Source organism: Lactuca sativa, chromosome 5 (genome assembly GCF_002870075.4).
Source record: "Lactuca sativa cultivar Salinas chromosome 5, Lsat_Salinas_v11, whole genome shotgun sequence".
Taxonomy (NCBI): Eukaryota; Viridiplantae; Streptophyta; class Magnoliopsida; order Asterales; family Asteraceae; genus Lactuca; species Lactuca sativa.
In genome coordinates this window covers 182,844,118-182,916,206 of record NC_056627.2, presented here as the reverse complement: position 1 = coordinate 182,916,206, position 72,089 = coordinate 182,844,118, and the positions used below count along the sequence as shown (strand labels likewise).

General features: G+C 36.0%; 4 protein-coding genes and 1 long non-coding RNA gene across 5 annotated transcripts; 4 read left to right on the top strand and 1 right to left on the bottom strand.

The window, feature by feature from the left end:
* The first annotated feature begins 30,358 nt into the window (after positions 1-30,358).
* Positions 30,359-32,063, top strand: LOC111897218 (protein PATRONUS 1). The gene is made up of 5 exons (XM_023893178.3): positions 30,359-30,514; positions 31,047-31,154; positions 31,222-31,491; positions 31,594-31,634; positions 31,733-32,063. Exons 2-5 carry the CDS (start codon positions 31,088-31,090, stop codon positions 31,898-31,900), a joined length of 546 nt encoding a protein of 181 aa, XP_023748946.1. The 5' UTR covers positions 30,359-30,514; positions 31,047-31,087; the 3' UTR covers positions 31,901-32,063.
* Positions 32,064-33,877: 1,814 nt separating this feature from the next.
* Positions 33,878-35,852, bottom strand: LOC111897266 (mitochondrial fission 1 protein A). Its single transcript, XM_023893225.3, has 5 exons — positions 35,630-35,852; positions 34,667-34,805; positions 34,393-34,517; positions 34,251-34,314; positions 33,878-34,103 (listed from the first exon to the last, which is right to left on the bottom strand). Exons 1-5 carry the CDS (start codon positions 35,720-35,722, stop codon positions 34,018-34,020), a joined length of 507 nt encoding a protein of 168 aa, XP_023748993.1. The 5' UTR covers positions 35,723-35,852; the 3' UTR covers positions 33,878-34,017.
* A 6,212-nt stretch (positions 35,853-42,064) lies between these two features.
* On the top strand, positions 42,065-53,442 carry LOC111897254 (uncharacterized). The gene is made up of 34 exons (XM_023893214.3): positions 42,065-42,373; positions 43,107-43,274; positions 43,388-43,477; positions 43,601-43,737; positions 43,845-43,935; positions 44,035-44,117; positions 44,207-44,313; positions 44,454-44,606; positions 44,711-44,775; positions 44,901-44,988; positions 45,088-45,166; positions 45,254-45,362; positions 45,468-45,527; positions 45,907-46,025; positions 46,109-46,472; positions 46,539-46,723; positions 47,186-47,258; positions 47,349-47,499; positions 47,575-47,744; positions 47,900-48,412; positions 48,510-48,803; positions 48,884-49,060; positions 49,562-49,825; positions 49,897-49,995; positions 50,377-50,561; positions 50,666-51,001; positions 51,102-51,255; positions 51,348-51,458; positions 51,541-51,708; positions 51,821-51,947; positions 52,044-52,202; positions 52,659-52,771; positions 52,858-52,917; positions 52,998-53,442. The coding sequence occupies exons 1-34, from the start codon at positions 42,179-42,181 to the stop codon at positions 53,190-53,192; spliced, it is 5,442 nt and encodes a 1,813-aa protein (XP_023748982.1). The 5' UTR covers positions 42,065-42,178; the 3' UTR covers positions 53,193-53,442.
* A 6,882-nt stretch (positions 53,443-60,324) lies between these two features.
* Positions 60,325-61,472, top strand: LOC111897280 (uncharacterized). The gene is made up of 3 exons (XR_002852165.3): positions 60,325-60,509; positions 60,620-60,697; positions 60,828-61,472. It is a non-coding gene; the product is annotated as an uncharacterized LOC111897280 (long non-coding RNA).
* A 3,501-nt stretch (positions 61,473-64,973) lies between these two features.
* On the top strand, positions 64,974-69,084 carry LOC111897219 (stomatal closure-related actin-binding protein 1). Its single transcript, XM_023893179.3, has 13 exons — positions 64,974-65,194; positions 65,788-66,088; positions 66,163-66,291; positions 66,383-66,475; positions 66,575-66,715; positions 67,120-67,188; positions 67,477-67,560; positions 67,644-67,824; positions 67,894-68,010; positions 68,090-68,148; positions 68,236-68,370; positions 68,477-68,626; positions 68,723-69,084. The coding sequence occupies exons 2-13, from the start codon at positions 65,807-65,809 to the stop codon at positions 68,771-68,773; spliced, it is 1,491 nt and encodes a 496-aa protein (XP_023748947.1). The 5' UTR covers positions 64,974-65,194; positions 65,788-65,806; the 3' UTR covers positions 68,774-69,084.
* Positions 69,085-72,089: the final 3,005 nt, after the last annotated feature.

The following is a 72,089-nucleotide window of genomic DNA, read 5'->3' as shown; positions in this document are numbered from 1 at the left end:
AAAGCCATTTTCTCTCTCACGGATCTTCGGGTTTTTATCCCAAATCGTGAGTACACTTCTCTAGTTGTCTTATAATGCTTATTATGCGCTTAATAACTTAGACTATATATCAAATCTGTGAGATTCGGGAGTTTACCGCCCAAGAACGTTCTTGGAGGGTAAACTCCAAAATGAGGCTTAAATGTTACCTAGTCTTTTCCCCATGATAAGTAACAAACTTAGGCTTATTTATAAATGTATTTAGGACTATAAAACAATCCAAAACCCCAAGATTTGGGATTTTACCACCCAAGAACACTTGGGGAGTAAACTCCATTTTAAGGGCCAAAAGAGTCCCAATGCTCCTCAAAGCCTCGGATCTCAAACTAGAAGCCTACATTAGATGTTTAGACCACCAAAACAATTAAGATTCAAGGGAGAAAGAGAGTTCACGGCCCAAAAGGTTCTAGGGCCGTGAACTCCAATAAATGGTGCCATAATTCCTCCTAAAGCCTTGAACAATTGCCTAGAACATATCCCATGTGAGTATGGGACTTGAAAACACCATAAACACCCTCCCAAGGGAGTTTACGGCCATAAACTCCAAGCGAATATGGTCCCAGGGCCGTAAACTCCTAAAAGGAGTTATATTATGCCCTAAACTCTTCCATAGACCAAGCCATTAAGTAGAAATGCTTATTAGGGCCTTATAGAGCATCAAACATCAAATGGACACATAAGTATGAGTTCACGGCCGTAAACTCATGAGTTCATGGCCATAAACTCATTTGGTAGTGTTGTTAGGGTCGTGAACTCCCTTATGGAGTTTTCCTGGAGCCCCACACACAATAGCTTCCCCTACAAACACTTAGATGCAATCCTAGAGGCTAATAACACTTGATAAAGGTGTTTAGCATGTCCTAGGGTGTCTTGACTTGTTTATTAGTTGTTTATAGACTAATTTGTTACATATATGTGAAATTATATGTTAACTAGGATCATAAGTGTGTTCAAGACTTCACTTGACACCTAGCAGTCCTACCTCTTCAGTTCATCCGTATCACCCACAACAGGTGAGTTCATACCCCTTAATCAATGTTTTAACTATTTTTAAATGTTTTATGGGGGGGATACAAGTAGAATCATGCTACTTATTATATCAATCACATGTGATTAATAAGCAGCATTTAAATGATTTACTACTCATTAGCCGTTTTACCAAACAGTTTCCTTTAAATAATTTTCATAAACATTTTATATGTTTTAAAACTCCTTATTACATTACTCTGTATGTTTTATTTCAAACTTATTTACAATTGTGATTCAAACAAATGTTTCCTTATACTAAATTGTTTTATCAAACCCATGCATTCAAACCGTTTTATAGATTGACATCAAGTCGATCTTTTCTTAAGATAATAATTATGTTCAAAGGTTTTACAAAACTTATTTATGCTTTTATATTATAAATTGCATGCCTCTATATGTATAGTCATATAAGAAATGTTTAAAAGACTTAGGAAGGCTATCCACCCTATTTCCTTTCGCGCTTGAGATGTGGTCTGGTGGGATATCGGGTACTCGCCTGAAGTTCGTTTAAATATTAGTTATATAACATATGTACATATATAGTCATAAAGGTCCTTCCAGTTCATCCAATGCCCTAGGGTAGCAAGGGTATACATCCATGTTCATACTTACCAGTTAGATTACTAGTAAACTACCATATGGGTAGTTTAGGAAGATACTAGAACTATTACTAGAACGCGATATCATACTATGAGTCAGTTCATTCATGAGTCAATTCTTACTACTAGAAGAACATATACAACTATACTAGAGAAGAACATATACAACTATACTAGAGAAGAACATATACAACTATACTAGAAAGAGAACATATACAACGATACTAGAATGATTACATTACTATACTTGCTAGGTATAGAGCACGTACATTACAGCTAGAACATTACAATACATTACTATACAATTACATAATTACGTTTACATAGAGATTTTGTTATAAGCATGCCTATATTTGTATAGCTATATGAGTAATGTTTAAAAGACTTAGGAAGGCTATCCACCCTATTTCCTTTTCGCGCTTGAGATGTGGTCTGGTGGGATATCGGGTACCGTCCGAAGGTCGTTTAAACATTAGTTATATATCATGTATACATATATGGACATAATAGTTCCTTTCAGTCAGTTCAGTGCCTTTGGGTAGCAAAGGCATACGTTCATATACTTTTACATGATTACGCTTACATAAGTACAATTACATGATCACACTTACATGAGTACGCTTACATATACATAGAATAGACGTCACTAGGTGCTATAGCATGGAACCAGTTCAGGATCTAACTATACCGATGAATCACAACGCAATTGTGATCGTTATATCGAGTATACATGATCATAGTAATGTGGATGCTCATGGCTTGCATACATGTAGGGGTCGTGGGTAGGTCCCAAAATCCCTTTGATAGGGGAGCATATAGTCTGGGATCTAGACATCACATTATACCTTATCCCTCAAATAAGGCAGTTGAGTACCGATGTAGTTATTTATATCAAATACTACAGTACTTAGAAGAATTACCCTAGACTTTAGGTAATTGGTACGGTTGTAGTTCAATGCTACACCATAGTACTATTTCTTTTTCCCATTACATTCACTTCGTGAATATTTACACGACGCACGGTAATGTAGAAACTATCTTTTTGATTAACGGTAGTTAGGCTTGGGAAAATACACACTCTTACAAGAGACACACACAGACACTAGATGTCTTGGTAGAAGGCTACATAGAGATCAGTTAAGTCTTGGTAGAAGACTCCATGTTATAATAGTAGGAATCATAGGGATTTCTAGGGTTTTTCAAATGTTTACAGTTGTTTTACAAACATTTCCATACTTACAGTTCATCTACATTTTTCCATACTTACAATTCATTTACAAACAATTTCTTACATACAAATTAACACACTAAAATACTTATGATCTCACTAGCTTCAAAGCTGATACTCGCTTTCAAAATTACTTGTATCCTCAGGTCATCATAGACAGGTACCGATGCAAGGATTAGGGAAGATGGAGCTCGTTGAAGAGTCATCTTTCATTTTGATTTATGCTTTAGTGTTTATCAAAATTTGACAGAACGCACTTGTATAATAATTATATTATTAATGCAATGGATGATGTTGTTGCTTGTTTACTACTTTTCCTTGTTGTGATATTGTACATGACGTCCTCCGCCCCAGAACGTTTCCGCCGTTCTTGGTTTTGGGGTGTGACAGATTGGTATCAGAGCATTGTTTATAGTGAATTAAGTATATCAACCCATAAAAGATATACTAACTATAAATACATAAGGTATTAAAAATACTCTGACCAAGAGTTTATACTTTAAGTAATAAAATATTTAATAAAGTATATGTGCTTGCATTCATACTAAAATCAGTGTCACTAGGACAGTACAAAAGAATTACAATTGTTGGGCAACGCAAGTGGGCTTAGAGACATATGGTCAAAACTGGGAATATATAGCCTGATCACCTATATTATCCGAGGGTTGACTAGCATGTGCCTAAGTTTAATTGCGTGGTTGAAACAATGCTAAAATCTTACCAACCCTACCACAATGAGAACAATAGAACATAACATTAAACTTAAAATACTATAGGAGTATTTGGTGTTACTATAAGTACGTGATACTTGAGAACTAAAACGGGATCTTCATTACTAAGTTGATAGTTGCTAAGTGGATACACTAAGGCTATATGTAATTAGGATGTTATAGACTTAGAATCTGTGAAAATTTTACTTAACCCCGATTTTGTGTGAATTTGGAGTTAAGATCACTTATTCGAAGGCCTATCCTGTTTCGATTACATATAACTGGTATGCACTTCACAAATAGTGATGTAACTTATGAAGATTTTCTAAATAATTATCTAGATAGTTCGTCTAATAATTATTTTCTTACCCCAATTCTCGCATAGATAACATGGCTGGACTCCATCCCCACGGCAACCAATACCTCCCGAATGAGGTCATTGTTGGTTGGTTTGGAGAAGAACCAGAGAATGATCATCCTATCCCTTTGAATGATCACCATGATGAAGACCTTTCGGACGGTGCTAATCCCGAACCAGAGGTTGAGAACCTACCCCAAGCAGCTCCCTTTCCAATTCCTAACCCTTGTCCGGTTTTTCATGGCCCGACGCCTGAGTGGGTGGAATGCTTGGAAACATGGAGCCAAGGACAAGATCATCCCATGCCATTTAATGGCGACCGAAGCTTTTACGACCTGAGCAATGGGGGCTCAGCAGACAGAACCTTGCCAATCTTGGTCCGCAGAGTGGCCCGAAAAGGAGATTCAAGGCATGACAGCCCTATATCAGATTACCGAAGTTGTCACCGATGCTAGAATGCATACCCTCCGTACCATTCGTCTAGAAGATGCTCGTGAGAGATCAGAGAGAAACCATGAAACCCTGCTTCAAGCACTGGCTGAATTACAAGCCGAAGTCATAGAGCTCCGAGTACGCCAGAGAGTGTACGAAAGACACCTGCTCGACATGGAACGTCAACTGGCTGAACTGAGAGTTCACCAGAGGGATGACCATCGCCGGTAGTAGACGCTTTAATTTATTTTCCTTGTTAAAAGGAATCATTTTTCTGTCTATGCCCGATGTGGCATTTTCTATGAAATTATCTTGTACTGTAAGTACTTTAGGTTAGGTCCTTATGCCGATGTAAGACCTTTACAAGGTCATTTCCCCGAATCTTTACGTCATGAATATCAAAGATATTGACAGTCGGCTAACTTCCGTGTCCTTCTTCATTCAAGTACTCTCATCATACTTTCATTTTGAGTTCATCTGAACGTACCTTAGTCAAGTCATTGGACTATAGTAATTTAGCTCCGGAGACATTTCCAAGTCTCTTTCAGTGGTTGGATCATGTTATTCACCAACCTACGATACCTCGGCTTGAACGACAAACGTCTTGAGACCATTCTACGAACTTACTTCTACTCATTACTAGGACTGCATCATAGGGATGTCGGTCAAACCTTCACGAGCTCACTTCCATTCTGTACTAGGACTGCATCATAGGGATGTAGGTCAACCTTTCGAGAACATACTCTTACTCTTTTCTTGAGCAATCGAAGTACATCTAGGGTCGACCAGAATCGCTCACAAAATCCTTATCATTCGTGCTAACATAATCATGTCGTCATCAAGAAACAATCAGCTTCATACGTAAATCTCTTTCTTCTAGATCGCTTTTCCAGCGAAGCCGTTATATCAAAACACCGAAATACTCATGCCAAGAGTACCTCTTAGTTATTTTCTTTCCGAAGAAACCCCCGAAGTACCACTCGTGCAGTACGTCAAGTTCAATCCAAGGATTCATACGATGGATCTATCACTGAGGAATGTATGCATAAGAGTGATATATAATCAAGGTTCTACAAGTTTAGAATTGATGATTCCACTTTAACTTCTTTTCCTGGATGGGATGTGAGCTTAAAGAAGAATCAGTTATTCGACTACCTTTTCAATCTTAATTATATACGACTCGTATACACGGAATTATGATTGTGAACCATGTATGAATTCTAATATGAACTTCAGGACGGAGAACTGCTTAAGCCTACGAGAAATCACATCGTCATGTGAACAAACATAGAACCCAGTACAACTCTTGTAAACAGATCACCCTATAGTCTAAACACCTACGGAGATATCATAATAGTACAAACAACTTAACGAACTGCACAACGATAGAATAAGAAGACTAGGCTTCTCACCCTGGAGAAACCCCAGTCTTATTCTCCCAGAGATCGACGGATTGCATCGTTTGTGCCTCGGATTTCGAGGACTCCGTCAAGATTTTTCATTAGAAATCGTTATCTCTGCCGCACATAGATGAAATGGTTGAGCAAACGCAAGGAAAGAATTACTTTCACAAATGGATCTGAGATCCGAATATCACCAGTTCAAGTGTTAGGAAAGGATGTCCGGAAGACTATCTTCCGAACTCGATGCGGACACTTCGAGTCCGTAGTGATACCCTTCGGATAGGACCAATACGCCCATAGCTTTCATGAGCTAAACGAATAGGGTATGTCTTTCTTACTTGGATCAGTTTGTAATTTCCCCATGTAATGACTTACTTATCTACCCTCGTAGTAAGAAGGAGCCCCTGGAAACATTACCTTCAGAGGTACTTTTCGCGAAGTTCTCTAGGCATGAGTTTTGAAATTGAAGAGTCAAATTTCTATGACACCCTGTTAGTGATGTGGGAAATTTTGAGTACTCTTACAATTTGTCAAAACAGTTGAGAAATTTGTCGACACCTGAGACGCCGACAATCATTCGTCAAATTCTAGGTCTTACCGACCTACTGTCGTAGTTCATTCAGAACCCCTCGCAGATTATAGAAACCTTTACGACCTTGACCCATCAAGGAGTGGCCCTTGACTGGGAAGTTAAACAAGAAAAGGAACCTTTGGAATTCCAAGTGAGTGACCAAGTTCTTTAGGAAGTCTCACTCCAGGAACAGCTTAATACGCTTCGTAAAGCGTGGAAAGCTAAATCCAAGATAGACAGGACCTCTGAGATTCTTACCAGAATCAGTCCTGTAACTCGCAAACTAGACCTACTCTGCGAACTCAGTAACGTACATTCTACTCTTCACGTCTCGATCGTGAAACCATACCTTTCTGTTAGGACTCTTGTAAGTCCACTCATCGAGATCCTCGCCTTCATATTAGAACCGTAGTGACCCTCTACCGAGAGGCCAAGCGGACAAAGCAACGCCGTCGCCAGTTAGCGAAGGTTCGTTGGAATGCCAACCGAGAACCCGATTTCACTAAGGTGCACTAGAACCAATCACTTAGGAAGTTTCCTCCTCACGACTCGATCATTCGTACCTACTTCCTTGCCTAAATTCTAATTTAGAGACGAAATTCCCTTCAACAGGGGGATGATGTGACAACCCGAAATTTCCATTCTGAACAAACCATATCAAGCCAATAGAAGTTAGAACAGTTTCAGTGAAATTCCAGACTCCGAGTATAAGTTTGGCAGTTTTTCAGGATTTACACTTAAAGAGATATCAGTAGAGTGGATGCACTAGGGTTTTGTGCAACACTGTTATTCCAATACTCAAAGATATTAGAGTTCATTCCGGGAATAAAAATATTTTCTGCCAAAAATATCTCAGGACTATAAATAGAATTCTGAACCAAATTGGTTCATTAGTTACATTTCCAACTAGAGAAAAGCCATTTTCTCTCTCACGGATCTTCGGGTTTTATCCCAAATCGTGAGTACACTTCTCTAGTTGTCTTATAATGCTTATTATGTGCTTAATAACTTAGATTACATATCAAATCTGTGAGATTCGAGAGTTTACCGCCCAAGAACGTTCTTGGAGAGTAAACTCCAAAATGAGGCTTAAATGCTACCTAGTCTTTTCCCAATGATAAGTAACAAACTTAGGCTTATTTATAAATGTATTTAGGACTATAAAACAATCCAAAACCCCAAGATTTGGGATTTTACCGCCCAAGAACACTTGGGGAGTAAACTCCATTTTAAGGGCCAAAAGAGTCCCAATGCTCCTCAAAGCCTCGGATCTCAAACTAGAAGCCTACATTACATGTTTAGACCACCAAAACAATTAAGATTCAAGGGAGAAAGAGAGTTCACGGCCCAAAAGGTTCTAGGGCCGTGAACTCCAATAAATGGTGCCAAATGGTGTTATAATTCCTCCTAAAGCCTTGAACAATTTCCTAGAACATATCCTATGTGAGTATGGGACTTGAAAACACCATAAACACCCTCCCAAGGGAGTTTACGGCCATAAACTCCAAGCGAATATGGTCCCAGGGCCGTAAACTCCTAAAAGGAGTTATATTATGCCCTAAACTCTTCCATAGACCAAGCCATTAAGTAGAAATGCTTATTAGGGCCTTATAGAGCATCAAACATCAAATGGACACATAAGTATGAGTTCACAGACGTAAACTCATGAGTTCACATCCGTAAACTCATGAGTTGACGTCCGTAAACTCATTTGGTAGTGTTGTTAGGGTCGTGAACTCCCTTATGGAGTTTTCCTGGAGCCCCACACACAATAGCTTCCCCTACAAACACTTAGATGCAATCCTAGAGGCTAATAACACTTGATAAAGGTGTTTAGCATGTCCTAGGGTGTCTTGACTTGTTTATTAGTTGTTTATAGACTAATTTGTTACATATATGTGAAATTATATGTTAACTAGGATCATAAGTGTGTTCAAGACTTCACTTGACACCTAGCAGTCCTACCTCTTCAGTTCATCCGTATCACCCACAACAGGTGAGTTCATACCCCTTAATCAATGTTTTAACTATTTTTAAATGTTTTATGGGGGGGATACAAGTAGAATCATGCTACTTATTATATCAATCACATGTGATTAATAAGCAGCATTTAAATGATTTACTACTCATTAGCCGTTTTACCAAACAGTTTCCTTCAAATAATTTTCATAAACATTTTATATGTTTTAAAACTCCTTATTACACTGTACATTTTACTCTGTATGTTTTATTTCAAACTTATTTACAATTGTGATTCAAACAAATGTTTCCTTATACTAAATTGTTTTATCAAACCCATGCGTTCAAACCGTTTTATAGATTGACATCAAGTCAATCTTTTCTTAAGATAATAATTATGTTCAAAGGTTTTACAAAACTTATTTATGCTTTTATATTATAAATTGCATGGCTCTATATGTATAGTCATATAAGAAATGTTTAAAAGACTTAGGAAGGCTATCCACCCTATTTCCTTTCGCGCTTGAGATGTGGTCTGGTGGGATATCGGGTACTCGCCCGAAGTTTGTTTAAATATTAGTTATATAACATATGTACATATATAGTCATAAAGGTCCTTCCAGTTCATCCAATGCCCTAGGGTAGCAAGGGTATACATCCATGTTCATACTTACCAGTTAGATTACTAGTAAACTACCATATGGGTAGTTTAGGAAGATACTAGAACTATTACTAGAACGCGATATCATACTATGAGTCAGTTCATTCATGAGTCAATTCTTACTACTAGAAGAACATATACAACTATACTAGAGAAGAAAATATACAACTATACTAGAGAAGAACATATACAACTATACTAGAAAGAGAACATATACAACGATACTAGAATGATTACATTACTATACTTGCTAGGTATAGAGCACGTACATTACAGCTAGAACATTACAATACATTACTATACAATTACATAATTACGTTTACATAGAGATTTTGTTATAAGCATGCCTATATTTGTATAGCTATATGAGTAATGTTTAAAAGACTTAGGAAGGCTATCCACCCTATTTCCTTTTCGTGCTTGAGATGTGGTCTGGTGGGATATCGGGTACCGTCCGAAGGTCGTTTAAACATTAGTTATATATCATGTATACATATATGGACATAATAGTTCCTTTCAGTCAGTTCAGTGCCTTTGGGTAGCAAAGGCATACGTTCATATACTTTTACATGATTACGCTTACATAAGTACAATTACATGATCACACTTACATGAGTACGCTTACATATACATAGAATAGACGTCACTAGGTGCTATAGCATGGAACTAGTTCAGGATCTAACTATACATGATCATAGTAATGTGGATGCTCATGGCTTGCATACATGCAGGGGTCGTGGGTAGGTCCCAAAATCCCTTTGATAGGGGAGCATATAGTCTGGGATCTAGACATCACATTATACCTTATCCCTCAAATAAGGCAGTTGAGTACCGATGTAGTTATTTATATCAAATACTACAGTACTTAGAAGAATTACCCTAGACTTTAGGTAATTGGTACGGTTGTAGTTCAACGCTACACCATAGTACTATTTCTTTTTCCCATTACATTCACTTCGTGAATATTTACACGATGCACGGTAATGTAGAAACTATCTTTTTGATTAACGGTAGTCAGGCTTGGGAAAATACACACTCTTACAAGAGACACACACAGACACTAGATGCCTTGGTAGAAGGCTACATAGAGATCAGTTAAGTCTTGGTAGAAGACTCCATGTTATAATAGTAGGAATCATAGGGATTTCTAGGGTTTTTCAAATGTTTACAGTTGTTTTACAAACATTTCCATACTTACAGTTCATCTACATTTTTCCATACTTACAATTCATTTACAAACAATTTCTTACATACAAATTAAGACACTAAAATACTTATGATCTCACCAGCTTCAAAGCTGATACTCGCTTTCAAAATTACTTGTATCCTCAGGTCATCATAGACAGGTACCGATGCAAGGATTAGGGAAGATGGAGCTCGTTGAAGAGTCATCTTTCATTTTGATTTATACTTTAGTGTTTATCAAAATTTGACAGAACGCACTTGTATAATAATTATATTATTAATGCAATGGATGATGTTGTTGCTTGTTTACTACTTTTCGTTGTTATGATATTGTACATGACGTCCTCCGCCCCAGAACGTTTCCGCCGTTCTTGGTTTTGGGGTGTGACAGATTGGTATCAGAGCATTGTTTATAGTGAATTAAGTATATCAACCCATAAAAGATATACTAACTATAAATACATAAGGTATTAAAAATACTCTGACCAAGAGTTTATACTTTAAGTAATAAAATATTTAATAAAGTATATGTGCTTGCATTCATACTAAAATCAGTGTCACTAGGACAGTACAAAAGAATTACAATTGTTGGGCAACGCAAGTGGGCTTAGAGACATATGGTCAAAACTGGGAATATATAGCCTGATCACCTATATTATCCGAGGGTTGACTAGCATGTGCCTAAGTTTAATTGCGTGGTTGAAACAATGCTAAAATCTTACCAACCCTACCACAATGAGAACAATAGAACATAACATTAAACTTAAAATACTATAGGAGTATTTGGTGTTACTATAAGTACGTGATACTTGAGAACTAAAACGGGATCTTCATTACTAAGTTGATAGTTGCTAAGTGGATACACTAAGGCTATATGTAATTAGGATGTTATAGACTTAGAATCTGTGAAAATTTTACTTAACCCCGATTTTGTGTGAATTTGGAGTTAAGATCACTTATTCGAAGGCCTATCCTGTTTCGATTACATATAACTGGTATGCACTTCACAAATAGTGATGTAACTTATGAAGATTTTCTAAATAATTATCTAGATAGTTCGTCTAATAATTATTTTCTTACCCCAATTCTCGCATAGATAACATGGCTGGACTCCATCCCCACGGCAACCAATACCTCCCGAATGAGGTCATTGTTGGTTGGTTTGGAGAAGAACCAGAGAATGATCATCCTATCCCTTTGAATGATCACCATGATGAAGACCTTTCGGACGGTGCTAATCCCGAACCAGAGGTTGAGAACCTACCCCAAGCAGCTCCCTTTCCAATTCCTAACCCTTGTCCGGTTTTTCATGGCCCGACGCCTGAGTGGGTGGAATGCTTGGAAACATGGAGCCAAGGACAAGATCATCCCATGCCATTTAATGGCGACCGAAGCTTTTACGACCTGAGCAATGGGGGCTCAGCAGACAGAACCTTGCCAATCTTGGTCCGCAGAGTGGCCCGAAAAGGAGATTCAAGGCATGACAGCCCTATATCAGATTACCGAAGTTGTCACCGATGCTAGAATGCATACCCTCCGTACCATTCGTCTAGAAGATGCTCGTGAGAGATCAGAGAGAAACCATGAAACCCTGCTTCAAGCACTGGCTGAATTACAAGCCGAAGTCATAGAGCTCCGAGTACGCCAGAGAGTGTACGAAAGACACCTGCTCGACATGGAACGTCAACTGGCTGAACTGAGAGTTCACCAGAGGGATGACCATCGCCGGTAGTAGACGCTTTAATTTATTTTCCTTGTTAAAAGGAATCATTTTTCTGTCTATGCCCGATGTGGCATTTTCTATGAAATTATCTTGTACTGTAAGTACTTTAGGTTAGGTCCTTATGCCGATGTAAGACCTTTACAAGGTCATTTCCCCGAATCTTTACGTCATGAATATCAAAGATATTGACAGTCGGCTAACTTCCGTGTCCTTCTTCATTCAAGTACTCTCATCATACTTTCATTTTGAGTTCATCTGAACGTACCTTAGTCAAGTCATTGGACTATAGTAATTTAGCTCCGGAGACATTTCCAAGTCTCTTTCAGTGGTTGGATCATGTTATTCACCAACCTACGATACCTCGGCTTGAACGACAAACGTCTTGAGACCATTCTACGAACTTACTTCTACTCATTACTAGGACTGCATCATAGGGATGTCGGTCAAACCTTCACGAGCTCACTTCCATTCTGTACTAGGACTGCATCATAGGGATGTAGGTCAACCTTTCGAGAACATACTCTTACTCTTTTCTTGAGCAATCGAAGTACATCTAGGGTCGACCAGAATCGCTCACAAAATCCTTATCATTCGTGCTAACATAATCATGTCGTCATCAAGAAACAATCAGCTTCATACGTAAATCTCTTTCTTCTAGATCGCTTTTCCAGCGAAGCCGTTATATCAGAACACCGAAATACTCATGCCAAGAGTACCTCTTAGTTATTTTCTTTCCGAAGAAACCCCCGAAGTACCACTCGTGCAGTACGTCAAGTTCAATCCAAGGATTCATACGATGGATCTATCACTGAGGAATGTATGCATAAGAGTGATATATAATCAAGGTTCTACAGGTTTAGAATTGATGATTCCACTTTAACTTCTTTTCCTGGATGGGATGTGAGCTTAAAGAAGAATCAGTTATTCGACTACCTTTTCAATCTTAATTATATACGACTCGTATACACGGAATTATGATTGTGAACCATGTATGAATTCTAATATGAACTTCAGGACGGAGAACTGCTTAAGCCTACGAGAAATCACATCATCATGTGAACAAACATAGAACCCAGTACAACTCTTGTAAACAGATCACCCTATAGTCTAAACACCTACGGAGATATCATAATAGTACAAACAACTTAACGAACTGCACAACGATAGAATAAGAAGACTAGGCTTCTCACCCTGGAGAAACCCCAGTCTTATTCTCCCAGAGATCGACGGATTGCATCGTTTGTGCCTCGGATTTCGAGGACTCCGTCAAGATTTTTCATTAGAAATCGTTATCTCTGCCGCACATAGATGAAATGGTTGAGCAAACGCAAGGAAAGAATTACTTTCACAAATGGATCTGAGATCCGAATATCACCAGTTCAAGTGTTAGGAAAGGATGTCCGGAAGACTATCTTCCGAACTCGATGCGGACACTTCGAGTCCGTAGTGATACCCTTCGGATAGGACCAATACGCCCATAGCTTTCATGAGCTAAACGAATAGGGTATGTCTTTCTTACTTGGATCAGTTTGTAATTTCCCCATGTAATGACTTACTTATCTACCCTCGTAGTAAGAAGGAGCCCCTGGAAACATTACCTTCAGAGGTACTTTTCGCGAAGTTCTCTAGGCATGAGTTTTGAAATTGAAGAGTCAAATTTCTATGACACCCTGTTAGTGATGTGGGAAATTTTGAGTACTCTTACAATTTGTCAAAACAGTTGAGAAATTTGTCGACACCTGAGACGCCGACAATCATTCGTCAAATTCTAGGTCTTACCGACCTACTGTCGTAGTTCATTCAGAACCCCTCGCAGATTATAGAAACCTTTACGACCTTGACCCATCAAGGAGTGGCCCTTGACTGGGAAGTTAAACAAGAAAAGGAACCTTTGGAATTCCAAGTGAGTGACCAAGTTCTTTAGGAAGTCTCACTCCAGGAACAGCTTAATACGCTTCGTAAAGCGTGGAAAGCTAAATCCAAGATAGACAGGACCTCTGAGATTCTTACCAGAATCAGTCCTGTAACTCGCAAACTAGACCTACTCTGCGAACTCAGTAACGTACATTCTACTCTTCACGTCTCGATCGTGAAACCATACCTTTCTGTTAGGACTCTTGTAAGTCCACTCATCGAGATCCTCGCCTTCATATTAGAACCGTAGTGACCCTCTACCGAGAGGCCAAGCGGACAAAGCAACGCCGTCGCTAGTTAGCGAAGGTTCGTTGGAATGCCAACCGAGAACCCGATTTCACTAAGGTGCACTAGAACCAATCACTTAGGAAGTTTCCTCCTCACGACTCGATCATTCGTACCTACTTCCTTGCCTAAATTCTAATTTAGAGACGAAATTCCCTTCAACAGGGGGATGATGTGACAACCCGAAATTTCCATTCTGAACAAACCATATCAAGCCAATAGAAGTTAGAACAGTTTCAGTGAAATTCCAGACTCCGAGTATAAGTTTGGCAGTTTTTCAGGATTTACACTTAAAGAGATATCAGTAGAGTGGATGCACTAGGGTTTTGTGCAACACTGTTATTCCAATACTCAAAGATATTAGAGTTCATTCCGGGAATAAAAATATTTTCTGCCAAAAATATCTCAGGACTATAAATAGAATTCTGAACCAAATTGGTTCATTAGTTACATTTCCAACTAGAGAAAAGCCATTTTCTCTCTCACGGATCTTCGGGTTTTATCCCAAATCGTGAGTACACTTCTCTAGTTGTCTTATAATGCTTATTATGTGCTTAATAACTTAGATTACATATCAAATCTGTGAGATTCGAGAGTTTACCGCCCAAGAACGTTCTTGGAGAGTAAACTCCAAAATGAGGCTTAAATGCTACCTAGTCTTTTCCCAATGATAAGTAACAAACTTAGGCTTATTTATAAATGTATTTAGGACTATAAAACAATCCAAAACCCCAAGATTTGGGATTTTACCGCCCAAGAACACTTGGGGAGTAAACTCCATTTTAAGGGCCAAAAGAGTCCCAATGCTCCTCAAAGCCTCGGATCTCAAACTAGAAGCCTACATTACATGTTTAGACCACCAAAACAATTAAGATTCAAGGGAGAAAGAGAGTTCACGGCCCAAAAGGTTCTAGGGCCGTGAACTCCAATAAATGGTGCCAAATGGTGTTATAATTCCTCCTAAAGCCTTGAACAATTTCCTAGAACATATCCTATGTGAGTATGGGACTTGAAAACACCATAAACACCCTCCCAAGGGAGTTTACGGCCATAAACTCCAAGCGAATATGGTCCCAGGGCCGTAAACTCCTAAAAGGAGTTATATTATGCCCTAAACTCTTCCATAGACCAAGCCATTAAGTAGAAATGCTTATTAGGGCCTTATAGAGCATCAAACATCAAATGGACACATAAGTATGAGTTCACAGACGTAAACTCATGAGTTCACATCCGTAAACTCATGAGTTGACGTCCGTAAACTCATTTGGTAGTGTTGTTAGGGTCGTGAACTCCCTTATGGAGTTTTCCTGGAGCCCCACACACAATAGCTTCCCCTACAAACACTTAGATGCAATCCTAGAGGCTAATAACACTTGATAAAGGTGTTTAGCATGTCCTAGGGTGTCTTGACTTGTTTATTAGTTGTTTATAGACTAATTTGTTACATATATGTGAAATTATATGTTAACTAGGATCATAAGTGTGTTCAAGACTTCACTTGACACCTAGCAGTCCTACCTCTTCAGTTCATCCGTATCACCCACAACAGGTGAGTTCATACCCCTTAATCAATGTTTTAACTATTTTTAAATGTTTTATGGGGGGGATACAAGTAGAATCATGCTACTTATTATATCAATCACATGTGATTAATAAGCAGCATTTAAATGATTTACTACTCATTAGCCGTTTTACCAAACAGTTTCCTTCAAATAATTTTCATAAACATTTTATATGTTTTAAAACTCCTTATTACACTGTACATTTTACTCTGTATGTTTTATTTCAAACTTATTTACAATTGTGATTCAAACAAATGTTTCCTTATACTAAATTGTTTTATCAAACCCATGCGTTCAAACCGTTTTATAGATTGACATCAAGTCAATCTTTTCTTAAGATAATAATTATGTTCAAAGGTTTTACAAAACTTATTTATGCTTTTATATTATAAATTGCATGGCTCTATATGTATAGTCATATAAGAAATGTTTAAAAGACTTAGGAAGGCTATCCACCCTATTTCCTTTCGCGCTTGAGATGTGGTCTGGTGGGATATCGGGTACTCGCCCGAAGTTTGTTTAAATATTAGTTATATAACATATGTACATATATAGTCATAAAGGTCCTTCCAGTTCATCCAATGCCCTAGGGTAGCAAGGGTATACATCCATGTTCATACTTACCAGTTAGATTACTAGTAAACTACCATATGGGTAGTTTAGGAAGATACTAGAACTATTACTAGAACGCGATATCATACTATGAGTCAGTTCATTCATGAGTCAATTCTTACTACTAGAAGAACATATACAACTATACTAGAGAAGAACATATACAACTATACTAGAGAAGAACATATACAACTATACTAGAAAGAGAACATATACAACGATACTAGAATGATTACATTACTATACTTGCTAGGTATAGAGCACGTACATTACAGCTAGAACATTACAATACATTACTATACAATTACATAATTACGTTTACATAGAGATTTTGTTATAAGCATGCCTATATTTGTATAGCTATATGAGTAATGTTTAAAAGACTTAGGAAGGCTATCCACCCTATTTCCTTTTCGTGCTTGAGATGTGGTCTGGTGGGATATCGGGTACCGTCCGAAGGTCGTTTAAACATTAGTTATATATCATGTATACATATATGGACATAATAGTTCCTTTCAGTCAGTTCAGTGCCTTTGGGTAGCAAAGGCATACGTTCATATACTTTTACATGATTACGCTTACATAAGTACAATTACATGATCACACTTACATGAGTACGCTTACATATACATAGAATAGACGTCACTAGGTGCTATAGCATGGAACTAGTTCAGGATCTAACTATACATGATCATAGTAATGTGGATGCTCATGGCTTGCATACATGCAGGGGTCGTGGGTAGGTCCCAAAATCCCTTTGATAGGGGAGCATATAGTCTGGGATCTAGACATCACATTATACCTTATCCCTCAAATAAGGCAGTTGAGTACCGATGTAGTTATTTATATCAAATACTACAGTACTTAGAAGAATTACCCTAGACTTTAGGTAATTGGTACGGTTGTAGTTCAACGCTACACCATAGTACTATTTCTTTTTCCCATTACATTCACTTCGTGAATATTTACACGATGCACGGTAATGTAGAAACTATCTTTTTGATTAACGGTAGTCAGGCTTGGGAAAATACACACTCTTACAAGAGACACACACAGACACTAGATGCCTTGGTAGAAGGCTACATAGAGATCAGTTAAGTCTTGGTAGAAGACTCCATGTTATAATAGTAGGAATCATAGGGATTTCTAGGGTTTTTCAAATGTTTACAGTTGTTTTACAAACATTTCCATACTTACAGTTCATCTACATTTTTCCATACTTACAATTCATTTACAAACAATTTCTTACATACAAATTAAGACACTAAAATACTTATGATCTCACCAGCTTCAAAGCTGATACTCGCTTTCAAAATTACTTGTATCCTCAGGTCATCATAGACAGGTACCGATGCAAGGATTAGGGAAGATGGAGCTCGTTGAAGAGTCATCTTTCATTTTGATTTATACTTTAGTGTTTATCAAAATTTGACAGAACGCACTTGTATAATAATTATATTATTAATGCAATGGATGATGTTGTTGCTTGTTTACTACTTTTCGTTGTTATGATATTGTACATGACGTCCTCCGCCCCAGAACGTTTCCGCCGTTCTTGGTTTTGGGGTGTGACACCCATCTCCATGCCCTAAATATTACACCTAACTTAGGCATAAAAGAGCAATATCGGGGTTCCACCCATGGTATGGCTTTCTAACCTACCTTTGTAAAATTTTTGCAATGTGTTTCCAGGACTACTCATTGGAAGAAGTCCGCAATGGGATAGCCATACATGCATCTAGGATTCCACGTAGTAACATTGGTGCCATCCGTATATAACCATGCAAGAAAATCAACAAACAAGTCGTCCCACTAATGATACGCCTTTTAACCCAATCAACTTAATCCCTACTTTTACACCAACAATAACAATGGTTCCAGTCATCGATCCAACACACACCACTTCTTGCTTAACCAAATGAACACCATGAGATGGAAGCTAACGAGCAAACAACATGAAAAGCCAAAAAAATCTAGGCAAGCAACCTCGGCCACGATGGAAGCTGTCAGTGGTTCAAGTGCAACATGAGGAAATACATCTAGAGGACCCACAAGACCTACCGCAAAACATAACGATGCCACGATGCTAGAATTGTCGTCATTACTGCAACAACACCTGACGAATACCATGACAAATCACCAAAACATGCAACCATACATGTCACTACCGCTATCATTACCATATGCACACTACTAATCATATTGGTTACCTCAATATCAGCAAACATACAACCTGCAACCCACTCCAGAAGGACAACCAGTGCCTCAAAAAAAACAAGCCACACAACTTGTGCACAATAAACAAAACGATGCAAATGGAGACGCAAACACTATGACAGGTCCTAAGTTCAGATAATTCACCGTTAGTAAGAAGTATAAGGGAATACCAACTACCAGCGGGAGTAAATATACCATAGATCACAAAATACGACAGAACATGAGATTTAGATGACTATATAGAAAATTATAGATGGATAATGGACGCCTACTACCTAGATGAAAATTATTGGTGTATTTTCTTCCCAGCCACCTTATCCGGAGCAGCCCGGTTATGGTATAAAAATTTGTCGGCAGAAAGCATACACAATTTCAACCAACTGTGATAAGAGTTTATGGAACATTTTGTACAAAAAAGGTGGTGCAAGATAGATGCATAAACCATCCTGGATGCTGACAACGGGAGGACAAATCTCTAAGTTCTTTCGTATGCCGATTCAGTAAAGCCGAACTTAATATGCCAGAGAAAGCAGATAACATGGTAATGGCCGCTTTCACATTCGGCTTGCGTCCTGGGACTTTGTTTAGATAATTAGTTGGAAAACAACCATCCTCCAGAATAGAAATGATGGAAAGAGTCCATCGGTACATGAACCAGGAAGACGTAGCATTTGAAAAATTCAAAACCGACCAGGGCAAAAAAGCAACCCAAGCACCTTATGCTAGAGGAAATGCATTAGAAAATGCAAAACACCAAATCGTGAAATAAACTTGCTTCAACCGCTTCTCACATCCGAACTGCAACACACCAACGTCTCGACATGGCCCTCGAAACGACGTAGTTGCAACAAGTGAGAGCTGAAAGAACACAAGAAACAAGAACGGATAAAAGATAATGAACAAAGATCAAAGGAGATATTACGAGTTTCATGAGTCCACAAAGCATGACACCATTGAATGCACCATTTTACAACATGAACTAGAGAACAAGATGCAGGTAGGACAACTCATTGATATGATCAAGAGACTTTGATCAAAGTACTTAGAAAGCATTGCACCAAAAGCGCTGAAGGTAACGAACACAAGAAAAAAATGAGATATTCATGATAGGAGATGCTGATTGATAGGAGCTAACCAGTGACTCGGAAAATTGCACTTCACGTTTGACGAGTGGGATTAGAGTCATGACCATCACAGAGGAGACAAACCGATTATAATTGGCGGATAAATGGGAAGAAGATATGTAAGTGATATTTATGTCAATAGTGGAAGTTCTACAAATGTTATGTACAAGAACATCTTCAAACAATTACCTGGGTACGTGCAAGTGAAAGTGGAACCATCGGAGAATCACCTAAAAAGCTTCGTCAGCCACAACGTATGGATAGAGGGAACAATCACACTACCACTAACCCTTATCAATTATCACAATATGTAACACCTGGTTCCATGTATGCATCTAAGTTAAGTTAATTTTATAATTTTTACCGTTGGACTGGACGAGTTGAAGGCCCAACTCATCGACTAAGAACGAATCCAGGTCGGGGACTAAGAAGCCTACTCGACGAGTCGGAAAAACTGACTCGGCGAGTAGGCACTGTTTGATGGAACCCTAATTGCAAGGGTTTGCCTCGCTATTTAAAGAACATAACGCCCCTGTGGCCTCCCTTATCACTCCCTCAATGTCCAGAAAGCCCTAAACCGCCACCCTGGAACTTTGTAAGTATTTGAGTGTCACTTCTTAAGTTATCTTGTGTGTTTGAAGTTGGGTGAAGAAGAGGAAGAGAGAGGATTCAAGAGGAGATTTCAGATCCATAATCAACACCATATTCTCCTCATTTTTTGGTAATAAAGCTTTGCACTTGACTTATGATTTCCTAGACCTTCTTATGGTTATTTTGGGCTTTGAAGCTTGATTCTTGGGATTTGGATGTCCCAAGTTGATACACCTTCAGATCTGGACTTTGAAGGGTCCTCATGGCATAAAGGTACCATCTTTATGGCCATAAGAACCCCCCCCCCCCATGCATGCTATTAACCCCCATTTCGACCCTTTAAGCTCAAATGTTTCATGCAAGCACGTAAAGTTTATGACTTTACGTGATATATTGGCCTTAGGAGCCAAGATCTACCTTTTGGTTAAGTTTTGCACATCAAAAATTGACTTATGGGCTTAGTCATTCGTAGACTCGACGAGTCAGTTTTGGCGACTCGGCGAGTCATGGGTTGATTCCCTAAATCAGTTCAGGGTTCAAAGGAACCCAGTTGAGTTTTAGAAGAGATTAGATGAGTCCAGAGGAGTGACTCAACGTATTAGGACATAGCCATGGCCTGGAAACCATGGGAATCGGCAAGTGGAATAACACACTCGGCAAGTCCAAGGTAATCTCCCAACCCATGAAGATAGACTCGACGAGTTGTTCATACAACTCGGCAAGTCACAGACTGGACATGCTTATATGATAAAGATAGACTCAACGAGTTGTTCATAAAACTCGACGAGTCGGTTAAAGGTTGTCCCAATATCATGAATAAAGGAGAACTCGTCGAGCTCTTGCTAAACTCGGCGAGCAGGATCGGGTTGAGGACAAATGAAGGACTAGGGGACTCGACGAGTCAGGTTAACCGGAAGTTGACTTTGACCAGGATGTTGACTCTAGCTAGGGGTAAAATGGTCATTTTACCCTGACAATAGTTATCAGTGTTTTAACAAAGTGTCATTGTGGAAATTATAGTCGGGGAGTCGCCGGAGCAGCAGTCAGACATTTCCCGCTCAGTATTTCAGCAGTCAGCTACACGAGGTGAATTTCCTTCCAGTAGGAGCGGGTCTACGGCTACAATGTTGGCCCGTTTAGATGATAGTAGTTTCGGACTTGGGTCCGATGTCGGGGGTAGTCCCGAGAAGTATTTTGTATGCTTGATGTCTTTGTGATTCATGCATGTATATGTGATTATGTTATATGTTACGATCATGTTTATGCTATGTTTAGTTTATTCTGGACTTCGGTCTGATGCAGCGGGCAAGGCCCTAGTTATTCCAGACTTCGGTCTAATGCAGTGGGTGAGGCCCTAGTTATTCTGGACTTCGGTCCGATGCAGTGGGCGAGGCCCTAATTAGTCTGGACTACGGTCCGATGCAGTGGGCAAGGCCCTAGTTATTCCAGACTTCGGTCTGATGCAGTAGGCAAGGCCCTAGTTAGTCCAGATTTCGGTTCGATGCAGCAGGCAAGGCCCTAGTTATTCCGGACTTCGGTCCGATGCAGAGGGTGAGGCCCTAGTTAGTCCGAACTTTGGTCTGATGTAGTGGGCAAGGCCCATTATTTGCTTTATATATTATTGTATGGTATGTGGTAGTTTGGGGGAGCTCACTAAGCTTCGTGCTTATAGTTTTCTGTTTTGGTTTCAGGTACTTCCACTAGGAAAGGGAAGGGATCGGGATGATCGCATGGCACACACCACATTCTTTAGCCTGGGAGTTTTACTCCGATATTTTGATATGACATTTGGCATGAGATTTGATATGTGATAGATATTGTGAGAATTTGAAACTCATAGTTTATGATTTTATACTTTGGTAATGAAATGATGGTTTTATTGATGTTTTAAAAACGAAAATTTTGGGTTGTATTTTTGGGATGTTTCAAGTTGGTATCAGAGCCTTGGTTTGAGGGATCCGGGCACACTCTCGGGTGTGTCTGAACTTAAACTAAGGGATGTGTATGAAATTTTTTAAAAAGGAATATCATTTTTTAAAAGAAAAGGGGTTTTAAGAAAAAGCCAAAAAGAATTTTTGTTTTTGAAAGAAAAGAACTTTGAAAAGAGAAAAGAATGTGGTGCATGCAATCAACCGAGCTCAAGTAAGTACTCCCAAATTACACATACAAGTTTATGTTATGTTTGATTGTCAGCTTATTTAGAACAACATGCTAGATTAGGACTAAGGATCTAGGAAGGATGCCTTATGTGCCTGTTATATATGTTCCGACTCTATGAGGACTACATGCTAGTACAAAATTGTCAGTAAGATAGCCAGTATAGTATATGTTTGATTATGTGTACTTGATGCTCGAATGTTGCTTGCTTTGTGCTTTTAGGAGTCTTAGTTACCTCTTACTAACCAGTAAATGAATATGTTACGTTACATATTGTGAAGATTAAATAATTTCAGAAGGTTAGGTCCAGCTCTATTACGCAACTCTTGTTTGAGTCCAACCGTTGTAGAATAGGATCTTTCATTCGCAGAATTATCTAGTCTTAATGATATGTAATAGTGTTCATGAGCTAGTTAGGGGGAGGTAGCCGGGACTTCTTGTGCAGCTGATAGCGGAGAGTGGGTTGGCGATTACCCTAGGACAGGCCTAGGATAAGAGTAGCAGAGAGTAGTAGTAGTAGAAGGGACTTGGTGGAGTCAAGGCAGTTCTTGAGGAGAGTACGGATAGATGTGGAAGGTAGTACGGACCCGTACTATTGAAAGCAGAGGATCCGTACTCGAATCAAGGAAGGCTGAGACAAGACCAGGGAACTCGTAGTAGATATGATCCCTCGAGTTATAATTGTATTCTGACGTTTGTCATTATGTGTTTTCAGAATGGTGGCTCTACGCCCTAGACCAGCAGTTGACAGTTCAGGTGAGGGATCAGGTTCAGGCTCGGGGGCCGAGCAGCTAGATGAGCAGATTAGGGAGTTCCTCTCCTCAAAGATCACACATACTAATCTCGGGCAGACTTTTGTGATCTTTGGTTCGATCAAGGAGGGTATATTGGAGCTTATGGATGAGAGGTTGAGTGTGTTCCGTGCTGAGGTGGCGGCCATGATGGGGTCGTGCACGCTCACCTTTAGGGAGTTCAGAGCCTGTGGAGCTCTCAATTACCATGGGGCCCGAGACCCTATTTCTAATACTAGGTGGTTGGCAGATGTTGCCAACGCATTCCGCACCAGCAGATGTCCCGAGGGGGACAAGGTCAGATTGGCATCCAGTCTTCTGAAGGACATGGCACGAGACTGGTGGGAGGAGGTCGGGAGAGCCATTAGCGACGACGCAGTTTTGGATGCGATGACCTGGGGTGATTTCACGACTAGGTTCAGGGTCGAGTTCGCACCAGTCATTAAGGTGCAACAACTTGTTAGGGAGTTTCAAGACCTTCAGCAGACGACAAAGACTGTGGCGGAGATTATCGCCAAGTTTAGGGAGAGGTCCCTTCTTGTTTCGCAGTATGCCGCGGATGAGGAGACGAAGAAGGCCCAATATCATGAGATGTTGCAGAGTGATATCTGCCAGTTTGTGAGCTGATCCGGCTGTAAAACGCTAGAGGATATGATAGCTCATGCTCGGGAGAGGGAGATCGATCTAAAGATGGAGAGAAAGAGGAAGTTGGAGTTCATGTCTGGCGCAGTGAGTTCGGGCAAAAAGCCCAAGGTGTCTGATCATAAGTCTAAAGGTCAGCAGAGCCACAGTCGGTGTGGCAAGTATGGTAGGTTGCACGATGGGGTGTGCAAGGTGGGGAGTTCTGGCTGCTACAAGTGTGGTCAGACCGGGCACATGAGTAAGGATTGTAACGCTACTACCATTGCGACCCCCATCCCAACATCTGATCTGATTTGCTTTCATTGCAATCAGAGGGGACACAGAAGGTCCCAGTGTCCGAGTTTAGCATCAGCGAGACAGGTGGTGGCACCCACTCCTACTACCCTGAAGATTACAGACGGCCGAAAGGGTCGGGCCGAGACGCTAGTGGCGAAGAGCAGAGCATTCCAGTTGACAGCTGAGGAGGCTCGGACGACTCCTGATGTGGTTACGGGTATGTATCTTCTCCATCATATTTTTATTATTATTATTTATTGCTTATGGTTATGTGTTTGTCTATAGGATCGTTCCTAATGAACGGCATCTCAGTTCTAGTATTGTTTGATTCGGGGGCCACCCGATCTTTTGTGTCGTTCGCGCTTAGCAAGCGATTTAGCAGAGCTCCGGGAAGCTGGATTGCCCACTTGATGTGGAGATAGCTGATGACAGGACTGTCAGAGTCACGAGGGTTCATAAGGGTTGTAAGTTGCGGTTATTTGATGAGTAGTTCTTAGTAGACTTAGTTCCTATTCCCCTGCGAGGGAATAAGGTTATAGTAGGTATGGATTGGCTGAGCCCCAATGGAGCAGTGATTGATTGCGAGCTGCAGTTAGCGAGGGTTCGCACTCCTAGCGGGGGAGAGTTAGTGATTCAGGGCGAGAGGACACAACGCGGACTGATTCTTTGTTCAGCAGCGAGAGCGAGGCGCTACTTTCATCAGGGTTGCGCAGGGTACATCGCCTATGTTATGGATACCCGGGATAAGGGCAAGGCGACGGTTGATGATGTACCGGTGGTACGAGAGTACACGGACATATTCCCGGAGGATTTGCCTGGGATACTTCCTGAGAGACAGGTTGAGTTCTGGATTGACCTGGTCCCTGGTGCGGCTCCGATAGCCAGGGCACCATACCGGTTGGCTCCTCCAAAGATGCAGGAGTTGTCTACACGGCTGCAGGAGCTGCTAGACAAAGGTTTTATTAGACCAAGCAGTTCACCATGGGGAGCCCCGATCCTATTTGTGAAAAAGAAGGACGGGTCGCATCGCATGTGTATAGACTACTTGGAGCTGAATAAGGTAACGGTGAAGAACCGTTACCCACTCCCGAGGACAGATGATTTGTTTGACCAACTTCAGGGAGCATCTTGGTTTTCCAAGATTGATTTACGGTCAGGATATCACCAGATGCGGGTCCGAGATGAGGATGTGCAGAAGACCCCTTTTAGGACCCGCTATGGTCATTATGAGTTTGTGGTGATGCCGTTTGGGCTCTACCAGAGGGGGTATATGGTTTCGTAGTATACTGTGATGCTTCAATCATAGGACTGGGAGCAGTGTTGATGCAACGAGGTCACATGATAGCTTATGCTTCGAGGCAATTGAAGCCTCACGAGGCTAACTATCTGACTCATGAATTAGAGATGGGGGCGGTGGTTTTCGCCCTCAAGATTTGGCAACACTACCTCTATGGGGTCCGGTGTACTATCTACATGGATCACAAGAGTTTGAGGTACCTCATGGATCAGCCCAATCTGAATATGTGGCAATGTCGGTGGCTAGATGTGGTTAAGGATTATGACTGCGAGATCCCTTACCATCCAGGAAAGGCCAACATAGTGGTTGACGCCCTAAGCCGCAAAGCGGTGGCGGCTCCGATCCGAGACATATGTCTGAGGATGATAGTGATGACTCCATTGCTAGAGCAGATCCGAGAGGCATAGGTGGAAGGTATGATGGAAGAGTGCCGAAAGAGTGAGAGAATCATTGGCCAGGTGGCGTCATTTGATTACGATAGGCGTGGGTTGTTGACCCTGCATATGAGGGTCTAGGTGCCCTACTGGGGAGGGGTACGACAAGTACTGATGGATGAAGCCCACAAGTCCAGATTCTCCATCCATCCCGGGGTGACGAAGATGTATCGGGATCTTCGCCCAGATTATTGGTGGCCCTGCATGAAGCGGGATATAGCATGGTATGTGGAGCGATGCCTGACCTGTAGGAAGGTCAATACAGAGCTTCAGAGGCCCCACGACAAGATGCAGCCGCTAGACATTCCCATGTGGAAATGGGAAGACATCACCATGGATTTCATCACAAAGCTTCCTAGGACCGCACGTTGAGTAGATTCGATATGGGTCATCGTGGATCGATTGATCAAGAGTGCTCACTTCATGCCGATTCAAGAAAGTATCCTGGCAGAGAGGTTGGCTGAGATCTATGTTCGAGAGATCATGGCACGTCATGGGGTGCCGGTCTCGGTAGTATCGGATCGAGATATATGTTTTACTTCCAGGTTTTGGAAGCGGTTTCACGACGAGATGGGTACTCGTTTCCATTTCAGCACTGCCTTCCACCCTCAGACCGATGGACATAGCGAGGGGATGATCCAGACTCTCGAGGACATGCTTAGAGCATGTGTGCTAGATTTCAGGGGCAGTTGGGATACGTATCTTCCGTTAGCAAAATTTTCGTACAACAACAGCTATCACTCCAGTATAGACCGACCTCCCTTTAAGATGATCTACGGGAGGAAGTGTAGGACCCCAGTCTGCTGGGGAGAGGTCGGTCAGAGAGTCATGGGGAGTACGGAGGTGGTACTCAAGACCATGGAGCTGATTCAGCAAGTCCGGAGCAGGCTCCAGACTGCTCAGAGTCGGCAGAAGAGTTACGCCGACAAGCGGCGTTCAGACTTAGAGTTTAAGGTGGGCGATATGGTCCTCCTGAAGGTATCACCCTAAAAGGGTGTTATCAGATTCCGGAAGCAAGGCAAGTTGGGCCCCCGGTTTATTGGTCCATTTAGGGTTCTGGCGTGGGTGGGTCGGGTTGCTTATCGAATAGATCTTCCAGCAGAGCTCAGCCAGATCCACAGCACAATCCATGTTTCTCAGTTGCGGAAGTGCCTAATGGACGAGTCCGCGGTGGTACCCCTTGAGGACATTCAGGTTGATGATAGCCTGAACTATATCGAGAGGCTGGTGGCGAATTTGGAATGTAAGACGAAGGAGCTGAGGAACAAAAGAGTAGAGTTAGTTAAAGTGCAGTGGCAGCACTGCAAGGGTTCAGAGTCGACATGGGAGCCCGAGGAATGTATAAGGAGGCACTACCCCGAGATATTTTCAGAGACAGTAGACTTCGAGGACGAAGTCTAAGACAAGTGGGGGAGAATTGTAACACCCGGTTCCAGGTATGCATCTAAGTTAAGTTAATTTTATAATTTTTACCCTTGGACTCAACGAGTTGAAGGCCCAACTCGTCGAGTAAGAACGAATCCAGGTCGGGGACTACGTAGCCTACTCGACGAGTCGGAAAAACTGACTCAGCAAGTAGGCGTTGTTTGATGGAACCCTAATTGCAAGGGTTTGCCTCGCTATTTAAAGAACGTAACGCCCCTGTGGCCTCCCTTATCACTCCCTCAACGTCCAGAAAGCCCTAAACCGCCACCCTGGAACTTTGTAAGTATTTGAGTACCACTTCTTAAGTTATCTTGTGTGTTTGAAGTTGGGTGAAGAAGAGGAAGAGAGAGGATTCAAGAGGAGATTTCAGATCCATAATCAACACCATATTCTCCTCATTTTTTGGTAATAAAGCTTTGCACTTGACTTATGATTTCCTAGACCTTCTTATGGTTATTTTGGGCTTTGAAGCTTGATTCTTGGGATTTGGATGTCCCAAGTTGATACACCTTCAGATCTGGACTTTGAAGGGTCCTCATGGCATAAAGGTACCATCTTTATGGCCATAAGAACCCCCCCCCCCCCATGCATGCTATTAACCCCCATTTCGACCCTTTAAGCTCAAATGTTTCATGCAAGCACGTAAAGTTTATGACTTTACGTGATATATTGGCCTTAGGAGCCAAGATCTACCTTTTGGTTAAGTTTTGCACATCAAAAATCGACTTATGGGCTTGGTCATTCGTAGACTCGACGAGTCAGTTTTGGCGACTCGACGAGTCATGGGTTGATTCCCTAAATCAGTTCAGGGTTCAAAGGAACCCAGTTGAGTTTTAGAAGAGATTAGATGAGTCCAGAGGAGTGACTCAACGTATTAGGACATAGCCATGGCCTGGAAACCATGGGAATTGGCAAGTGGAATAACACACTCGGCAAGTCCAAGGCAATCTCCCAACCCATGAAGATAGACTCGACGAGTTGTTCATACAACTTGGCGAGTCACAGACTGGACATGTTCATATGATAAAGATAGACTTGACAAGTTGTTCATACAACTCGACGAGTCGGTTAAAGGTTGTTTCGATATCATGAATAAAGGAGAACTCGTTGAGTTCTTGCTAAACTCGGCGAGCAGGATCAGGTTGAGGACAAATGATGGACTAGGGGACTCGACGAGTTGGCGGGCTAACTCGGTGAGTCAGGTCAATTGGAAGTTGACTTTGACCAGGATGTTGACTCTAGCTAGGGGTAAAATGGTCATTTTACCCTAACAATAGTTATCAGTGTTTTGACTAAGTGTCATTATGGAAATTATAGTCGGGGAGTCGCCGGAGCAGCAGTCAGACATTTCCCGCTCAATATTTCAGCAGTCAGCTACGCGAGGTGAGGTTCCTTTCAGTAGGAGCGGGTCTAAGGCCATAACACCGACCCGTTTAGATGATAGTAGTTCCAGACTTGGTTCTGATGTCGGGGTAGTCCCGAGAAGTAGTTTGTATGCTTGATGTCGTTGTGATTCATGCATGTATATGTGATTATGTTATATGTTACGATCATGTTATGTTATGTTCAGTTTATTCCGGACTTCGGTCTGATGCAGTGGGTAAGGCCCTAGTTATTCCGGACTTCGGTCCGATGCAGTGGGCAAGGCCCTAGTTAGTCCGTACTTCGGTCCGATACATCGGGCAAGGCCCTAGTTATTCCGGACTTCGGTCTAATGTAGTGGGCGAGGCCCTAGTTAGTCCCGACTTCGGTCCGGTGCAGCGGGCAAGGCCCTAGTTATTCCAGACTTCGGTCCGATGCAGAGGGCGAGGCCCTAGTTATTCCGGACTTCGGTCTGATGCAGTGGGCAAGACCCAATATTTGCTTTATATATTATTGTATTGTATGTGGTAGTTTATGGGAGCTGACTAAGCTTCGTGCTTACAGTTTTTAGTTTTGGTTTCAGGTACTTCCACTAGCAAAGGGAAGGGCTCGGGATGATTGCATGACACACACCATAGTCTTCAGCCTGGGAGTTTTACTCTGATATTTTGATATGACATTTGACATGAGATTTGATATGTGATAGATATTGTGAGATTTTGAAACACATAGTTTATGATTTTTATACTTTGGTAATGAAATGATGGTTTTATTGATGTTTTAAAAACGAAATTTTTTGGGATGTTTCACAATAAGAGGAATAATACAAAATTCATACGTTTCGTTATCATAAATGCATCTGCACCATATGATAACATCTTTGGGAGGACGACAATGCACAATTTTAGAGCCATAATGTTAACGATTCACAGAGTAGTCAAGTTCCCAGCAATGTCCGGGATCGGAACGATGTATACCAAAAGGAAAGTAGGGCAAGAAGAAAAATACGAGGGTGCACAAAACATGAGCAATAATTTTGTCCGATCCAAATTTAGTGGGGGTAACAAGATGTTGTTGGAGAAAAAAGGAGGAACAACAATCGGATTACATTGCAAAACGAGCGAGAGCCAACTGAGGAGGAAATAGAAGAAGATGGATGCTTAAAGTTTGCAAAATGTGATAGTTTTTTTATAAAGTGCTTATGACTTATTCATTTAAAATAATGTTTTTTACCGTAAAAATCCTTAGGCTTGTCAAAATGTGACAATTTTTTTCCCTGCAACGATTTTAAGTGTGTTATGCCTAAAGTTTGCAAGTTATTATTATTATTATTATTATTATTCAATTTTGCCCTCGGGTTTAAACTTTGAAAAAAAAACATGTGAAATCAAATTTGCAAACAAAAAAACCCTTAAGCTTATAAATATTTTATGTTTTTACATTAAATATGTTTTCCAAATTTGAAATGAAAGTCTTTAAAATTGTCAAATTTTATCAGTTTTGTTATTACTAGTTAAAAAATATAACAATAAAATAAAATAAACAAACCTTCAACATTAACGAACAAAAAATCACAACATGATAAAACCAACAAAATTATGGATTTTTATGTCTAAAATCCCTCTAAAATAACTATAAAAATGACTATAAGCAAATCCAAATATTTTTTAAAAAGAGTTTATTAATATATAGCTTTTGACACCACATACGCTAATCAAAACAATTTTTAAGTTTTTTTTATCATCAAATATGCTAATAAATATTTGATATTTTTATCAAATGATTAAGCAATTCCAAACACCCCTTTAAAGATGTTAGGGCTTGAATTTCATCACTTCCAAAATTTCAGCGTTTCTCCCGCCCTGAAGCAACTTTGAAATACATTCGAAAGATCACCATTTCTCTTTAGTCGATCAAACCGTTCCAAGGTATCCTCTTTTCTTCTAGTTTCTACTTGATAATTTCGTTTTTGTTCGTTTCGAATTTGCTTTTAAGGGTTTCGTTGTTTCCTCCTATTTTAGATTTTTTGTCAGTAGTTAGAACGAGGATTCTGGTGTTAGAAACGAATCGCCAAAAGTTAAGTTTTGCGACTAAAATGGATGAGCATCTGAAGTGAACATGTTATAATATCATTGACACCTTAAACGAACAAAGCTCTTCATTCCAAAAAGAAAAAAAAATTCTAAAAATCTACCTAGATCGTGGTGTCTTGAGGGCGACGTGATTCAACAAAATCAATTTGGCGATTCATCTATACAAATCACACAAAAAAAAGATTCTGACATGAACATGTTGAAACATCTTCAATTCTATAGTTATTTTCATCTTTTGCTAATGCCTAATTGTGTCTGATTCTTAAAACCATGACATGTTATTTCATCAATGGGTACTAATTTAATATATCAATGATGTGTAAATTATTCATATTTCTCAGAAAGAACTTTGTGGCTTGTGCTGCAGGATCATTATTTAAACTTGCACAAAGAAAGAGAGAACAAAAAATGTCAAATCAACTCATTCAACAGCGATTGATCATTCAGAATGAGAATTCAAACATCATCCCAAAGAGTATATATACTCTTCTTTCTCTTCTCATTATTTTCTTTAATATTGATTAAAGTTGATTTTGTTTCAGAGACGATGATGATTTCTGAAGAAAAAAAGAAATCAAAGTTGGGTTTAGGGAAAGGAAGTCGTAAAGCACTTAATGACATCACAAATAAACCCAAAATCCATCAACATCAAGAAACATCAACTAAGAAAAAGAATTCACAAAAGGAAAAGGAAAAGGAAGAGTTTAATATTGCAGAAGAAAGGTTTTTGCATGACCACAATAAGTGTATTCAGGCACAACAAACAATCACTGAATCAATGTTTTGGGACATTGTTCTTCCAGGACATTATGGTAAATTTCTTCTACCCTTATATCCATTGAATTGATATTTCTTGCATTCAATGTATAATATATCATGTAAAAAAAGCATCACATTCTCATTTTTTTTTTCAGGGAATTTGCCATTAGAAGCTCAGTTGTCCGATCCTTTAAAGGTTCTCAATATCTTCTCTTGGAAAACAATTATGCGAAGGTTTAATGTAAATATCTGACTGGATTCTTGTTTTTTTTATATTCCTTTCCGGTGATGCAGATTGACCATTATACCCCTGTGGAGTTGGAAATGTCAGAATTCTGTGATTGGTTGGAGTTGGGACCTCCATCGGAATCTCCATTGCATTTGGAATCTACTCCATGCTCTCCTCGTGCTTGGGATTTTGAAGAGGTTGAATTCTTTTTGAAGCCGGAAATTGATATTTAAAACAGCTAAAACCATTATTTCATTATATATGATTATTTAGAGAATATTAATATAGTTGTATGTACTTTTGTTGCCCAAATTACTTCAGCACCAGTTTGCAATAACGAGAATTATGTAAATGTTTGTGGATCAGTTGCACACAACAACAAACGGATTTTGTATATTTTACAAAACAAATCATTATTTCCTTATAGTTTTAAAAAATTGTCAATTTATGACACTGCAATTCAAATTTTGGACATTTTAGAGAGTTGCCCCACTTCTTTTCCTATTAGTTGATTTGTAGTGAGAAATTGGTATTAGCTTTTGTATACAAGTGTCATATTTTTCTAGGACGGGGGGTGTTTTTAGTAATAAAAGATATGTATACAGGGGCAGTTTGGTCACAACCAAGGGCAGATTCGTCTTTGTATGTAAATGGTCTTGGATACTAACAGTTTCTGAACAACACCTTAATTGACTGTTAAAATCAGTCAATTCTAACAAAAAAATAACTGTATACAGGGGCAATTTGGTCATAAAAAAGATGTATGTGTGATTAGCCCAAAGCAGGAACAGGTCCGTCAACTGTTAAAATCAGTCAATTTGACAAAATGGTAAACTTGGTTGGTGTTTTTTTATACAAATATATAGTTAGATGGTGTTTTTTTAAACAAACAATACTTTGGTCTTTTTTGAACGTTTTTAAAACTTTATTACTCATATAAGTCATTTTCCTGTTTATGTTGTTACTAGTTGAGGGATACTATTTTTTTTTTTTTTACCTTTGAGACATTAGTTTTCCTATTTTATTTATTTTACAGTACATTTTCTAAGATATGTGTCAACATTTGGTTTTACATTAGTTTTCTCTTATGTAAGAATCAGATTTTTTTCTTCGGTTTTGTATTATGTTGATGCATATATCTTTTTTTTCTTTGGATCTTGATACCAATATGCATCAACAGTTTTAACTTTTTATAAACACTATCGGTATTAACAATCTTTACTTGATTGTAAACACACCCCGACTCATATAAATCAAATTTAACACAATTCTTCCTTAAGGCGACTCAATAGAAGGGGACAAACGTTAGGAAATAGAGCCTCCACTTTCCATCAAAAAATAAGGTATAGAATGTGCTACCCACATTACTATTTTTTAAAGAAGGCAACTAGAAGGATGCATTTGTTACTTATCATAAAGACCATTTCTCGGGAACCATGACAAAATTCATGTCTTTCGTAGACGAGAGATCAAGAGTGGGTTCTTCCTCTGTCTTTTTGGATGGGATTGAGGATATGCAGAAATTAACTAATCTAGTTCAAATTGACCAATTCAAGTAAAACGGACCCATGGACACCGAACATCCAATTATAATTGAATTGGATTAGTTGTCGTATCTTTGAACCATGATTCTTTGAAGGGTATACTCTTACGTTATTTATGGTAATTTTGGTCAATTGGAGATTGGATGAAAATTTGATAAAGATTGGATACTTTGAATATTCAATCCATATAACCAATCCAATCCAATGTCCAATTAGATCATTTCGATTCGGTTAATAATAATTAATTTGATTTGATCTGCTCGCAATATCGAACATTCAATGGATTATTCGATCACATTAGTTCTATAAAAAAAAAAAAAGTGGATGTGAACCGATACACACTCCTAATTGGACCAAAACTTGCAACTTCCGTCTCATATACATCAATCTTGATCTCAATCCAATGCATACACAAAAACAATAGCAAACAACTCTAAAAAACAAAGATTGTACCCACAGATAGACAATCATGTATGTGTGCTTATCAAAGTTCTCATAACATGATTAAACGAAACTAGACAAGCTTTTTACAACTATTTTACAAGGTTGAGAAGGACATTCACTTTTCAGATGAGACATAAATTTACAATTTTTGTCTGGTCCAATGCACGTCAAACGCAGTACAAAACAGGACTAACTATATGTGCAAAACTTGCAAAGAAACGCTTTTAGTGAAAGTTGTTGGAGTTTAGGCGTTAACATAAAAGCAAAAAGATTTATATGTTTGATTCTTCAAAGAAAACATTACTCTTGTTATGAACATTATGTGATTATGAGAATGATATTACATATATGGAAGTACATTGTCATTTCTTGCGTGACAGGGCCGCCGCAACTCCACCAGCCAAAAGACCAACAGCCGTCGCAGCAATGCCTATGCCAATCACTCCATCTGCATCCCCACCATAATCAAAACAAATTCAAAAAAAAAAAAAAAAAAAACAATTTCACTTTCATTTATTTGGAAAATAATAAAATGTTGTAATAGAAAGAAATGAAAATAAAAGTAGGTTATTTCACCTAATAGAAATGATATTACCTTTCTTGATACGATCTTCGATTGATTTCTTGAGAGATATTGCCTGCCTCCATTCCGGTGCAATCTGCAATATCCACATTTTGCAGTAAAAATAGCAATGGACTTTTTGAAATTAAAATATAAAATTATTTAATATTTATACCTCCAAGCAGCGATCAACAAGGTGTCTGCTCCTTGAGTAGTCCCCACTTCTATAATACCCAACAGCAAGAAGATACATTTTTTCTCTCATTTCCAAGGGGCTACTTGTGCTGCTTGCTAATGAACCTAACACACACACACACAAAAGATTTTGCAGATTACAATATCTTCATAAGAAATCATTTGAAAAGTAAAATCAAGAGAACTGGACTTTTTTTTGGGGGAAATGAAAAAGGTTGACTAAAAATGCAATATTTTAAAATTTATATTTTCACCTTCAAGCATAGCTATCCCACGTTGTACATCTTCAGGTCGCTTTGAGTGAACAAGAGCCCATGACAAACGCAAAAGGCACTCACTTTTGAGTTCATTTGAAGAGCCTTTCTCAGCTTCAGCAACCTCACGCTCACAGCCCTAAATTGGAAAATTCAGATAATACCTATCATACATAAAGCTCAAAATACCTAAAGCTCAAAAAAATTATCTATCTATTTATGTCTTCAAGCTTCGAATGAACTCTGATAACATGAAAAACTTCTCCTAATTACAATCCCACACAAAACAATGATCAAATATAGGTATTTCATAGCATACAAATTAATATACAACTCAACACCGCTAGTTACTAGTTAGCATCTCATTTAATGACTTAATCATCATGTAACATCTTCATCCCAGATATTCTTACATTAAGGAAAAGCAAATAGATCCTTCAGACTTAGTAGCTAACGAGTTTCCAAGATCAAAAGGTAGAAAACCAGATTTTAATTCGATTTCACCCTAAATCTAGAACCTAGAACCACATAATTCGACATCATCGTTCCATTTCTCACAATTTTTAAAGAAATAAGAAGAAAGCAACTCAAAATACTACCTACAACTAGCATAAATCCAAATCACGCTACATAATAGCAATGAACGACATAACTCGACATCATCGTTCGATACTTCGATTTCATCCTGAACCTAGAACCTAGAACCACATAATTCGACATCATCGTTCCATTTCTCACAATTTTCAAAGAAATAAGAAGAAAGTAGCTCAAAATACTACCTAGAACGAGAATAAATCAAAACCACGCTATATAATGAACAAGAAAGCACACCGCTATCATCAACATACACGACTGCGGAAATAAGTTCGAAATTAAAGTACTCAAAACACTTGATTTTGTAGATCATAAACTATTAAACTAAAACGAACTTCGAATAAAAAGAATTAGTAAAATAGTACTTACAACAACAATGTCGGATTCGCACCAGGGGATAGAATCACCGCCGGTGAAGAAGGTGCCCACCGACTCGAAGAACTTCCCGATCTTCGCATCCATGGATTTGTTTGCACGTATGAGCGTATGACGTGATGATCCTCGAAAGAAATATCTCGAAGCAGCTGTTCTACAAGTCGTGGGGGATCAAACTTATGGGTTAAGGGTCTTTGCCTTCTCTTGCAGCTCTTGCTATTTATGATTTCCTTTTATATCCAAGAAAAAAAAAAACAATTATTTCTTTTATTTCAAGTTATCTATGCAAAGCGTTGTTTATTTGCTTGGATTTTCATTTTGAAACCGACCGGACAAAGTAATTACACGGTTACGCTAAGTTAATTGTAATAATAAAACATGGGTTGTTTACAAATTTTACCACATACATGTTTTGAAGGGAAAATGACTTGAGCAAGGTACTTTTTAAAATATACACATTTAGTTATTATTATTTTTTTTTGTAAATTAAACCCTTATACTTTATTAATATGTACATATTATGTCATTTTGACCGGTAACTATAGGTTTTGCTGACGTGGAAGCACATGTGACACTAAAAACAACTGCATAACAATTAATTAGCTTTGTCACTCCTTATAAGCGAATATTAACATCCAAAATCACGAGGAATCACGGTTTTGTCGTAGAAGAAGAAAGAAGATGTCGAGTGGCTCAAGAATCTCCACAGGTTCAAGCAATCACACAGTAGATAAGGAAGTCCTTTGTGATTGTAAACTCCCTACAAGAATTCGTACCTCCAATACCAAAGATAATCCTGAAAATAAATTATGAGTGTCCCCTAACTCATTGCTAAATACCTAAATTGATTTTATTTGTCAAATCGCACCAATTTTTTTCTTCTTACCTTCTATGTTGTTGATTTTATTACTATAGAAACCAGGGAAAAAGTGTAAAGTTTGGGAATAGATTGATGAAGAACATGAGAATATGAAGCCCATTGCAGAAGATACTCTTTCAGATGTTGCAGATTATTTTATACAAGTTTTAGAGGATGTGGCATTTGTTAGAGAAGAAGTGAAACAGATGAAGGTTATGGTTTGTCTACTGATTCTGCTGGTCATTGTTAAGGTTATGTTTTGGGGTTGAAGATATGCTTCTGGAGGTTTTAGGGGATGTTGATGTAATAAACTTGTTGTGTAATTCTTGTTTATGTAATGGATGTTAATGTACTTTATGTTTATGTAATGATGAAGTTTATTGCTATTATGTATGGATGTTGATGTAATTAAGTCAGTCAAATGGAAGTAAAACCAAGATAAATTACAGAAAATATTCTTTTATAGACAATTGGATGTAAAGACAAATAAAAGTGGCTGACAAGAGGCATCAAGCCATTTAATAATTACAAAAGATAAGCCCACCAGTAGGGGTAATACAATAATTTAGTTCAAAATATTCGACAAGTACATCAAAAGTAAACAACTAGTATGGGTAATGTAGTAATTAAGTTTAAAAGATTACCCAGCACTACATCACAATATATATCACATGCATTACCCCACTACACCAAAACCTAATTACTATAAGGTCACAGGCTTGTCTTGGCTGCATCCAGTTCCATCCTTGACTTTAATACTTTTCTGAAGACCAATTTCTGTGATTCTTTCTGAAAACTTTCTCACCCTACCAGCATCATTCAAATGAACCTTCTTCATAGGACTTCTCTTCACAGGAGCTTTCTTGACAGGAGCTTTCTTTACAGGATCTTTCTTCAGAGGAATTTCATTTACAATAGGAGTAGGAGTGCTTGGAGCTGGAGTTGATTGACTTGGACCTGCCGTGCTTGGAGCTGGAGTTGGCTTACTTGGGCATGTGGCTTTGTTATGGCCAGTTTGGTGGCAAATGATACATCTTAGAGGAATGCCTGCCCTTGACACAGTATGCCTTGTGTGCCCACTTAGCTCTCTTTCTGACTGATCTCTTTTCCTTTCGACACATGGCCTGCCAGGTAACCTCCTCCTTAATGGAGGCAAAATAGTATGAAGTCCTTCAACATGTGGCCACTCAGAATTGTCATTGAGTTTGTGGATGTTATACTCATAACTACTAAGGAAAGAGGCTTTAGTATATGAGTTTGATACAAAATCATCCACATCTAGGTTCAATGATGAAATTGTTGATATGACATGTACACACAAAATGTCTGTGAGTTGTCAGCTTCTAGCATTAAGTACAACAGAATTGAAACTTTCAGAAACTCCATTCTCTACTGCATCACAATCCATACCCACTCTAAAAAAAGCCTTTGACCAACACATTGGATCCCTGTCTATAAGATAGACATAAGCCCTGCTTTCCAAGGACTTAATCTCATTCATTGTTGCTTCAAACTTTGGTACAGTTGTTGCATTCACAGCCCTACAAAATGGTTTAAAGTGTTGTTCTCCTTTAATTTTTTTTATGGAAATTAGCTAGAATGTGTCTAGCACACAATTTATGCTCCCATCAGGAAGTCTTTCCTTCACAACTTCAAATAATCCCTGATTCAAACAATTAAATGATTGGCTAATTAAATGATCGAAACAAATAAAGTTAATTGAAAAAAATAGAATGATTACCTTGTGGCCATCTAAAAGGATTGTAATGTCATGACCATTCCCCCCTCCAATGTCTTCCATCATGTTGTCTAAAAACCATTTCCATTTCCTTTTGTTCTCAACATTGACTACTGCCCAAGCTAAGGGATAGATGTTATTATTAGCATCTCTACCCATTGTTGATAGGAGCTCCCCTCTACAAACACCCTTAAGAAAGCAACCATCAACCCCAATTACCTTTCTGTATCCATCTAACCACCCATCCACAACACCTTTAATGCAAACATAAAACCTATCAAACACCACGGTATTATCAGGTTGTGGCTCCAAGAACACCTCAACATGTGAACCTGGATTAGCCCTTATGATTTCAGCTGCATAATCCCACAATTTGGCATAATGTTCTTTCAAACTTCCCTCAACTTCAGACAATGCTAACTTTTTTCATTCCTACACTGCCATACACTCACATTAATGTTGTATCTCTTAAATACTAGGGCTTTCATTTTCCTCAAACTCAATTTAGGACTCTCCAAAACATCATTCACAAATTGTTTCGCTATCCACTTATATGTTACAATTGACCTAAGTTTGAATGCCCTAGAGCACTTGTGCTCTATTATAAGAGACTTAATCTGAAAAGTGTGTTCCTCTTTCATCCAGGAAGCATACAATCTAAAAGGGCATGCTGGATTCTTTCTTTTACAACACCTAACTAGCAACCTACTCTTGTCATTCTTTTCATGCCACAGATCATAACCATTTGCTACAGCATAGCAAATAAGAGAGTATTTAAGTTCAACAGTAGTAAAGTATTTCATACCTAATCGAGGCTTCATCTCATTCGATTCCTGAGTATGATCATGTCTTGGGTAGATAGGTCGTATTGCATTATGATCTTCTTCATCCAAGTCATCATTCTGTATTGGACAAAGTTTGTTGAAGAATTCATCATTGAAGTTTCTTTTGAGAGATATAACTTCATCGTCCTCTACATGTTCTGCTTTCAGTCCATCTTCTAAAATTGACTCAACATCATCAATAGAAACCAAATCATCATCTTCAAGGTCTGCTTCTTCCTCCTGAATCCAATCAAACAAAGGTTCATGATGATGATCCACATACACACCCAATCTCTTCTTTTCATTGATATCTTCAAGAAACTCGTTAAAATCACAGTCATTCTAAATAGCATGTAATCCCTCCGACAACCTCACTTCATGTGGACAGTAATACACATCTCTGCATCTTCCGTTAGTAAGCTTTTCAAGAAAGGGGATGAAATCAGGGAAGTTCATCTTGTTCACAACCGTGTATGGTACAGAGGCTTTTACTCCATTAAAATACATCAGTGGGGTAGGTGTGAACACCCCATTATAGTGTACATCAACGATTGTATCTGCATCTTCTTCCATTGTTGATGGTGATTGTGAGTCAAAAGTGTGAGGGATTATCGACTGAGTGAATGGAGGGATGGCTTATTAAATGAGCCCTAATAGTCGTTTCAATGTGGTGTAATTTACCAATATCCAAGTAAGGTGACATGTGGATGTCACCTGGTTATTTCATTTCGAGAAAATAAAATAAAATTTGCATATGACTGGTATATCGGGTATAGCCGCTCAAAAAGATTGCATAAATACAAAAATCGGGTATAAGGGTTTAATTTACAAAAAACAAAAGAATAAGGACTAAATGTGTACATTTCAAAAAGTATCTTACCCTATCAAGTCATCTTCCCTATTTTGAATGATACCAAAAATTAACAAAAGATACCAATGATGGTTACCGGTTGAAAGATACCGATGACAGTTACCGGTTGTAAGATACCGATGATATTATATGGTATGCAGTATGATGAGGGAACTCACTAAGCTTTGTGCTTATAGTTTTTGGTTTTGGTTTCAGGTACCTCTTCGTCGAAGGGGAAGGAGTCGGTGGTGTAGCAGCGCATCACACACACACATGGTTTCCGCTTTGGGTTCCTGGGATTGTACTATGATTTTTCATTACTTTTGATGTTATGGTTTTGAGACATGACACTACGGTCTTATGTATTGACATAATTTTAGCAATGTCTTGATAAGTCATTTTATAACCACTTAATTAAAAATGAAATTTTTGGCTTTGATTTTTGGGATGTTACATTAGATCATCTTAGAGTTCAGACTACCATTAGGGACGCCTTAGAATGGTAGATAAAATACGTTAAGATTTGATAAATATTCTAAAATATAATAAGATATGATCGTTAGATATCCTAGAAGTTGATAAGATAGGATTGTTAGATATCCTACAAAGATTGTAAATTAGGATTAATAAGTATATCCTAAAAGATAATAAGATATGATCATTACATATCCTAAAAGATAGTAAGCTAGGGTTGATAAAATACTTTAGGAAATATTTTTCTAAATGAAAAAAGATTCTTAAAATAACACAACCCAATAAAAGCTGAAAACTATAAAAACATGTGCACTCACCAACATTATCTTGACGCTATCAAAAATCGCATGTGTTCCTAGGATGGAGTATAGATCAAGCCAAGGAAGGATTATCGACATGAAGACTTGTTGATTTTCGTTTAGATAAGTAGTTATGATTGACACTCTGTGATTTGGGAAATTTTTATACCGTCACCACTCGATATTTTCCGCCATCGACCGGGGAGGGTGTGACACTTTATGTGCTATACTGCATTCAGTAATTTGAAATCGTTGAAAAAGAACTAGGGATATGGAATAATCATACACCTCATCTTCTACCTGTTTTTGAACATACGACTCTTTAAGTGGGGCATTCATGTCCAATTTCGTGCTACAAGAACCAATTTTGTTAATTTAGGCCTAATCCTATTAAGTTCAGGAGAAGGATCATCATCAAATTGTTCAATAACGACTTTGGTTGGTGACATGAAATATGTGTGGACTTTAGTTTGACCATGTTCAACATACACATTAATCACTCTGTCCTTGGGGATATATTGAACCATATAAATAATGTATTGATCATTTATAAGAGCCTTCAATCCAAAACCTAAGTCTAGATTAAGAATTCTATAATGGTAGTACATTATGGCATCCTCAACATACCCTAACTCACAAATCATGTCGTTTCGATCATGAATACAAAAAAGATAAATGTTAACAAATTCGTTGAAAATCAACCTTCCTTCAATGTACTTTCTCCCTAGATACCTGGTAAAAAAAAACCCACCATGATGAATCTTTCAAGTGAAGAAAGTGGTAGAATCAACAATGTTCATTATACAAACCAAAAAAAACTTTGAAAACAAAAAATGCAAGAACTTATTGTAATCTTATTCATGGTTCGATTCAATCGTGGTGTGAGGACCACGTAAATTCCACATACTAAGTACCATTTTTTTGCTTGTAAACCTAAATTTCAGCAACATAATGTTGATAATTGGCGATTTGAAGCTAGTGTAGATCCTAATCAGGGAAGAGTGTAGACGAAAGGGTTTTCTTGGAGTGTGTTTGATTTCGAAAGGTTACAAATGAATTAGTTACTTGGATTAAGATAAATAATATTAAATGAGCGACAAAACTAAAAAAAGACTAAAATACCCCGCATGGGAGACATGTGATATGGCCTAATGGCTTAATATGGACAAAGTTACAAAAAATGACATTCCATGCAACTTTTGTAAACTACAATGGTTGTGTTCATCAAAAAAATTAGGAGAGATTGAGATTATGACATTTAATAAACCAAAATGAACTTTTGTAATACTATCTAAAAACTAGCAATGATATTTTTTGCAACCTATTGGACCATTTATGTAATTGTGTATATTTTATTTTGTAAAAGGGGAACAAATGGAGTTCTGTTGAGGTCAAAGAAAGCCAACGTAGGCTGCCTTTCACAAACCCGAATCAAGCCTTCGAAATCTTCTCTCCTGATACTAATTTGCTCCTGTAGCCAGACTCAAAGCTTTGCAACAATGGCGACATCAACAGTATCGTCCTCTTCGTCATATTTTACAGGGAAATCGGATGAAGAAATCGAGGAAATGCTTGATCGAATGCTTACTCGATTGGCCCTTTGCGATGACCCCCAACTCGAAAACTTGCTCCTTAAGTTACTTCCTGTTACCATTTCCTCGCTCTCACGTCCATCTTCTGCCGTCAGAACCAAGGTATTGTCTGCGAATTCACTCTTCTTATTCAGTTTGTGTCTGTAGGTTGCTCAATTCGATTAAAAGTGTCTGACACCTCCTTTATGAAACCCGTTATAGTTGTATTAATTCGACTTCTGTGACGAGCTATTAGATGCCGTGTTGTTGCTTATGGTAGTATAATCTATATCATGTTACTTAATTACGGTTAGGAGGCAAGATGTTCGTGTGTTAATATGTGATGAACATGGAGCTACACTTTCATTTCCCATATTAAAGAGGTTTTATGACTTCTAAACTGTTTGAGACAGCTTTGCTATCTGCACCAAGTTTTGTCACTTTTGTGAAATCATAACAACATCCTTATGTAATTAGCATATGAAATGCACTAGATTCAACACCCAAAATCATATTTCTTTTGAAATTAAGGAGTATACTTTATTCTAATTAGACTCCCCTAATGGTTGTTGAGAGGTATTTGGACTTTTTTTTTTTCTTGGTTCCCCCTCCTTTCCACCATTTAAGATCATTTTCTGAAACCTTAAATACTAACAAGTTTCTTAAACTCTAGCTATCAAATATCAATTACTTTAAGTTTCATATCTAGTAAACTTCCAGTTGAAAGCAAATTGATCTGCTCTGTATTCTTCTGTCTTGCTACCCTAAATGTTCATATGCTTCTGGTTGATTTTGAATTTATTTTCACTATTGAGATGGCTGTGAAAATTTGTTAGTTTTTGTTCATTACAATTAGGTAATGGAAATCCTAAGCCATGTCAACAAGAGAGTGAAACACCAGCAACAAATAGGTTTGCCTTTGGAAGAATTATGGGAATTGTATATGGAAGCTAATGCTGCTCCAATGGTTAGAAACTTTTGCATTGTGTACATTGAGATGGCATTCGACCGTGTCAGCAAAGAGGTTTGTATTATTATCTTTTCTCTATGGAGTCTCTAAAGAATATTTCTTTCATGCATCATGCAAAAGTTTGCAAATCACTTTTCTAAAATCTGTCTTTCTTGTAAACAATTCAGAAAAAGGAAAATATAGCACCCACTATGATAGCTAACATCTCAAAGCTCCCTCCTCAACACCAAGATATAGTTTTCAGAATAGTCATAAAGGTATGTTTTACTTCTAAGTTCTATCTTCTAACCACTTTTGACATTGACAATGCAGTCTTCCATTATTTGTTATTCACTACATGTATAACTGATGATTAGTATACACCATCCATCTGTTTTTAGGTGATTGGTGAATGTCACTCAAGTAAAATTAGTGATGAAATTGCTGCAAAGTATAAACTCATAAGTGGATCTCAAGACAAAGAGATGTTTGTTGAGTTTTGCCTTTATACACTTTTGTATCAACCATCATCCATTAGGTTGGGATCCAGTTTGCTTTTTTAGTACTTTTTTTTTTTTTTTTTTTTTCTATTCAATTGAATATCATCATATATTTTTCTTGAATCTTAATAACTCAATGTTACAGTGGGGGATCCCCACCTGGGCTTTCAGTTTCTCAAAGCAACCGTGTGGCAGGGAAGACTCCACTGAATCATGACATGCTTCTCATTAGAAAGGTGAAGCTCATGGCCTGTTTTACAACTTATCTCTGTGTTCTTGTAATTTACTCTTTTCTTTTATTAATGATTTTCTTCACCTTGTTTTCTGTTTTGTAGTTGGGTTTGTTGAATGTTATAGATGTCATGGAGCTTCCAGCTGAACTTGTATATCCTCTCTATGTTGCTGCATGTGTTGATAGGTACATGCTTGTTGCTTATACTTTATATTTCATCCAATGAATTTTATTGCATCAAAATCTCATTATGTTTTTGGGTATTGTTCTTTCAGACATGAGCCTGTTATTAAAAGAGGCGAGGAACTTTTGAAGAAGAAAACTTCTGGTGTACAATTAGAAAATTCTAAGCTGATAAATAGGCTGTTTTTGCTATTCAATGGTATGGAAACTTGAACCATTTGTTATCTATATGAAACAGGAAACTAATCCCTCTTATTTCTTCTAACTATCTCACAACTAACTGACTAACCCCCTTTAATCTCCAAATGAATTGACTAATCTACCCTTATTGTTTATAAGGGAATGTTGGAGCTGAACATATTGCTCAAGATTTGAGGGTCAGTCCTGGGAATCCTGCTTTAAGAGTGAGGTTAATGTCGGTATTTTGCCGGTCAATTACAGCAGCAAATAGTTTTCCTTCAACTTTACAGTGCATATTTGGCTGCATATATGGTATGTATTAAATAATAAATATTGATGTGTGTATTGGTTTGTATATCTATTATTGGATTTCTTTTAAATGTTAACAATGTGCTAAAAACATCTGTTACTTTTAGGAAATGGTACCACATCAAGGTTGAAGCAATTAGGAATGGAGTTTACTGTATGGGTTTTTAAGCATGTAAGTGATATTATTTTTCTTTTTTATTAATAAAATTACTTTGGAAGAAATTTATGTTACAATGTTCCATGGTCAACACAATAAAGAGACATTCTTTTTGATTCTTTATCTATAAAAATATACAGGCAGAAATTGAGCAGCTGAAACTAATGGGCCCTGTTATACTTAGTGGTGTTCTTAAGTCCCTTGATGGTTATACAGGTTCAGAATCAGGTGTTTATCTTAAAACCTTTTAAATTAATTTGACTTGGTTTCTTTTGGTGGAAGTTTTAAGAACTTATAATATATGTTTTGATATCGCATTCATTATAGATACAATTGCACGTGAGACCAAAACCTTTGCTTTCCAAGCAATTGGATTGCTTGCAAAGCGCTTGCCTCAACTTTTCAGGTTTTTATTTTTATTTATTATTTTTTCATGTATTTACTAATTTTTTACTATCATTGACTTATGTTATGGTGTATGCTTATTCTTCAGAGATAAAATTGACATGGCTGTTCGGCTTTTTAATGCTTTGAAATTAGAGTCTCCATTAATTCGTCTGATTGTCCAAGAAGCAACCAACTCTCTTGCTGTTGCATATAAAGTATCACCTCCAAATTCAAATCAACTCACTTTTTGTAATTTTTTACTTCCTTTTCTTATATATTATATCCAATGATTTCTTAATCCTGTTTTGATTGATTGTCAGGATGCACCAAAAACAGTCTTAATTGATTTAGAGTCACTTCTCCTGGAAAATTCTCAAGTGGTAAAAGTCCATTAACATGCTAATTCTTCACATATCTGTTTTTACTTTGTTGATGCAAGAAATAGCAACATACTTCCATTTATATATTTCTTATAGCATCCTACTTTCATTTCTTCCTATTAACTCATTGTACTTTGAGAAATCTACCCTATTATAGCAATATCATCCAATTACAAAGCAAATTTCACTGCTATTTCTTTGTAGTTTTTTCAAAATACTTTGTCTTAACAAGAAACAAATTGAAAGTACAATGCCTTGATAGGAAACAACCTGGAACTATAACGTTGTAATATAAACAAATAAACAAAAGAACACTGCTATTTTTTGCATTTAACATCTTCTAACCTCTAATCCATGATGTTAATCTTATTCCCACAAGGAACAAGGTGAAGTACGATTTTGTGCTTTAAGATGGGCTACAACCTTATTTGACTCACAACACTGCCCAAGTCGATTTATCTGTATGCTTGGTGCTGCAGACACTAAACTGGATATAAGGTTTGTTAACTGTTTATATTATTATTATTATTTATATTAATTGTCTCTTAAGAATATATTAATTAATATTTATTTCTTTACAGGGAGATGGCATTGGAGGGTCTCTACCTTGGGAAAGATCAAAGTAGATCCACTAGTGAAACCCTAAATCACAAATACCCTAAACTGTCAGACATGCTAGATTACATTGTTAAACAACAGCCTCAATTGCTAGAATCAAGTGAAATTAGGGAAGAACGGCTTCTTTTTCCATCTCAGACATATATTGCTGCAATTAGGTTTTTGTTACAGTGTTTTGAGGCTGATGTAGATCAAAAGATTGCAACAGAAACAAGTGTAGGGAACATGTGTTTATTGTTGGAGCATGCAATGGCATATGAAGGTTCTGTTGAGTTGCATGCAACTGCCTCCAAGGCTTTGATTGAAGTTGCATCTCACTTTCCAGAGGTTTGTGATTTCGTTAATTAATTTCTATTATTGTTTTTATTGTTCTGATGTGTAGTTTAATTTTAGGTGTTGGCTTCTCGTTATGCTGTTAAAGTACCATGGTTAAAGCTGTTACTAGCCCATGTGGACTTAGATACACGAGAATGTGCAGCTCGTTTACTTGGAATTGCTTCTTGTGCTCTTCCTATGGCTGCTGCTTCTGATCTTATTCATGAACTGATTTCATCTATCAAAGGATCAGTAAAGTCAAGGTTTGTGCATTACAATGCTTTTAAATTTTTACGCTTATGGATGCTTTTTCTTTTTGTAATTGTTGGAGAAGAAGGGCATGGTTGGTTGGTGGATTTTGACGGAATTGGAATTTCAGATTCCATTCCATGGTGTGTTTGGTTGCCAAATGGGTGGATTCCCAATTCCTGCAGAATCCTTCTATTAGGTCGAATTAGGTGAACTAGATTGTAGGGGGGTGGAAGGAATTCAATTCTATTCTTCCTCCATTAAAAGACCAAAATACCCTCATTATATATAATATATGTACAGCAAACAAAAAGTATTATTGTATTCCATTTCATTTCTTGCCAACCAAACACATTACAATTTATAGTTCCTTCAGATTCCAATTTCCTTGATAGATTCAGTTCCTTCCAAAAACATTCTATCAACTTCTAAACACCCAATAATAGTCACTGATTGGGTTTAACATTGTTCATCAGGTTTGAAATTCAGCATGGAATTTTATGTGCTCTTGGATATGTCTCTGCAAACTGTTTGTTAAGAACTCCTACTGTAAGTCACCCTCATCTGTCTTGCTCAAATCTGTTCATCAACCTTCAATCTTTAAAAACATGGATTTGACACTGTATAATTGTTCTGCAGATCACAGATTCATTGCTTCAAAACACACTGAAATGTCTAGTTGATGTAGTCAATTCTGAAAGTTCTACATTAGCTTCAGTTGCAATGCAAGGGCTAGGTCATATTGGTCTATCTGCCCCCCTACCAAAACTTGTTCATGACACTCACACAGGTGAATCTAGTGAACTATATGACATGCTTATCTATTTAGCTACTGCTAACTACTTGCTAATTCTTTCAACTTCAGATGATGTCTTGACATTTTTACGTGAAAAGTTAAGCAAGATTCTTTCTGGTGATGATACAAAATCAATTCAAAGAATTGTTCTATCTTTGGGGCACATGTGTGTCAAGGAATCATCTTCTTCCATCATCAATGAGGCACTTGACTTAATCTTTAGTCTTGCTCGATCTAAGGTAGATAAAATTTCTTCAGATTACTCTTTCCTATTTTCTATGTAGTTTCATTGATTTATTTGTTTATTTGTTTTAGCACCCTACTTTCGTTTATTTTTTTATTTTTTTTTATTTTTTTTCCAAAGTATATAAAACTACATTTCAATTTTGAGCAGGTTGAGGATATTCTGTTTGCTGCTGGTGAAGCTCTTTCATTCTTATGGGGTGGAGTTCCAGTGACTACAGATATGATCCTGAAAACCAACTACAGTTCACTCTCCATGACTTCAAATTATTTAATGGCAGATATACCCTCAGCTATCATCCCAACATCTATTGGGCTTGAAGGAAATGAAGAGTGCCATGTTTTTGCTAGAGATACGATTACTAAAAAACTGTTTGATAGTCTATTATACAGCACCAAAAAAGAAGAAAGATGTAGTGGAACTGTTTGGTTAGTATCACTCACAATGTACTGTGGTCAACATCCATCAATTCAACAATTACTTCCAGATATTCAGGAAGCATTTTCACATCTAATTGGTGAGCAAAATGAACTCACACAAGAGCTTGCATCTCAAGGTTTAAGTATTGTATATGAACTTGGTGATGAATCAATGAAGAAGAATTTGGTAAGTGCATTAGTTGGCACGCTGACTGGGACAGGAAAGAGGAAAAGAGCAGTGAAGGTAAAGTTATTTATTATTTCATCTTTGTCATAAGTACATACCTATAAATATAATATGTTGGTGTGTATTTAAGTTTTTAGGGGTTTTGTTGTTTTAGCTTGTTGAAGATACTGAAGTATTCCAAGAGGGGTCGATTGGGGGAACTTTGAGTGGAGGGAAACTTAGTACTTACAAGGAGCTTTGCAATTTGGCAAATGAAATGGGACAACCAGATTTGATTTATAAATTCATGGATTTAGCCAATCATCAAGCTTCTTTGAATTCCAAAAGAGGTGCTGCTTTTGGATTCTCAAAGATTGCCAAGCTGGCAGGTGATGCATTACAACCATATCTTCGCCAGTTGGTTCCAAGGCTTGTAAGATACCAGTATGACCCTGATAAAAATGTTCAGGTATATGGAGTTTTATAATTGTTATCAACTTATTAAAATTATTATTATTATTAGGTTGAACTGTTTTATTTTTCCTATAGGATGCAATGGCACATATTTGGAAATCACTTGTTGCAGACTCGAAAAAAACTATCGATGAATATTTGGATCTGATTATTGAAGATATGTTGGTACAATGTGGGTCCAGGCTTTGGCGTTCCCGTGAGGCTTCCTGTCTTGCTCTTGCAGATTTAATCCAAGGGCGTAAATTTAATCAGGTTATTATTTTATTTTTTTTAAGAAATTATGGCTTTAAACATTTATTTGCTTAACTCCTGGGAATTTTGAAGCATTACATGAACACCATAATAGAAATAGCAGCTCAGTTTTACTTTTTTGTTTATAATATCATGCCACTCTTATTTCTTCCTGTTGCAGCACTTATAACAATGTCACCCAAATACAAAGCCATTTTCCCTTTAATAAGAAAAAATAAGAAGTACAATGCTATAATAGGGTAGATTTTTTCAAAGTGCAATGGTATAATAAGAAAAATAATGAAGGTAAAATGCTGTAATTGGGTAGATTTGTGTTAGTAAGAAAAGATTTGAAGTAAAATGCTATAATTTTGGGTAGGTTTTTTTTTCAAAGTACAATGCTATAATATAAGAAGAAAAAGAATTAGAAGTAGAGAATGCTACAATAAACATAAAAATGAAAGCACATTGCTATTTCTTGCATTTAACCCCTGTCTTTGTGTAATTCAAATACACATGTAGGTTGGGAAGCATCTAAAGAACATATGGACAGCTGCATTTCGTGCCATGGATGACATAAAAGAGACTGTTAGAAAATCAGGGGAAAGACTATGTCGTGCTGTTACTTCATTAACATTAAGGCTTTGTGACATATCTCTCACTGAAATTTCTGATGCAAAAAACACAATGGATATTGTTTTACCTTTGTTGCTCACTGATGGAATTATGAGTAAAGTTGATGACATTCGCAAGTCATCAATTACCATAGTCACAAAGCTTGCAAAGGTACTAACTGCATCACTACCCTAAAATTTTTCATTCACTTTTAATTTTAATTTTAATTATTTTTTTTTCAGGGTGCAGGCATTGCAATCCGCCCACATTTATCTGAATTAGTTTGTTGCATGCTTGAAAGTTTATCAAGTCTTGAGGACCAAGGACTGAATTATGTTGAGGTTTGTCTAATTATATGTGCTAATATAGGAAGAGCATTGCTTTTGCTTTATTATAAAATTAGATGCATGAAATAGCAACAAAATTTTAAGAATAAATTACATTGTTGGTTCCTCAGTATAGCTGTTTTTTTTGCATTTTTATTTGAGCTTCTTTTACTGTTTTTTGTCTCGATTGTTTTTGGTCTGTGAGTATAGCTTATTTTTACAATATTGGTCCAATAATAAAATTAAAGCATGTGTATGTTGAAGTACAATTCCTTAATAAGAAAAAAAAAATGGAAAATACAATAATGTAATAAAAAGAAATGAAAGTAGGTTGCTATTTCCTGCACTTAGCCCCTTAGTTATATACTCATCATGTTGCTCATTTTCCTACAACAGATGCATGCAGCAAATGCTGGGATACAAACAGAAAAGCTTGAAAACTTACGAATTTCAATAGCCAAAAGCTCTCCACTTTGGGAAACCCTAGACTTATGCATAGATGTTGTTGATGACCAATCACTAGAACAGTTGGTCCCACGTCTTTCCCAATTAGCTCGATCTGGTGTTGGCCTAAATACTAGGTATATTTCTATTCATAAATAATAAATAAATATAACCCACATTTCTTTCTTTCTTTACAAAAATTAAAACCAATTAGTTAATTGCATTTGAAATTTGTGCACAGGGTTGGTGTGGCAAGCTTTATTAGCCTTTTAGTTCAAAAAGTTGGTGGAAGTATTAAACCATTCACAAGCACACTTCTTAGACTCCTGTTTCAAGTAGTGAAAGAGGAAAAAAGTGGTGCATCCAAACGCGCCTTTGCAAATTCTTGTGCATTTGTTATAAAATATGCAGCCCCTTCACAAGTCCACAAGCTCATTGAAGAAACTGCTGCTTTATATAATGGTGATCGGAATTCACAGATTGCATGCGCCCTTTTATTAAAAAGCTACGCATCGACAGCTGGCGATATCTTAAGTGGATATTATGCAACAGTTGTGCCAGTTATTTTTCTCTCAAGGTTGGTTAACTTCTTTTTCAAATACACATTATTACCTTTTTTTTTTTTTTTACAATGAAAATATATAATTTGAATTCATATTGAGGAACTATATATGCAGGTTTGAGGATGATAAAAACGTGTCTAGTCTGTATGAGGAATTATGGGAAGAGAACATGACAAGTGAACGTCTCACACTTCAGTTATATGTAAGTGAGATTGTTACTCTAATAACTCAAGGCATTGCTTCATCATCGTGGGCTAGTAAAAGGAAGGTAATTTTAATTTTAATTTTTTAATTTTTTTTTTTTCATTTTCACTTCTTGTAAGCTCCCATTTTTAATGAATCACATGGTTATTTTTGTAGGCAGCGAAAGCAATTGTAAAGCTTTGTGAAGTGTTGGATGAATCTTTATTTTCATATCATCAAGTGTTGCTTACATCTCTTATGAATGAGATTCCTGGACGTATATGGGAGGTAGGTTTATTTATGATATGCTTGTTGGAAGTTCAATAGGGGAGGGGCATAATGGACTTTTTTTTTTTTTCACATGGTACAGGGAAAGGAGGATCTACTGGAAGCCTTGTCTTCTCTTTGTACATCTTGTCATACAGCAATTTCTGCTGCTGATCCATCTTGTGAAAGTGCCATCTTGAATGTGGTAACCTCAGCATGCAGTAAAAAATCCAAGAAATTTCGTGATGCAGGCTTTCGATGTCTAGAGAAGGTAAAAAAAAAGTCAATCCTCTTCTACTAAAGTCAACACTTGGGAGAAATTTTCAGTCTAGGTTTAATATTTTCAAACAATGACTTGGCTTGTTACATATGTGATATGGTAGGTTCTAAAAGCCTTCAAAAATCCAGACTTTTTTGGTGTGGTGTTCCCATTAATGTTTGAAATGTGCAATTCAGCATTCAACTCTCAATCCAAACAAGTGTCTTCACCAAATGACACTGAAAAAGCAGGTCAGATATACTTTTTTTTTTTTTTTATTCGATGAAAATATAAAAATGTTGCTATTTCTTGCATTTAAGTAGTTTACTTTGATATAATGCATGCAGAGGCACATGAGAAAGAGGAATCTTCTGTTCCCCATGAAAAGATTATTGATTGTGTTACATCTTGTGTTCTTCTTGCTCGATTAAGTGACATTCTTAAATGGCAAAAGGATTTGGTACATGTGTATCTAAACTCCCTAGCACCTGCTATTCCTTGGATAGGTATGCACTCAAATAATCAAATTCTTTTTTTATATTTCATGTTACCTCAACTGAAAAAAAACCAAAAAATAATGAGCCCTTTTGAAAAACTGACTTTAATCATGCTTAAGTAAAGTTTCGTTTTTGGTCCCTGAGTATACTTTATTTTTTCAATATTGGTCCTTATTTGAGGTTTTTGATCATTGTCTCATGTAAAATGATTATTTTTGGGACCAAAGTTGATAAAATCTGTTATCTTATGGACCAAAAGTTGTCATTTTACTTTGAACATGGACCAAAAACGTAACAAAAAACTCAAATAAGGACCAAATCTGCAATAGAACTTTTTGGGACCAAAGTTGCAAAAATCAGATATATTCAGGGACCAAAAATGTAAAAAAAAACCCTTCATTTTAGCACTGGTGGTTGTGTATTCACTATTCAGATATAAATCTGTAGAATGTGTTTGTTGAACAGTTAAAGTTTCGGTGTTCACATCAATTAAAGAATTATGTTGGAGGATAAATGAAGGTTTAAAGGATTCTGATAAATCTAGCCAACAGCTTGATAGATCAGCATTAGCTATAGAGGTAATAAAATTTCTTTTTCAACCATTTTTTTCCTCAAGTAAATAATCTAATTATAATTTTTTTTTTTTTTTTTTTTATACCTTCAGTTGTTTTATTCTTTATCACCCAAGGTGATTGATTGTATATCCATAGTAAAGATTGCACAGGTATGTCATTCTTTCTCATCTCATGTTGTTTATTATAATCATGATCATGGTAAATGACCATTTTACCCATTTATTGTCAGGTTCACATAGCAGCTTCTGAGTGCCTTCATGAACTAACCAAGCTATACAGAGACCTTCCGGAAGCATGTATAGCAGAGATACCTTTTAAAACCGAGCTTCTCCATCAATGGGAGATTGAAAAAAACGAACAGGCAAAGTCATATATGAAGAACTGCATCGACATTATTGACACTATTCAACACAAAATTCTCTAGAACAATTTTTATCTTCCTGGATTTTGTACATTCATAAAACTTTTTCTTTTTTCATTGTGTGTTTTTTAATCTCACAATCTTAAAACCCTAGACTTGGTTATATACCACAATTGATCTCAAGAGTCCAACACTAGTATCAATTCTTGCCCTACGTTTGGGATTTTTGTTTATCAAGTGATAATGTCGACAATATGATTCTAGGCGTGTATGTATATGTATTATCATGTGACGATATGATTTTAGGCGTGTATATATTTACGTTAACTATTACAGCAATTAAAATCTAAAAATAACTAAACTGTAGTGATTATAATCTAAAAATAAACAAACAACGTATGATAATAATATACACAATTACGTTTTTTGGCCATCTACAACATGGTCCACGAGCAGAGCATACAAATTAAAATTACTGCTTAGGATAGAAATTATTATTATTTTAAGAAAACTTATAATGATAAGCTGATAACCAACACAACTATTAAAAACAAATAGCAAACAAATAAAGAGCTTCCAAGGTTAAAGAGAGTATCGATTAGGAATGAGAAGTCAACGAGAAGTCGATTAGCTATCATGTATGGTAACGCGTGAAAATGGTGTCACCTCCCTTCACAAACCATTTCAGAAGACAATTATTATATTCATTTGGGGGCGGTGCTCATCGGAAGAGAGAGAGACCATCTTTTTGCTTAGTCTAACGACATCTCCAAACTCTATTTTTTTTCGTTTTTTTTCAACCTTATCCCATTTCCATCTTTATTTTTAGAGATATGAATAGTAGTTACCCAAATATGTGGGAATACTATTCGTATCTCCAAAAATAGAGTTCAAGTTTTGGTTGCCAATTTTAGTCTTTCTCATTTTTAGTTTATTTTATCTACTAATTATAATTTAAATGTAATATTTAATATTTGTTATATCATGTTATATACTAATTTATATTAATTAATTGTAATTATAGAGTTTAATATTCATTTATTGGATTCATATAAAAAAAATTAAATATATACTAAAGACTTGAAATACAATAAAATAATTTATAAAATATAGTAATCAAATATGATCGTGATTTTGATACGTTTATTATAAATATAATCTTATGTATTTAATAATTCTTTATAATAAAGTATTAATTAATTTAAACTTATTATATATAAACATTTTATTTATGATAATATAATTTGTAACATTTTTGTAATAAAAATATAATATATTTGGTTAAATCTAATTAGTAGAGGGGCGTATTTGACAATATATATAAGTTATAAAATGAAATATTCTAAGAATTTATTTTTTGGGGTAAAAAATAGGGTATAAAATGGAGTAGGGTTGGAAATGAAACACTATTTTACCAATTTTTTCACTCAATTTATGGGGAAAAAATGGAGATGAGTTGGAGATGGTCTAAGGGGAATCATCACTTGTGAATTGTGAATGAAGATGAGGTAGGTATTTTACCATTCCACAAACAATCCACTATGTTGTGAAAATGGTGTTCACCGGTGGATTGGTAATGAAGGCGCAAAAAGAAGAGAGAAAAAGAGAGTGACTGTTGGTATTGCTTGCTTCTTATTGCTTGTCTTCCTCCGTCTTCGTAGAGACCCCACAACCAAGCCATCGGGCATTGGGGCAGTGTTCATGCGTCCCTTAGGCTGCCACATAGGCTTTCACGCGTGACTTGAGGCTCCATTCCGGATAGCCTTAGCCAATAAGAGCCCCTTTGATGCATACCACTCCACAAGAAAACCACTAGGTTTTGGGGCGGTGTTCACCAGTGGAAACCCCCTTCCACCTCAGCTTTCACTCGTGAAAATCCTTCTATACTGGAAGGCCTTAGAGGCGCCAATTAGGAGTAATAGTCCAAGTCATCAATTGGAAATAATTTAATTACGCTTTCTTTATTTTAATTTTTTTTCCAGTTTTACTCTAGTTCTGACGCAAAACGTTATTGTAACGCCTGGTTCCTGGTATGTATTTAAACTTATAATTTGTTTTCATAGAGCAACTTGGAGGCCCTAGACTTGTTGAGTAGAGATGTTTTGGACTGCGCGTTTTGGTGACCAACCCGGCGAGTTGGGAGGTCTCAACTCGACGAGTTGACTAGAAGAAATGAAACCCTAATTCCAGGGTTTTGCACCCTTTTTAAACACCTTAACCCTAAGGTGTTGGCCTCATTTCTAGCCTCCACTGTCCTAACCTTAAACCTCGAAACCCTAAAGCTATTATGAGCGATTGTGAGCCATTTTGAGTGTTTTTGGTGTGTGTTGAAGCCATTAGAAGAAGGAAAAGCTTGAAGACACAAGAAGGAGCTTATAGATCCAGAATCCTTGCCTCATCCACGACACTTTTCTGGTATAAAGCTTGAAACTTGCCTTGCAGTTGATTAAATCTTCTTTTAGGGTTATTTTGCTTGGTGTTGTCCAAATATCATGGTCCTTGGGAGTTGGACGTCCTAAATGGGTTAACACTTCAGATCTAGGGTCTTGAGGGGTTTTCATGGCATAAATGTGCTAACTTTATGGCCATGGAAGTCCCATGTAACCTTTAGACCATCATTTTTGGCCTTTCGGAGCTTCTAATGGCCATGCATGTATAAAAAAACCGGAACTTTACGTGATCAATTAGTCTCTATGGTCCAGATCTATGACCTCATGGTCTATCTTGTAGTTTTGGTGGTTTTTGGATTAAGACTTTGGCCTTTTGGGTTAGGGTTTGAGCTTAATCTCTTTAGGAAGGGTATTAATGGTTAAAGTTGGAAACTTTACCCTTCTAGAGGCATTTCCAGTCTAGATCTGGAGTACAGGGTTTAGATCTGAAGAATAATGGCTTAATGCATTAAGAAGGGGTTAACAGACTGAAGAACTGTAACGCCCCGATTCTCAGGTATTGTTTAAATAAAAATTTCTTGGTTTTGGCCCTACTCGACGAGTTGATTGCCCTACTCGTCGAGTAGCAGCGGGTTGGATCGCGAATTAAGTGATCTACTCGGCGAGTCCTTTGTGGGACTCGACAAGTAGGAGCTGGAAAGTGAAACCTTAATTTCCGGGGTTTGCACCCCTATTTAAAGAAGCTCAAGCCTCTTTTCAGTCCCTTTGCAGCTCCCTTTGCATCTCTAACTCGTGTGTGTGTGTGCCCATTGTGTGTTGAAGCTTGGAGAGAAGATTTTGGTGTGGAGAGTTTGGGAAGCAAGTGATTGAGGCAAGAAGTTGGGAGGAAACCCGAATCTACTTCGGTGGACATCTCTTGGGAAGGTATTAAGCTATTACCCTCGTTTATTCAGTCTAGACCTCCCTTTTTAGTGAGTTTTAGGGTTTTTATAAGAATATCGAGTTGGTATGACAAACTATGGGCTAGATCTGAAGTTTTAACTTCAGATCTGGACCCTCTTTAGATTATAGAAGCATAAAGTTCCAGCTTTGGTCGAGATTAAGGTTCCCTTAGTGCATGAAGACCCATTAAGAGCTTGGATTTGGCATTAAGAGCTTTTAAGGCAATGCATGTACAAAAGTTTGCAACTTTACGTGATAAGTATGCCCTAGGAGCCTGGATCTGTGAATTTGAGCCACTGCATGGCTCAAAATAGACCTGTATGGAAAAAGGACTAGATGAACTCGACTAGTTGGATGAACAACTTGGCGAGTCAGATGAAGAAAGACGTGAACTCGACGAGTTGGATGAACAACTCGGCGAGTTGGATGAAGATGGTCATAAAACTCGACGAGTTGAAGAACAACTCGGCGAGTCGGATGAGTTTTCCCCAAGTTAGAAATGCGTGTGAATCGACGTGTTACTAGAAAGAAACTCGACGGGTGGCCTTAGGGACTCAATCGAAAATCGTGGGAACTCGACGAGTCATGCTGGTGACTCGACGAGTGGGTAAAGGTTTCAAGGAACTCGACGAGTAGCCAAGAGCACTCGATGAGTCAAGGTCAACATGGAATGTTGACCTTGACTAAGGACTTTGACCTTGATCAGGATTAACTAGTTGGGTTATGAAGTACTCTGTGAGGACAGAGACTGATGAGCATGATCGTATTATGGTAATAGGTGGTGGAGTCTTTGGCAAGTGATCGGAGAGATGTGATTATTTACCGAGCTGACATCTGCGAGGTGAGTTATCCTCACTATACTAAGGGGTCTAAGGCACCAAGGCCGACCCATTGGATTTGATATCCTAGTAGTCATTGATATGTTGAGTTGAGTTAGTAATGTAAGCCAGTTGATATGCTAGTCGGGTAGATCTGTAGGACTGCCTGTGATACTGATTAATTACATGTATGTGCATTTATCTGTTACATGTCGACATGTTATGTGGGATGGGTTGAGGTTGTACTGCTCCGTGCGGTAGCCAACAAACCCTAGAGTATTCCAGATGTGAGCTGAGGGCCCGGTAGGCATTCCAGACTCATACTGAGGATTCGGGAGTATTCTAGATGTGAGCTGAGGGCCCGATAGGCATTCCAGACTCATACTGAGGACTCGGGAGCATTCCAGATACGAGCTGAGGGCCCGATAGGCATTCCAGACTCGTACTGAGGGCTCGATGGCATTCCAGATACGAGCTGAGGGCCCGGTAGGCATTCCGGACTCGTACTGAGGGCCCATGGGTAGTCCAGCTTGTAAAGCTGTGGACCCAATGCATGCCGTTCTATTTTTATTGATATGATATGTTATTGCTGATATTACCATGTGGACTGTATGTGTATCAGTATTTTGGGGGTAACTCACTAAGCTTTCGGGCTTATAGTTTGAATTTATTGTTTCAGGTACATCAGGGGATCGCGGCAAGGCCAAGGCGTGATCTTACAGCTCCTCCTATTATGTTATGTTTTTGGGAAAGACTCTGATAATTGATGTTTTGAAAACAAAGTTGTAATATTTTGATGATCTCGACATGTTTTTAAAAGATTAAAATTGTTTGAAATTTTGGATGTTACAAGTTGGTATCAGAGTCTTGGTTTGAGTGAATTGGAGGAACATTCGTGTGAATCCAGTCTCAAATCAAGGAAAAGTTTTCAAAAATATTTTTAAGAAATTGGTTTTCAAAATAAATAAAGGAAAAGCTCCTCCTATTATGTTATACTTCCATTTGAACTTACAGAAGATTCTTTTTGTAAAATAAATCCAGATGGTGACTTGGCTAGCTTAATAAGAAAAACCTCTTTGATAATTTGGGACGAAGCACCTATGATCCATAAGCATGCATTTGAAGCTTTAGATCGAACATTGAAAGATGTGTTAAGGTGTGAAAATTCTAGCATCTCAAATATTCCTTTTGGAGGGAAAGTCATTGTCTTTGGAGGAGATTTCAGACAAATTCTACCTGTAGTTCCGGGTGGCAGCAGACAAAAAATTGTTAACGCTTCTTTGGGTTCCTCATATTTATGGCAACATTGCAAAGTGTATAGATTAACAAAAAATATGAGACTCACTGTTGGAAAGGATCAAGCTAATATAGAAAAAATAAAAGATTTTGCAAGTTGGTTATTGGATATATGAGAAGGCAAACTCGGTGGTCCGAACGACGGCGAAACGATTATTGATGTCCCGGATGATATTCTCATTAAGGATGCAGATGATCCTATAGGTTCATTAATTGAGTTTGTATATCCTTCAATTTTGGAGAAGTATAGCACTACAAATTATTTCCAAGAAAGAGCGATACTTGCTCCAAAGAATGAAGTTGTTTAAGAAATAAACGACCGTTTGCTTAATAAGTTTCCAGGAGATGAGGTTGAATATTTAAGTTCAGATAGCATATGTGAGTCCGAATTTGTCCATAATCAGTTTGATGCAAATTTCTACTCTCCTGATGTATTAAATGGTCTCAAAGTATCCGGTCTACCAAATCATAAGTTAGTTTTAAAAATTGGTGTTCCAGTAATGTTACTGAGAAATATTGATCAGAAAAACGGCTTATGTAATGACACAAGACTACAGGTGATATCATTGGGCAAACGTGTTATCGAGGCGCGTATAATAACTGGAACTAATATTGGAAACCGAACTTTTATTCCAAGAATGTCTTTAACTCCATCAGAAAAAAAAAATTTCATTCAAATTCACAAGAAGACAGTTTCCTTTGGCGGTATGTTTTGCAATGACTATTAATAAGAGTCAAGGACAATCATTATCGAAGGTTGGTTTGTTTCTCAAAGATCCGGTTTTTTCACATGGACAATTGTATGTTGCGTTATCTAGAGTTCAAAGCCGAGAGGGATTGAAATTATTAATTTTAGATAAAGATGGTAGACTAACAAACAAAACTTTCAATGTTGTTTATAAGGAAGTTTTTCTCAATCTATAACCAACTTTTTTGTAACATATTTTAGTTATTTATAGCATAGCACATTTCATCCATCGTAATAAGTAAATACTTTATAATTACGTATTGTTTTTTTTATGTTAATTTCATGACAGACATCGTTATTTTGTTTTGAATGAAATCAATTGTGATGTTTTTTTTTGTCATTACTTAAACATATCTTGCATTATATAAAGTATTTAATTTTATAAAAGATGTGGATTTACATTTATAATTAAATACTTAAACTTTACAAATTTATTCTAAATAGAAAACATATCGTAAGAAAAAACATACGAAAACAACAAAAATTCTATTAACCTAACGTACAATCGACATGAAAGATAAGGAAAAAAAAGTAAAAAATAAAGGTTTTAAAAATTTCCATTTGTAGTTAAATACTTAACAATTCTTGTGTAACTAAATACCTACAAATAAAATCCGTATAAAAAATACAATATTAGTCTTCTAATTTAATGATATATTATTTATTACATAATTAAATTTAAAATTTTATTTAACATTAACACCCGTGGGTTCCACGGGTTTTCACCTAGTGTATATATATATATATATATATATATATATATATATATATATATATATATTACTATCTTATAAAAGAAATCTCACTATTTCCATAAATAAATTGAATATAATAATATTATTTTTTTAAGACGTCCAAACCATTAAGCTAATTATACAAGTAACGATTAATAAAATAATAGTTTCTTAAAGTCATACAAAACATAAAGAATAAAGTACAATTAAGCATGTATTTTCTATCGTAGGGCTTTGACCCGACCATCTTCTCTTCTCTTGGAATGCATAGTCAATCTTTTTCTCCCTTTGACTCGGAAACCCTCATAATTAGCACTCTGAATCGGCCTTTCAATAATTGAATCGGTCATGTACGAGACCCTCTCCCCACATTGGTCCATACCTAGGTAAAAAGGAATCGAGTCTTAGTCATCACTCCTCAGTCGATTTCAAAACATAACTCCATATTCAAGGTAAACAACGATTTCACTCCTAAACCTCCCTCTTGATCTCGATTTCAAGCCATAAACCTCACTCTTTATTTTTGGTTCGGATTTTGTTGATTTTGGGTTATGTTTGGCAGGGTATAGCTTTTGGGTAGAAGTTGTTATGATTTCAAGACCTAAACATCATATTCATAAACTGCTACTCTGCATTCAAGGTAAGCAACGATTTCATGCCCTGAACCTATCTATATTTTAAGCCCTAAACCTCAATCTTCCATTTCAGTAATTACAGGAACTCGATTGTTTTTTCAGTAATTTGATATCATTTTCTTTTGTTTTGATCAGATAGATGGTGGCAACAATGCATACCAGTAATTTTCTTTTTTAATCATTCGCCTTAAGCAGCTTTCAAAGCTAGAGAGTATCTTGATAAGCCTGTAATACATAAGACAATGATGAAAGTATGTAAGTTATATCTTAGATTTCCTATGTAAATAGGGCTAACTTTGTGCTGATGTCATTATGTTAGTGTTTTTCTTCTTAGAGAATAGAACCTTCTTTTGGGCAGACAACCTGTTTGTAGTCTAAATGACATTTTTGTCATTTTACATGCCCTTCTAAATCCTGTCTATAAATCGAATGGAAAAATCATATTTTGAAGGTGGAAACATTAAAGGAATAGTTGCAGAGGGAAAGAGAGTTGAGGAAACTGCTTGAGGCTGGATGCACAATGTCAGAGAAGATGTTACCTTTACCAGGCTCCATTGATGAAAGTATGTTACAGTCTTTTCTTAAGTCTTTTTTTGAAGTATTTTTTTCATTTAATTGGATGTATGGCATGTTTCGGAAGATCTATGTGTATTTTATTCAAAACTTGCCAAGTTTGTTGCCAAGTTGAGAGAGATGAAACAGATGAGTAAGTATTGTTGTTTAAATTTGAGGTGGGAGTATGCTACTTCTCAAAGTCAGAAAGGTAATAATTTTATATCATTTTGGCAATGAAAATTTTAAGCTAACCATCTTAAAATGCATTTTCTTTTCGTTTGTTTAAATTCTACAAAGACTATTTTTGTTAAAATCTTAACAATCTCCTGTAACTATCACTTTTTATGATGTGTTTGTGTTAACATTAGCTTTGAGAAACTCCAAGAGGATTCTTTATTGCTTATACTTCCATATAGTTGCTCAGTTTATAAGTCGAAAACTAAGAATGGGGATTGGGCATAAGGGTGGTGAGGGTGAGGAAGGACATTCAGCAGGAGATTGAAATATGTGATTTAGAAAGCATCCATAGAGGATGATATTCACTGAGGGGTTAGAATAAACTGGAGTTTAACATTTTATACAAGTAATAATGCATTACGAAATGTTATTCAAAGTCAATGAAATGCACAGAGGATGACTATTTTTGTTGTTTTTGGAAAAATAACAAGCCAAAAATACAAACAGTTGTCAACAAGATTGATTTTATCCATAATGACTTTAAAACCATGCCACTAAAAAGTTATGGTTGGAAATCATTCTCTTGTGCAAGATTAGTAGAAAATCGACTTTATTTTCATGTTGATTTAAATAAAGTTTAAGTTTTTATGTTACTCTTTTTTTTTCCATTCACATCAGATCTGGAATCTAACTTTGAGTGGTTTGATAAGGTAGCCTTGTAGACAGATTTGAATCATCTCTCTGTTTTTTCATTTCGTTAAATGGATATCAGATCCTTGAGTTCCAGGTAGCATTCTTGACTTCAAGATCTAATGCTATAGTTCCAGATAACATTCTTTACCAAGATTCTTTTTGATTTCATGTAGCTTGATATGGTTGGACAAATGAGGTTTTTGATAGACTTTTAATTTTCTTTGTATTTGAAGTTTTAAACCATTGGGATTCTAACAAATTATTTGTTAAAAGTTTTAGCTTTTATATCTAAGACTAATATTATTTCGTTCGGTTATAAGAGGATAAAATTACTTTTTAGTCAAAGTTGTTTCGTTGAAAATATTTGATGTGTTTATGTGTTTTGTTTGAGCATATATGGGTTTAATTACAATACATTGTTATATTGCAACATACTGAACTTAATGTATTTGTTTGTAATTTTGATTTCACATGAATAATTTGATTTTTTTTATTATTATTTGAGGTTAATGTAATAAATAGATTTCATTTGTTATATAATATTTAAAGTAATTAATAGGAATATAAGTTCGGCAAAAAACCAAAATAAATTGTCTACAACCAAAGACCATTTGCAACAAATGTAAACAAACGGGTAGCGGGTAGTCATATAAAAAATCCAATAGTAGAACTAGATGTGTAATTTACTCAACTTTTTCTTTAACTCGAAAATATGACATATTTTGATTTTTAACATGAAAGTTTGTACATACTTTTTATCGAACAATATATTTTTATTTTTAACACAAAGGAATAATACACCTTATATGTTTGACTACATGCTTCTCATAATTATGATAAATAAACAAACTACGAAGCAATACTATCTATATATTATTCAAATAAAAATCAACCCATATGCACATATATAATTTACCAACCAAGTGATATCAATTAAAAACTACCATCGTTATCGATAAATTTCATATGTTGTATATGTTTGGTAAACTCAATCAATGGTCAATTAATTCTTCAAATCAACCAAGGAACAATTAATATATTAATAAATTTCATATTTGAATAATCGTTATTTTTGAATTTGTTATGGATAAAAGAAAGTATATGTATATTTTTTGTGGGTTGTACACTTTGCAATGAGGTTTGATGGTAAAGAAAATAAACATAATAATATTATCCAAATTGATGCAGAAAATACAAAAGGTATGTTTCATATTTGCAATCGTGATTAGTATTCCATCGTTATACATTCCTCATATAAAAAATGTTGCAGAAAAAAGAAAAGCATATAACAAGACATGTTACAAATGACGAAAAGAGAAAAACAAAATGAGACGAATAGCTAATGGTGAAGGAAATAGTCAAAACGCAACATATTTGTCAAATGTGCCTATAGTAAATAGGAGTCTTATGGATATTACCGATGCATCTCCTACATGTGTATTGGATTTTTGTCAAAGAAAGTTGATTTATAATAGAAACCCTTATCAATGCCAGACAAAACGAAACATAACAAAATCAGGTATAGAAATAACATCCCAACTATGTCTGAAGTTATCAAATGAAAATCTAAATTGTACAACATTACATTTAACCATAATCTTCTACGGAATATTTGAGACATGCCATAATTTACATTCTTAATGAGATATTTTTGTTTATACGTAGGTATTCAAATTCAGCTTGATGCAATACTACCTTCACGTGATGAATTGATAACTCAAATTTAAAAATCAATAGGTTAGTATTTGATTTTTACCGAACAATATCATATATATTGGCTAATAATTTTGTTTAATTATTTTAGTTTTATTTATATTGCATTTAACTAAAGAATATAAATAATATTATTTTGTAAATAATTTCTATTAATACATGTATTATTTTATCAAAAAATTTAAGGTGTTAAAGGCAATGTCCATCTACCAGTACAGATGAATTGATAAGTCAAATTTTGACATCAACAAGTTAGTATTTATTTATTTCTTAATACTTCAATTATGTAATTCAAATAGTCTTATATTTAGATATTTTATTTGAATCAAATATCTACAGATCGATAAGGTTGTATCCATGGCAATGCCACTCCATCGGTTTCACAATATGGTAGCGTCCTGGAGAATCCATATGCTTTTATTTTTGCCGGTATCCGTAAAAAACATCTGTGGTGAAGTTCAATGACATATGTGGATATTGTTGGGCAAAATGACTACAAGTTGAATCTGTTGGCTTTTGTTGCATGAGTCGAAAGACAAATTTGGCAGACTCATCTATTCTTGACGAATTACACATTCTTTTCACATCGAAAAAAAAATTAGGCAAATTGTTTAGAAAAATATATGTGCGTACAACACCAACTTTTCATTTGCATCAATGGGCGTAGAAGTGGATGAATTAATGGCTAACATGACATCACGTGTATACACTTTTTGTATGAAACATGTAATTTCTTTTAAAACATAACATTTTTATAAAGGAAACATATCATCAAAAGAACTTACGCGTCCCGCCGCTTTGTGCGGATACACTGCTAGTATATATATATATATATATATATATATATATATATATATATAATCAACTTTATTATAACTAATTATAATTTTTTAATTAGGGTTAATCGTATGAAAAACACAATTTACTTCTATCATTTTATCAAATCTATCAGTCTATCACACATATTTTTAATCATTTCTAGTAACAAAATTATTTTTTTTACCATTATATATAAAATGACAAAAAGATATTAGATTAATAAGTTAAAATTATAATAAAAGTATTTTACATGTTTTCCTAATCGTAATCAATTTTAAGACAAAGACTCCAAACAGCCGGGTAAAACAACTCCACTGTATGTGTTCGAGACTTTGAGAGGTTCACTTTGGACTTACTACACATCTTCTACGCCTTTTTCCTGCTTTTCAAAAAGCAAACCAAATACTCTTTTGGATTTAAAATTTCCAAATTCCCAATCTCACTTCTTGCAACATCATCATCGAAGCATTGTCTGTCGATTTCAACAGCGAATCCACCGAATAAGTCTCTCATCGGTTGTTAATTAGTCGCTGTTTACATGCTCTGTAAGTACAATCATCTTTTTCGCTTCAAGGTGGTTCAATTTACTGATTTTCGCTTTTGAATTAGGGTTCAGTTTGGTATCACTGTTTTTGTGTTTGCTGTTGTTCATACTTAATACCGATTGAATCTGTTTTTCCTTCGTTTTGCACATTCCCGTTGTTTCATCGGTTGCTTTGCTTTGTCTGCATTATAATTTGATAAACATCCTCTTTTTGTGTTCTTCTTCTCCTTCTTCCTTTTTGCAGTCTGTTGACTTTTGGTTTAATTAAATATGTCTGATGTACTCCAGGTTGACGACTTCTAACTAATGATGTAATTACAAGCCATAAAATAGTTTACTCCGCCGATTAGGCTATTATTCCGTTTCCACGACGAAATGGGGTTTCATTTGACTTATTCATCAGGCGAAACCTTCATTGGCTTCTTTTGCATTTTGCAAACTAGAAATCGTTTGTTAATTGTTTGATCTTCCCTTTCCCTTTCCCTTTCCATTGACCAGTTTGACCAGATCAGCCTACGTCATACTACTTGTTTATCTGAAATTGACTTATGGATTTAGGGTTTTTATTGTTACTAAAAGCTTGATTCTCGACAGTTGTATCTAAACCAGAAGCATGACAAGAATGGGACGTGATTTCAGCTACACAACTCAAAGAGATGCAGTTTCCCCAGTGTCAGCAGATGTTCTATTTGCATCCAGCCGATTTCCAAATTACAAAACCAGAACTAATAACAACACAATGGAGGCAAAAGAAGATTCAAAGTTAGTTTCTATGAGGGAGTTAACTCGACATGAAACTGCCAAGTTGCTAGATCAACAAAATCGTTTATCTGTTCGTGATCTTGCCAGTAAATTTGAAAAGGGTTTAGCTGCTGCTGCTAAGTTATCTGATGAGGTTGGCCTCTGTAATTTCACACATATATTAAAATCATTTTGTTATACTGAATGCAATTCACATATGAGGGACAGAATAAGCTCAGAGATGTGGTTTCTCTAGAGAAACATGTGCTTTTAGAAAAGCTTAAAGATGCACTTGAATCATTGAGAGGGCGTGCTGTTGGTAAAAACAAAGATGATGTGGAGGAGGCTATTGCCATGGTAGGTTTGTTTTAGATGACATAAACACAATCCATACTTTTGCCTTTGAATTAAGTTGTTAAAATTTTTCATTTTTGATGTTTATGTTTAGGTTGAAGCTTTATCAGGTCAATTGACACAAAGGGAAGGAGAATTGGTTCAAGAAAAGGCTGAGGTTAAGAAGCTTGCAAGTTTTCTAAAGCAGGTTACTGTTCCATTATTTTAGTTCAACACCTTAAAGGAAATAAATTTTCTCTTATATTTTTGCTTTTTAGTTTTGGTAAAGATTTATAATTACATGTAGGCTTCAGAAGATGCAAAAAAGCTTGTTGATGAAGAGAGAGCTTTTGCAAGAACTGAAATTGAGAAAGCTAGAGCTGCAGTTCAGAGAGTGGAAGAAGCTCTTCAGGAGCAAGAAAAAATGTCCCGAGCTACAGGGACACAGGTTTGTTTGTTTAGAGTTTTATAAACAATGTTAAAATACTTGTAGATTTTACTTTATAGCTATTCTTTAAAGCAATATTACAAAGTGCACTTCATAAAAGGAAACTTTTGAAGTTCCTGAAATGAATAAAATAAACAGAAACAAAAACAAAAAGCAAAAACACTTGTAAGGTTAGTAATAGCGTGGAACACATGAAATATAAACTTCCACTTTTTACCATCTTTTCTTTTTGTTCTTTATGAGTGTCAATATATTAGTTATAGTGCTAATTTATGAGGATGAATTGCAATCCATTATAGTATATATATATAGTTTTATTGTGACTATATCTATATGTGTTATATATATATATATATATATATATATATATATATATATATATATATATATATATATATATTTAGGATGTGGAAGAACTAATGAAGGAAGTACAAGAGGCTAGAAGGATCAAGATGCTGCATCAGCCTAGTAAGGTACACCATGCTAATTGCATTTGCTTTTGTGTATTTTTATTAATTTTGAACTTTTTAATTATTTAGTATCCTATATTTTAGGAGTTTAATAGCTCAAGCATCAAACACCATATCTATATAGTATATTGAAATATCAGAAGACAGATATTGTATTTATGTCTACTTAACCTTGTTTTAACTTCATCCAGTTTCTTAATCCTCTAATTGCATCAGATAAAATTTTCTAAAAATCATCTTATATTATTTAATCAGCAATATTAATTAATTTTAAATATTATCTTGTCACAGGTTATGGATATGGAACATGAGCTCCAGGCATTACGAACTCAACTAGCAGAGAAGTCTAAGTGTTCATTGAAGCTCCAGAAAGAGGCAAAATAATTTATTAATCAGTCTTAATTATTTATCATAGATGGTTTATTAATTATTATCTAATTATTATTTTTTGTATTCAGTTGGCAATGAGCAAACAGGGAGAGAAAAATAGACCCGATTTATTTGAATTAGATGGCACAGAGTCTTTAGGCTCATATTTACAGATTCATCCATGTTGTGATGAAGCCCCAGATCTTCTAGAATGTTCTATTCAGTGGTATCGTTTGGCTTCTGAAGGTGGAAAAAAGGATCTTATTTCAGGTATTAAGATTATTTTTTTATTTATTTTTTTTAATTTTTATAAAACTCATCCAAATTTATACTTTTTAGGTGCCACAAAACCTATTTATGCTCCTGAACCTTCTGATGTTGGGCGATTACTTGAAGCTGATGTCATGTCAGATGGGTTGAGTATCACTTTGACAACCTCTGGTCCCATTGATCCAGGTCTGTCTGTGAAAAGACGTAAATGCCCCCCTCGTGATGCTTTATACCAAACTCAACTTATAAAAATTATGTAAAACAGCTGCAGGATTAGGAAACTATGTGGAAGCATTGGTTCGTCGCCATGACACCGAATTTAATGTATGCCAGCTCAGCTATTATGCTCTCTTTTACAAATTTCTTCATATATATACTTTTAATAAAAAAAGATAAATGATGTGGAATCAGGTAGTGATTGTTCAAATGAATGGGGAAGAGCATCCTTCAGAGTCAGTTCATGTGCTTCATGTAGGAAAGATGAGGATGAAACTTTGCAAGGATAACACAACAATGGCAAAAGAATTCTACTCCCCTTTTATGCAGGTAATTTCAATTCCTTTCTCAAAACTCAAAACAACAACAAATCTTATGTGTATTTTGATTAATATATATTTGATAATATGATTTCTTCTTCCGATCCAAAATAAAGCTTTGTGGAGTTAGAGGAGGTGGAAATGCTGCAGCACAGGCATCATTCTGGCAACCAAAAATAGGCCTCTCCTTTGTGCTTGCATTCGAGTCCGAAAGAGAGAGAAATGCTGCTATTATGCTTGCACGCAGATTCGCCTTCGATTGTAATGTATAATCTTCATCTCTCATTCTCATTACAAAAAGACATTTATACCCCTTACTTGAAGAAAAAAATTCTGATGTTGTAAATGGTTACGTATTCCAGATCATGCTTGGTGGGCCTGAGGATAGAGCTGCAGTGGAGAGAGCAACTTAAATTTGCTAAGTTAGTTTGTGTTGTATCCTAGTGTCAGAAAAAATTGTAATTATATCGAGTTTCTAATGTGTTGTGTAATTTTGAGCATTCTGGTTGATGCTTGCTTGATTGTGTTTTTTTCTTCTTTTTCTAGGCATTTTTTTTTTATTTGCCTTTTTTTGGGGACATCTTTGTTTGTACAAGGTTTTGTCCCTTACCTCGTTACTCATGGGGTATTGTTGTTGTTTGTACAAGGTTTTGTAATTGTATGAAGGCACATAGCCTCATTTTATTGGAGTAATGTTATGGCATGACATGATTATTTACGAAAATTTCTTGGAGATTCAGACTCAAATCGATATCAATTAGATAAAAGTTGCAATTAATTTTCATTTTCCCACATGAAAGTGAAAAGGTGGAAATGGAATGTGAGATGGTTACTCACTTTCATAGGTTTGATAATAATACTGAACCTGAACCATTTAGTGCTGAATGATTTTGATTTTTTAATAAGGTTCTTTAATCATTTAAACTTGTGTAGAGTTTGTATCGAATATTCTAAATGCTGACCAATTTAGTGATGGTTTATGAATAGTTCTATTTTATCAAATAGCCTTAGTGTTATGTATATACAAATGACATGAATGACCTATTTCATGAACATTAAAATTACGGGGAGAACTTATTTATTTTTTAGAGGGTGTTTGATATTCCTTTTGAAATGACTTTTTGGACTTTTATTTTTTTTAAAAAATCAAAAATTTAAAAAGTTGTTTGGTAACTTTAAAAGATCTTTTAAATTAACTTTTTGAGAAGAAGAAAAATGAGTGGTTAAGAAGTTACAAAATTGTGAATTACTTTTGGTTTTTTTCCTTTTGTACATTCAAAATTTTATACAAATATATTTTAAAACATTCTTTTAGAAAAAGACATAAATCAAAAAGTCATTTTCTAGAAAAGATTTTTTGGTTTAAAAAGCTATCCCAAACACCCTCTTACATTTTTTAAAACTTTCAAAAATCTCATAAACCAACTTTGTGTGCAAGTAAAAAACCAACGAGTCATTAAAAAAACTCAATCTTCCACTTATTTTAACTAAGTTTTGACTAATTACAAGTTAACATAACAAAATAAAATAACAAATTAACAATTAATAAATATGTTTTTTATAATAAGTTTATAACCATACTAATGATTTTCTTTTTGTTTCCTTGGTTATAATTGGGTATCATTAAGTACGCCTAATTTACTATATCCTATGGTTGTTGAATAACGATAAATTATATTGTATCTAAACTTGTTAATAAAGTGTAACATTTTATAGATTCCCATTAGCACATCTATAACTCGAAACCTGTTTTAGATTAGCTAATAGTATTATTTATTTATTTATTTATTTATTTTTAAATATTAAATTTTATGTTTTTTCACGTTTTAGATTAATTTATAACCATTTTCGGATTAAATAACCTAAGTTGTAAATAAAGTTACAGATTTGGATGATAGGATTTTTTCAAACCCGGTTTCAAATAAACAAACAAGTTGTTTAATTAACCAAAGCTAAAAAAATCAAAAAGAAAAAAAATAGATAATCTTAATAAAAACACCTTTATAATAGGGATGTTAAAAATTTATGTAGGACTCTGATTCTGTACAAGATTAAATTTTTAAAAAATTCTAGGGCGAGTGTGAAATTAAACCCCCTTTTATTTTCGGGATCGGGGGTTGAAGTGGGTATTTACGTCCCGTACTTCTGCGGGGACCCCGTTTGTGTGTGTGTGTGTGTATATATATATATATATACATATATATATATATATATATATATATATATATATATATATATATATATACTAGTTTATAACCCGTGAAAACCACGGTTACAAAATTAATTAAACTTTTATAGTATAAAAATTCAAAATTATTAATCAATTGTTTTAAATAAATTATTAATTAAGAAATATTTTTAGTTATATAAAGTTATAATCATTTATTTAAATAAATATATGAAATTATACCACTTTATACTTTGTATTAATTTTATTTTAATTTTTATTCTAATATTATTAATTTAATGTAATTAAAGTGACAAATTTAAAATTTGAAAAATTGAAATGGAGATTTAATAGGTTGACAAGTGACATGCATTAATTAGGAGACATAATAGGTTGACAAATGACAAAAGAAGAATAAAATATACATTAATCAGAGGCTTAATAGGGTGACACATGTCAAAAGGAGAATAAAACTATTCTTTTATTAGAATACTAGTTTATAACCCGTGAGAACCACGGTTATAAAATTAATTACATTTTAATATTATAAAATCAAAATTATTAATCAATTATCTTAAATAAATTATTACTTAAGAGATATTTTTTTAGTTATATAAAATTAATATCGTTGATTTAAATAAACACGTGAAGTTATATCACCTTGTAATAAGTATAATTTTATTTTATTTTTCAATCTAATGTTATTAATTTAATATAATTAAAGTGAGAAAATTTGAAATTTGAAATTTAAAATGAAGAATCAAATATTAATTTAATGTAATTATAATGGGAAATTTAAAATTTGGAATTTGAAATTTGAAATGAATAATCAAATATTAATTTAATGTAATTAGAGTGGAAATCTAAAATTTAAATTTAAAATGGGTAATTAATAGGTTGACAAGTGGCGTGATATGTGCTATATAACATTAATTAGGAGTTATAATTGTATGACACTTGTCAATAGGAGATTAAACCTATTCTTTTATTAGAATAGAGATAAGGGATATATATATATATATATATATATATATATATATATATATATATATATATATACTAGTTTATAACCCGTGGGAACCACGGTTATAAAAATAATTAAAATTTTATAATAAAAAAAATCAAAATTATTAATCAATTATTTTAAATAAATTACTAATTAAGAGATATTTTTATTAGTTATGTGAAATTATAGTCGTTGATTCAAATAAAGATATAAAAATAATTTTTAATATATATTAGACTTTTTTGTGAATTAATGAAAACAATAATATAAAATTTAAAATTTAATTTAAAATGGAGAATAAATACATTGAAAATAGCATCACATTAATGAGGAGGTTTAATAAATTTAAAATGGAGAACTAATAGATTGACAAGTGGCAACACATTAATTAAGAGGTCTAATATAATGACACATGGCAAAATAACTACTCTTTTATTAGTATATATATATATATATATATATATATATATATATATATATATATATATATATATATATATATATATACACAATACATTATCTAATTTTAAGATTTCTTCACTTTCTTTAATTTCAT

Bases quoted from the DNA above. Each gene is read 5' to 3' on its own strand.
- LOC111897218 (XM_023893178.3), top strand. From the start codon at position 31,088: ATGTCAAATCAACTCATTCAACAGCGATTGATCATTCAGAATGAGAAT. The intron at 31,155-31,221 runs GTATATATACTC...ATTTTGTTTCAG, and splicing joins TTCAAACATCATCCCAAAGA to AGACGATGATGATTTCTGAA. The intron at 31,635-31,732 runs GTTCTCAATATC...CCGGTGATGCAG, and splicing joins AGTTGTCCGATCCTTTAAAG to ATTGACCATTATACCCCTGT.
- LOC111897266 (XM_023893225.3), bottom strand. From the start codon at position 35,722: ATGGATGCGAAGATCGGGAAGTTCTTCGAGTCGGTGGGCACCTTCTTC. The intron at 34,518-34,666 runs GTGAAAATATAA...TGTGTGTGTTAG, and splicing joins TGGGATAGCTATGCTTGAAG to GTTCATTAGCAAGCAGCACA. The intron at 34,315-34,392 runs GTATAAATATTA...TGGATATTGCAG, and splicing joins TTGTTGATCGCTGCTTGGAG to ATTGCACCGGAATGGAGGCA.
- LOC111897254 (XM_023893214.3), top strand. From the start codon at position 42,179: ATGGCGACATCAACAGTATCGTCCTCTTCGTCATATTTTACAGGGAAA. The intron at 45,363-45,467 runs GTATCACCTCCA...ATTGATTGTCAG, and splicing joins CTCTTGCTGTTGCATATAAA to GATGCACCAAAAACAGTCTT. The intron at 52,772-52,857 runs GTAATAAAATTT...TTATACCTTCAG, and splicing joins GATCAGCATTAGCTATAGAG to TTGTTTTATTCTTTATCACC.
- LOC111897219 (XM_023893179.3), top strand. From the start codon at position 65,807: ATGACAAGAATGGGACGTGATTTCAGCTACACAACTCAAAGAGATGCA. The intron at 67,189-67,476 runs GTACACCATGCT...ATCTTGTCACAG, and splicing joins TGCTGCATCAGCCTAGTAAG to GTTATGGATATGGAACATGA. The intron at 68,149-68,235 runs GTATGCCAGCTC...ATGTGGAATCAG, and splicing joins GCCATGACACCGAATTTAAT to GTAGTGATTGTTCAAATGAA.